The sequence below is a fragment of the Rosa chinensis genome, chromosome 4 (genome assembly GCF_002994745.2).
Source record: "Rosa chinensis cultivar Old Blush chromosome 4, RchiOBHm-V2, whole genome shotgun sequence".
Taxonomy (NCBI): Eukaryota; Viridiplantae; Streptophyta; class Magnoliopsida; order Rosales; family Rosaceae; genus Rosa; species Rosa chinensis.
The window spans coordinates 31,970,955-32,043,043 of record NC_037091.1 but is presented as its reverse complement, the minus strand read 5'-3'; the positions used below and the strand labels follow the sequence as shown (position 1 = coordinate 32,043,043).

Below are 72,089 nucleotides of genomic sequence, written 5' to 3'. Positions count from 1 at the left end.
CCCTACCAAGCTCCGTTCCATAATTAAAGTACAACGAAAGGAAAAAATAAAAAATAAAAAACTAAAAATAAAGCAAGAGTGGGCTACGAAGCCTACACTGAAGCCCAACGATAACCCTAGGGCATGAAGCAAACCCTAGCCACCCTAGAAGCAGACTGACTTTAGCGCCGCCACCGTTAGCAACCGTGGGCATAAGTTTTTATTTCCATTTTTACTTTTATTGTTTTGATAAAGGGGTGTCATTCCATTAATGTAGAGAGTTAAAATTATACACAGTTAATACACTAATAATGACCAGATGAAAGAAAAAAGAAAGTTGTGTCTCATGCAACTGGACTCTTTTCAAGTACCAGTAGTAAGGTCAGTTTTTGAACACAAGACTTGGTTAAAGAAATAATCAATCCTTTATAACTTCTGCTGGCAGTGATGCTTCGCATATTCCCCTCAGTACTTTTTGATAAAAACTTATTATTTTTATATCCAATACCATTTATTGACAGCTTCAAAGCCTCTCTCTTGCTGTTGTAAGTTGAAGAAGCGTCCTACTTCTGGCTTAGCACAAAACCAAAACAGTACCTCAAACTCAAAAACTCGCATACCTTGACAGAGAGTAGAAAAAGATACCAACTTAACCCTCTGACTAGTTTTCAACCTATTTCTGATGGAAAGCATCAAAGAAACATACCATATTTCACCTGCATACAGTTAACCATTAAGTCTCCAAAACAGAAAAAATAGAGGTTTTGCATTCCTCAATTCCCCTTCCCATTCCCTAGTTTCAACTTCATAATAAAGAAGACTGACAAGTCTGCCTCTATATTTAAGCTTCCCGATGGTGGTGTCCTGATAACATTTCCACTTACAACTTTCCAGCGTTTCCAATCACTAAAATGGGTATTTCAGAGTCCAAATTTTTCTGATTCTAACAATCTCAACCAAAGAATGGGTGTGAAAGTCCTACAATCCGATTCTGCAATACATAGGTAGCATAATTGTAAGTGGAACTTCCAAGATCAAGCATCAATTGAGTCCAATCTCCAATGAGTACTTCCAAGTTCAGACTTGTTTCAGGATTTCATCAATATCCTTCATTGGTTCAACATTGGTTCAAATATTATGAGCAAATAGATTATCTTTTCTTATCTAAAAACATTGGTTCAGGTAGCAATTCCTCTCACCCACTATGAACTTTAAACACAAATTACAATTAAAAAAAATAACTGACAACAAAATAACTTCATATTGATTAATGCCCAACGACCCAAACAACAAAGAGATAGATTCAGTAAAACTTTGCAAAATGGATCAAGAAATGATTTTTTAGAAAAAGCGTAAACTATGAATGCTATAAATTAAAGTTGCAAATAGCTTTTGAGTTTTGTTCAATGACAGAGACTTGGATTCTATAATTTGTTTAATGCCTAACCAAGGTCTCACCATCTTCTAAAGCGGATGACTTCCCATACCCACTTATCTTTCGGGATTATCAACATAGTAATTGTGATACTGGAAGAAGACATGATAACCCAAACAGCCTACCTCAACAGGAAATCAATGTGGAGATTCAAATGTAAGAAAAATTGCACTACAGCATGTTCATGACTACTGAAGTACTGATGCTATCCTTCCATTTCTAAAAACGATCCTGCTCACAGAATATTACTAAAGACACATGCAAATAAATGGACGTATTCTTTATTTTGTGTTATGCATGTCGTGAATAATCATATTATCTCTTTAATGTTACTAACCCTCTCAGCAATGCTTCTGGGATGAGTTGCACAGCCACGCTTAGCACGGATTTTGCAAGGAACTGAATCTTCAGGGATGTGTAGTAGCTTCTCCACTGTTGCCATTTCTAAAGTTGTCTGGGGCAGGCTAAACTGAAATAAACAATGAATCAAAGGGTTTAACAAAGGAATTGTGACTCCCCATGAACCAGAGGGATTATATTAATGCAACTTATCAAGGTGACCAACTTATCAACAGAATTCAATAATAAACTACAACAGGGTCTCATTATCATATGTTGACAGTTGATTTTCCAGTTGACATCTTAAAGAAAACTCCATACAAGTAGTGATGTTATTTTAAAAGAGATGTTTACCATCAATCTGGCCACCTCCCACCTATTTAAGCAACTGCGAGCACTATTTCATTTATTTATTTTATTTTTTTGCAAATGAAAATCATGAGCTACTCCTGAGAGAATTTACAGAATACTGATAATTTATGGGATTATTATCACAAATGGTACCTGAACTATACCTCAATCTTATCGATGGTACCTGAACTTCAATTTTGATCACAACCAGTACCAGAACTTTTCGATTTTATTTTAAATGGTACCTAGAACCACCTCCGGTCACTAAAAACGGCATGGGAGGCATTCATAGTGATGATTTTTGTTGATTTCAAGGGTTGCAATCATATATAGTGATGATTTTTTGGTAATAGACTTGCCTTGAACTTGTTTCTTTTTTTTTTTTTTTTTTTTAGATTTGGCTTTTTTGGCCAGAATAGTGACCGAAGGTGGCCTTAGGTACCATTTCAAATTAAATCAAAAAGTTCGGGTACTGGTTGTGATCAAAATTGAAGTTCAGGTACCATCGATAAAATAGAAGATAAGTTCAGGTACCATTTGTGATAATAACCCTAATTTATGTGAAACATCAAAACAGTATGCATCATTCCACACTACAGTAATTTCTTTATGGACTTCAAAATAACGTAAATGATTCCACAATAGAATGCCAACAAACAACATTAGGGATGATCAGAGCCAACATCTCATTATTTGAAAGTGAAGAGCAATTAAGAGTTTAAGAAAACAAAGTTTGAGCATTACAGCCACATGTGAGGGTTCAATTATATGATGTTATCCTTTAACGTGAGGGAAGTATATCTTCTATCCATTCAACTTGTCAGAAAGAATCACATAGGATTTGAAAAGTGCATGATTGAAATGTAATGAAAACATTATCATGTTTCTCTACTATTTATTATCTTTATAACAAGATGGATAAACAGTAGCGCCGTCGAAGCACACATAAAATGGTTTCAATTAAGACTCTTTTAGGATAGGAGGTTAGGATGCTCTAAGGAACGATTCTTTCTGTCGACTCCATAGGGATATTTCGTTTTTGTACTACTTTCTGAATCTAATGACTAGGCTTACCTCTTCCGATCAAACAAAAAAAAAAAACACAACAGCAGCACCATTGCTTATATCTGACTATAAAATGGAAAAAGGACATGAGTACTTAATTTAATATGTGATGCAAGTTTTTCATTAGTCTAATTGATGCAGATAGAGAGGACCTAAAACATACTTAGATGCAAGTTTTTCACTAGTCTAATTGATGCAGATAGAGGGGACCTAAAACAAATACTTAGATGCAAGTTTTTCACTAGTCTAATTGATGCAGATAGAAAGGACCTAAAACAAATACTTAAATGCAAATTACCTGAGATTCTAAGGTATTGAGGCAGTTAAATATGTCACCATCCATATTTTTAGCTCGTTTACTTGTTGGAGCAGAAAAGACAATAGAATTGGTATTATCCCAGGAGTCCATCCCAAAGCTACTAGCGGGATAAGAATGCATGGCACTATGTTGGCCACTGGTAGAGCTAACACCTTCGACAGCATTTTCACTAACTTCAGAGATTTGAGAAAGAGAATCTTGCCTAGTGAAGCTCAACTGGGACTTCAACCTTGTTCCTCCATGGCCACCATTAGGCCCACCTTGTGAGCTATAGCTTCCACTTCCTCGTGTAACTGAAAATCCTCCTATTGACATGGTCAAAAATGAATGACGATCCTTAAACCCACTTTCATTATCAACAATGACCATCAAGTTATAACTATGCCAAATCCGTTGATAGTAATATCCATAACATGTTATATCCTAAAATATCATACGCATTAAACATCATATCCACTTCAGAACGCTTAAATAGACTTAATTTTGATTGTCTAGAAAGAAACAATTTTTTTTTATTACATCAACAAACTCAAATTACAACAATTTGTCTTCCATGAGTCGAATTCACAACCTCTCACATACAAAGGAGAGACTAATGCCACTGGACCAGATGATACTAGGCTAGAAAGAAAAAAACTTTGCATAGATTCTTCTTCTTTCTTTTTTGCTTGAATTTTTTTATCTTTCTTGTACTTGAATATGTAAAAGACTAAAAGTACATAAATGCCCAGAGATTAAACGAAATTATAATTGGTCAAAACAAGAAAAAGAGGTCTTGCTTCACAAGGTATTGTGTTCATTATGTAACCAATATCACCATCCCTCAACGTGACATTTTCTTCTTCTTTTTTTGAATAAACAACGTGACATATCCTAAGCACTTATGGATAAATATTCGGCGACTATATGTAAAATATATACATATATATGAACATATAGTAATAAAAATGACACCTACCCAACCCATGCTTACACGTGATTCATGAGTTGGACCTGGTTCATGAGAACTCACCTCTCTTTCTTGCTTTTTTTTTTTTTTTGGTCATGCTCTTTCTTGCTTGTTAATCATGAAAGTTCATAAGGAAATGCTATTTTCGTAATAACAACGAACTACAATGGACATTACCGTCCTCTCAAGTTTACGGTCAAAGTTATTCCTCCCTACCCAGTGACCATGAGCAAGAAAACCGACAGTTAAAATCCCAATAGTGCCCCTGCCCACAACTGGCAACACACTCAGTCACCAAGGACATAACTGTAATAGAACAAACAAACAAAAAAACCAAAGTGGGAAAAAGACGTACCATTGTTGTCAGTGAGATGGCTCAGAAAGCCAGCTGGAGAGCTTCTCTGGCGAACCAAAGACGAGGAAGAACACGAGGTAGAAGAAGAAGATCCAATCGCGGCCGCCAACTCGCCCAAACCGTACGATCTGGGCAGCGGCTTCGTGGCCTCCTTGTTAGCGTTGGATGGGTTGACTCTGAAGGTTGACTCGGAGGTGAGGGAGGAGGAGTCGCCATCTGCGCCGCCGCCTCCGGATAAGTATCGGCCGACGAAGGAAGCAGGTCGGAGGGGGGAGAATTCACGCTCGGCGACTGCTCCAATGACGGAGTCGACGGCGGAGGTGAGGAGGGAGCCCGGAGCGGAGCCGTAGCGGGTGATGCCGGTTGGGCTTGGGCCCATGGACTTTTGGGACGAGGATGATGAGGATGAAGGGTACATGAGTACGAGCAGTCGCAGCAGAAGTTTCAGCTTTTTTCTGGTTTTGTGAGAAGAGTGAAAAGTGAAGTCCGTTTTGGAAAGGGTGAGGCTTTGCTTAATGGGGGAAATTCTGAGAAAGATAAACTCACCTGCAGGTGACGGTAGCCTTTGTAACACCACCTTGCGAATCTTAGAAGATAGTTTACTGAGTCGGCGCACGTGTTGCTTCTCGGTTCCTTCCAAAGGAAATTGTTCGTACATAAATTTAAGCACACTTGCAGAAAATTTAAGGAGTCAATAGGTAGTCTTGTCATGGGTAGTCTTCTCAAATCTTTGATTCGTTACGTTTCAAAATTTAGTGGACTTTAAGAATTAAGCTACGTACGATGTAGCTCTTAGGAAACCAAAATTAGTTCTCGTTGATTGCAGAATTTAGGAGATACTTTAGTTCAGTGGGAGCTTTTTTTAACGGCCTAAATTTTTGCTTCAATCGTTTACTTCTAAGTTGTTTCTCATTAGAAATTTAAAAATTGTGATTAGATCTTCAAATTCAATGGTTAAGTAATCCTTTTTTTTTTTTTTTTGAGAAGCAATGATTAAGTAATCGACTCAAATGGCAAGTGTAAACATCTACCTCTCAAACATACGACCTAATGAATATTTTTGGAAGATTCATATGAGTTTAAATTCGATGAAATATTATGTGGTAGGGATAGGATCGTACCCTATGAATACTTATGTCCAAATTATGGTTCTGGTCAGGGAGAACTACTAGTAATATACTACAAGGTGACAGTACTCAAGTCCTGAAATCGGTTCAAGACATCAGTAGTCAGTCTTTGACTAAGCATATAGGGACACAAGATGGAGATGAAGGAGCTCATCTCATAGAGCACATTCATTGAATATTGACCAGCCTCAGACTCTATGACTTTATGAATGAAATTTATCTACTTTCAATTGTATTATCTTCCCAAGTTATGGATGCAACTAGTTTTTAAATATTAGACATCATTGGTTGTTTTGCATTCATGTTATTATCATTAATTTCATTTTTCATTACAATCACAATTAGCACCAATAGTTTTCAATTTCATCTAAATTGGTATCAGGCCAATGTCGATCGGTCAAAAATAGAGTACGAGCACGCGCGAGTTACTATTTTAGCTATATTAATCAAGTTGCCTAGCCATCTAGAAATATGATGAAATATGATGAAACGGTTACTAAATAAATAATACAAACAAAAGCCAGAACATATGCACCTCACCAATCCCATTTTGCACGTACCTCCATCTCCTCTTTCAGCAACCAAAAGTCTAATGTCTTTTGTCTTCAAGGAATCCACAAGACATTCAAATCCCAAACCCACATTTATCCAAAAAAAAAAAACAAGAAAATAAGAGAATGCTATAAAGTTGACAAAAATAGTAAAGAGCCTTCTCCCCTGGCCACCGGCCACCGCCCACCGTCCACCTTGACAGGCAGTGGAGTAGCCTAGGGCACCTACGTGTCAGTTGATAATTGGCTAACAACGAGAAGTAATTAGTAAGATTTATTTATTAATAAAAGAGGGGGTCATGATCAAATATTAATCATTTCAGAGATGTGATGGATCCTTGAGCTTAATCCAAAGCTGGGTAAGATTCAGTGTATGGGCAACTAGTCCAAGGTGGTCCGCCACGTTGAGAAGGACCCACCCACCCACACAACTCACAAGACAAAAGGACTAATGCTTACATGTCTGTCACCTTGATAGTGCGATGACCATGTATGACGGTAACTATACTTGCGAATCTCAAATTCAATTTCAAATCAAGAAAAATTACAAAAATGGGCACATTATTAGTGTGCAGAATTTCAGAAATGGCACTTTTTCTATACGAAATGTTCGACTAGTTCTTGTTTAACAAAAGATCCTCATTTTTTTCGTGATCTTGTGGCTTTGCTTTGCTTTGTGTGTAGTAGGTCATAGATTTGATTGAATTAGCATATCCATCAAAATCTTTTGATTCTGACTAAACTTCACAAAATATTTTATTTCTAGTTTCTCAGTACTGTTTGATCTGTGAAAAGAACGTTGTAACACTCTACGAAATATGATAATGAAATTGTGTTCTCGAAAGAGACAAGCGGCGGCATTGTTGTTGCGAAATGCTACTAGTTACCTAGATTCAGATTCACATGTCATCAAGTTTTTGTTCATATTATGTTGTAGTGGTTCATTGCGACATGTGTATTATGTAACAAATAATGGCAACAAATCGTCACGTACTAACTGATACTAAATTGTAACTATGATACAACAATTCACAGTTATCTTGTAATGTAGTGGTAGACAACTATGACTTTTAGTAGGGGTGAAATTGACAACCCTTTTTGACAAACCACAGCCCTTCTCCCTCTCCCTCTCCCTCTCCCTCAACTCTTTTGTCTAAAGGGTTCAAGTAAATTATGCTCAAAATATATAGTAAAAAATAAAATAAAAATTATGCTCAAGAAAGTACAATATATCTTATTATTATTATTATTATTATTATCACCATCATCATCATCATCATCATTAAAATTTTAGATCTCAAGTACGTGAAATAACATGTATCTCATGGTAAGTATAAGAGCAATTCCAACAACTTCTCTATATTTTTATTTTTATTTTTTTAGAGAAAAATGAGTCCTTTTTTCTCCAACACATTCCCTATAATTATTCTCAAATGATAGTGAGGAAAGAGAAAAACAAAGGGGAGTGAAATTTGCACTCCCCAAATTGCAAACCACACTCCCACTAAAATATTTAATACCTTTTATCTGCTATTGCTTTTTCATTTCTCAAAATACCCCTCATCAGATTTGTTCTCTCTGGCCTCTTTTTTTCGTTAATAGCATGATGCCTTTCTCCTCTCTCTGTTTGTCTTCTCTTCATCTGTGAAAAACCAATCTCATCACTTAATCTATAATCTATCAAGAGCGATGCTAATGGAAAAATGAGAAGGCCAAGCCCAAGAGGTTGGGGTAGCTATACTTAGAGGAACTGACCTCAAAATCATAATCAAATTCATCATCGAGATCATTCATGAATTCCCATGTGTCGATGACGGAGTCGATGGAAAACGATGAATAAGAGCATTCTGATTGTTTGTCTTGCCCTTAGATTAAACAACCCAAAAACCTTTGAATCCCTTGCTGTAGCCACCACCATTTCCACCTTCGAGCGAACCAAGAAGCTTCTCTCTCTCTCTCTCTCTCTCTCTCTCTCTCTCTCTCTCTCTCTCTCTCTCTCTCTCTCTCTCTCTCTCTCTCTCTCTCTCTCTCTCTCTCTCTAATCCAACTCCCCAATTCGGTTTTTCCAGAAAACAAAGACCAAAATTCTTTGTGAAATTGTGAAAGATGAAGGTTATGGAGGAAGTTGTGGAGGAAAACGAAGTGAAGCCTTTGACTACCAAGGAATTGGAGCAGTACGAGTCCGTTTCCGAGTCCTCCGACTCTGACTCGGACGACGGCCTCGAAGACGAGGGAGAGGACGGTGATGAAGACGAGGATGATGACGACGACGCCGATGTCCAGGAGGTCGTACAGTCCTCCAGTGGCCCTCCGGTTCAATCAATAGACAACGATGATGATGACGACGAAGAAGATACGACGGTCACCACCACTTCTGACAAAGCAACGAAACCCGATCAACATGATCTCGACAAAGGCTATAGCGAGAAATAACCGCAGAAAAGATAAAAAAACTCTACTTTGAGGAAGAGAGTGAGAAATAGAGACAGTAAATTGGTATTTGATCGAGTTTATGGATTAGGTGATAGGATTGAGGTTGAAGTTCTCTTTACTTTTCTAGGTAAATGTTCATAGCTCGGGTTGAAGATGAAGAGCATAAGTTTGGTGTTTCATATAAGGGCAAAAGAGGAAGTGCAACACATAAAATCATAAAATAGATTAAATTTAGATAGTGGGAGTGTGCTTTGCAATTTGGGGAGTGTAAATTTCACTCCCCAAAACAAATTTCTTAAATTTAAAGCAATCTCTAAAATTTTAAGGAAAAATTATGGAGATTTTAGAGATTGCTGTAAAATAGAGAATTTGTTAGAGTTGGAGAAGAAAAAGAGGTTAAACCTTTAACTTTTGCTTCCCTATAATACATAAATAATAGGAAAACTATTAGAACTACTCTAACTAAAATATTATACCTTGTACCTCTCTATCTCTAATTGATTTTCTTGGTTTTGATCTCATATGATCATGTAAGTTTATTTTTTAGTTTGGGCTGTAATCAAATAACTCATTATATACAAATTCTTATTTGAGCCATTAGCCACACTGCCCAATTTCACTAGAGAGATCAGTTTCGTTTTGGTGGAATGGAACAGACTACAGACTGATTGGACTAAGAAACAATTTGCAAAAAGGGTAATTTAGGAATACAAAAAACAACAAGAGAAAATTAAGTGTATAAAATTTGAATAGAAGAGTAGAATGTAAAGGGATGGGTGATTTCTAATGAATCTACCCTTCGATTACAAAAATTATACAACCATTATAAGTTAATTAGTTTTAGTATCCTTTAATGAAGCCATTTCGAACGTTGATATTTAAAAAAAAAAAATTCTTGTAAACATACGAGCCATTTTTTAAATTCTAATTAGTAACATGCTCATTATGCAGTTTTCTCTTCTAATTAAGGACGAGGGTAGAGGAAATATAGATAAATTTTTCATTGCTACGGTCAAACCACATCAGCACTGACACATGGTTTGACGCTTTAATTAGAGTACGACATGTGTACAATTATTACACATCAGCAAAAAAACCTTAAAAGTCCTCTTCGATTGCCTTTAGCATGAGACCTTAAAAGAAAAATGAAGATCACCTTCAAGTTTTCGTCGACATGGTCTAGATGGTTTTGGATATGTAATTTTTCTTGTCTTGGTCCATCTGCAGAGGAAGAAGGAGAACGCCAACTATTGAACTTTTCTGAATCAATCATGGTAAAATCCATATCAATCTCAATCTCTAAAGCCAAAGACACAGTTGGTATGGATTATGGAGGATGGCGCACAACCCAGATTTCAATGAATTCTCTACTTGAAATTCTACCCAGAAAATTTGATATTGATTTTCTTTTTCTTTGAGATAATGCAAAGCAATTGCATTAAACATCTTTAACAAGATAGCAATTATGAAAATTCAAGCAAATTGTAATCCTTGGCATATAGTTGTCGGCAATGTGGTGTAAGTCTCTTGATTTTCAGAGCTTCCCACATGAAGCCACGATTAGTAAAACGCTTTTTTTTTTTTTTTTGAAGTAAGCATGGAACGGTGAATTAACGTTAAACGTCTAAGATTTGTTGTTAGTGGCTAATGTGTAATAATTGTACACATGTCACAATCTAATTAAAGCGTCAAACCATGTGTCCGTGCTGATGTGGTTTGACCGTAGCACTGATTAATTTCTCCGAGTTATAATAGCCCTAGGTCTCATCCCAAAAATACTGACTAAAATTAATTTTGGACTTTTTTTTTTTGGAAAGGGGTTTGGAACCCAGCCTAACTGGGAGGCTTAGCAAATGGAGGAGAATTCAGTGCACCGACGTGCACTTGCACCAACATAAATGGATAATTAAATTATATTAAATACACTTTTTTATTATTAAAAAAAATATTGATTATAAATATCAAGAGTTGAGATAATTTTATAAGTGTTGTATCATTTCTACCGTCGGTGCATCGAAGAATTTTCTTCAATATATTCTTCTTTACACATTACCAATGTGCAATGTTGATGAGACATTGGCTCTTTACAAATACCCTCCTTGAGACCTTGGATTCCTTGTAATAAAGGAAGTGACTCTAATCAAAACAGCAAGGGCTTAAATACTCATTCAAAAGTGCTAGTGGCGGGTACTTTTGCATTTCTAGGCCCTTGATAAATAATGTAGTTCTTCACAATGCGTTACGAATGTAGGTATTACAATCAAACGGGTGAGCTCTACACTTTAACGTACATAATTATTAATATACTTAAAAAAAAAAAAAAAAACCGTTGGGTTTGGTCTCTAACTTTTATAATTTTTGCCAATTTTCAGTTGCCAATTTGCTATGCATCATGTTTAAATGATTTCATGCTATTTGTCGTTACGCCACCTCACATGCATAACACCTGAGTGTATTTTTGTCATTTTCGATAATCTAATTAGCTTAAAATATGAAGCCAAAAATCAACATAAGGCAAATTTTACTGACTAAATTCTTTTCTCGTGTTCATCTAGTCTAGGTAGTTACATTATAGTTTTTCTACACCAGCTCCACAAAAATAGGGGAGGACTAGGGTTTGAGAAAAACAAAAGTAGCGGTGTGGCCTATTTGGCGACACTCTCTCACTGACGGTGGCTTCCAGCCTTGTTGGTGCTTGAGGGGTGCGGCCGGACTGGTTGGTGATTGGTTTGCGACAGGTGGTTGTTGGATTCTGAGGCTGCTGTAGAACGCTTTTCCTCTCTCTCAGATGGTTGCGATGGTTAATCAGGGCTTTGCTGCAGGTGCCAAGGAGCTCAATTGTGATGACCTGAATTTTCGTTATTTAATTTTGGTAATTAATAATAGACTAGTTGTACGAATAATTGTTATTGTGCTTTATTCGTAAGTTGTATGTGAAGTGGAATGGTTTTTCGTACGTATAATTATGCGAATTTCACAGTTTAGGGGGTCGTGTGAAATTTGACTTTTTATACATTGGGATTCTCAGGAAACTTCCTTCAAGAAAGTTGTAGAGCGCGTCGATACGAGTTCGTGGACATGCGGAACGAATCAATCGGAGTTCGTATGAAGAAGTTATGGCCATTGGAAGAAGTTTCCATTTTTGTATAAATAGGGAATTTCTGAAATTATTTTCATATATTCCATTTGCCATTTCCGGAAGTCCTCTCCTCTCTCTCTTCTCTCTCGACTGATACCTTCGGTATCAAAGTTTTTCGACTGACCCGACCCGGACCCGGCTGACCCGACAGAGCTTTTCCGGCGAACTCCGGCGGTGAATCTCTCCAGATCAGATGGCCTCATTGCTCTGGTCATTCCTCTGACATCCTCTAGCGGCGATTCTAACCGACGGCGGCTCTAGAAGGCGGCGAAGTTTCATGTATTCGGACCCGATCGGTTCTCCGATCTCCGACGTTGGCGAGGCTTCAAATCAAGCTTGGGGAGCTCGCAGTAGCCTCCTGGATCGATCTGTGGTGGTTGTTTGGATCGATTCACATGAAATTTGGTTCAACTCGGATTGAACAGTAATGCACGGTTTGCGAGGTAGTTTTCGACCCTTTATGCTTCGATTTTGACTTCGTGCTAGTTATGAAAATGGTTAAGCATGCTGAGATGAACATCTTTGATGTTGGAAATTTTGTGAAATATTGAGTTTTGGCCGGCAGCGGTGTGCCACCCCCTGTGGGGCCTTCTAGAGGAGTTCCGGCCATGTAAGGGACTGTTTCTGGTATTATATATCTTCTACTCGTCGATACGAGCGTTTCGATATATAATACGCAAATTTTGGAGTTCGTATGAAATTGTTATGATTTTTACGGTTTCATACCGGTTGATTTATTCGATCAGTGAGTATCCTAGCGTCCGATCGACTTGTGGTTTGGACATATCGATCGTGGAAGTATTCCGGAAACTTTGGGAGGTCTCGGATGTGGTTTTGCCTCGATTGGCACCACTTTGGGGATTTTATTTCAAAACAGGGGTTTCAGACTTAAATCGTTTGTAAATTGTTACTAAGTTGAAACCATATGTGATTAGGTATTTGACGAAGTATTTTTGGACGGTTACTTTGTAGATTGGCTGCTTTGTTCTATATTGAAAATGCAGCGAGAGTTTCGAGGTGAGTAATCTCACAACGTTCATTTACGAATGGAGTTACATTATTGTTTTGGATTTAATTACTGCAAAATATGGTTGGTATTAGTAGGCATTCTTGAGCAAATGACTACGTGTGTGTATATATATATATATATATTTACGTGAAATATTTATATTCTTGTGAGTGATATGTGATGGAATAATATGCATGATGGTGTTCATGTTATTGTTGAAGGTGACTTTTCAGGAAACAATATTGTGGAAAAAAATGTTTTCTATTGTTTGAAACATATTGAGTTTGATGTTACATTTTGAGTCAAGTATGACTCATTTTAAATGTATTGGTCCTTATACCAAGAGCCACAGATGGTGAGCAAGGATGGGGAAAGCCGAAACTAGATGTTTGTAACATTATTAGGTCAGGTGTGGCTTACTTAACGTTTGACTTTGAGACTAGACGGGGTCTGAAGATCCTATGTCACAGATGGTGACAGGTTGCAGATGGTGACCTTGATGTTTGATGTTAAGACCAGACAGGGTCTGAAATCATACATCACAGATGGTGACAGGTCGAAGATGGTGACCAAGGTATGAAATAGGTAATCACGTCCTTAGCCGGATGAGTGGTTACGATTTCAGTTAGAGCTCTAGTCTGTCTGCCATTATAGCTTATGGGGGTAACGGTCGAGGTTGCTGGAAACTCATAAGTATGTAGTTTAAAGGAGAGTTCTGAGAGTATTCTTCTTTTATTGTCTAGATGAGACTTGAGTTTCTTCTTGATGGTTAAGTTAGCAAATAGAACATTGTCACAGCGGTGACTTATGTTGTCCTTTCAGTGGAAAGGATATGGAGTGTTAGAAGGAATCATGGTTGCATGGTTTCCTTAAGCTGATTTGTGTGAGTTGTTGATTGATGTTCATGAATTACTCATACGAGCTTTCATAAGCTTATCGGGTTTGTTGTGTGGCAACCCGGTACACCATTCAATGGTGTAGGGGTTAATCCTGCAGGTCAAGGTAATCGTGGCTGAAGTTGAGGTAGCTTGTTGGCAGCAGAACGGGTAGGAAGCAAATTTTGTTGACTTTGCCATTGTATGACTTCCGCTATGTAGTAAGCTCTGAGGAGCATTTATGTTTTATTTTGTGATGACAATTTAATTCGTAAGCTTATATAATATATGACTCTGTGGAGCGAGTTGATATTGGAATTGTGGGTTCAGGACATCAATATGTACTTGATTTAAAGGGAAGATGTTCCATGTATTTTGTATTGATGACTGAACGATCACGCATGTATAACTATGAGATTATATATCGATTTTTATTTGTGTTTAAAATCAGGGGTGTGACTTCAATGTTGGCGGAGGACAACGTAATAGATCTGGGTACCATATATTGTCTGGCATGTGGTGGTGCGCTGGAACGATAATAATGGAGCTGCGAGGTTTGGCTCGCTTTTGGGGAAGGATTTCTATAGAGGTGGTTGCCGGAATCAACCTTGTAAGCTTCGGACCTTTTGTAGCGGTGCTCGGAAAGTCTGAGTCGACTCTGACAGATATGAAAACAGTTTGTAGCAGTCTTTTATGTTTATTTATTAGGTTTTTAGTTTTTGGGTTTTGGTTAGGTCTAATAAGTCCCTCCTCAATTGAGCAAGGGTTTGGTTGTCTTGGATTCGTATTTGTGCCATTGGTATGGTGTCTTTCCCGAGGACAATTTGGTTTATTTCTAGTTTACTTTTGTTGTCAATTTGTCGACGAGGGATCCATTACACGTGGTCAGATACTTTTTGGACGCTATGTTGAAGAGGATGACGTCTTCTTTGTTATTGACTACTGGGTATTACTGGAACTTTTCGGGATATGTAGCCTTGGAAAGGGGTGTTTTGTGATTAGAGTTTAGGCCCGTTGGCCCAACAGTATCTGTAACCTCAGTTTATTGGGGTATTGGCTTATGTCCCCCTGTATGCTTTCTAGTTAATTGAATGAAGTATCTATCTTTTTCTCACAAAAAAGGTGGCAATTACATTATCTCTCTGTTTTTTTGGCAATCACATTGTCTTTCAGTTACGAGTGAGAAATTCTGAATACAAATCACATGTTGTATACTAAATAAAAAGTTAGTTTGCTTTTTCTATTTTATTCCGTTGTTAAGTTTAAGAGGTATAAAAAAGACAAGAATACTCTAACGTCAGGTGAGCTAAACGACAAAATTGGAAATGATGGAAAATCAACAAAAAAATAGAATAGTTAAGTCCTAGTTAGATGAACTATTTTGGTTAGATAAGGCATATAAGCAATTGTGTGAAGTTAGGGAGTAAATTGACAGCAATCCAAATTTGTGTTTAAGAATTTCTTGTAAGCTCTCACACCTATTGTTACACCCCACATCTGATATACCTTTTTACCGAGTTACACGAAATTCTTTGTGGTTACCGTTCACGGTTATAATTTTAACGTTTAGGGGGGGGTTAAAAATTGACTTTTTATGAGTTAATAATTTGAGAAAACTTCCTTCATGAAAGTTGTAGAGAACGTTAAACCGAGCGCGTGCATATGTGGTACGTAAAAATCGGAGTTCGTATGTGAAAGTTATAGCTTAAAATGTGAAAGTTACTGTTCATGATAACAAAAATATAAGGGGTTGTGCCCGTTTGCCCAAAAACTCATGGTATTTTGCCCATTCAATCCATCATCCTTGTATTTTGCCCATTTACACAACTTTTAGGTGAAAAGACTCATAAGGGTAGTCCTTTCTAAGTAGTGCCTAGTGTATCCTATGCTGACTTTTGGGTCCAAAACTCATTTTTTTTTAGAAAATCCTGTTCCAACTTCTGAGAAAAATAAAACTAGCCTTCAACATGCCCAAGTTTTTCACCTAACGGCCTCCTGCCTAACGGTTACTTTAACAGGCGGAATCACTGCTGCTTATTTCTATCTTAAGCTGTGGCAAGTTTTTTCTAAAAAACCAGGAATTCTGAACTTAAAGAAAGTATAAGATACTGGCTGAACATGATTAAAGATAAGAACACAACACAAAACTTGACTTGCTAACTTAAAAACTGATGAAGTGGGTGAACACACTGAAATTATTTATATAAACATAATTACAAAGCTAAAATTTCAGAGCCTCATTCTCAGGTAAACAGCTAAGAAGCTGTTTAGCTATCCATAAGAATGATTACAGTACTTACTTGAAATGAAAGCACACTTCTTTACACAGGCAGGAAGGAAAATCACTCTGCCACTAGAACTAATCTGAACTGATACCGAAATTTTCTGATGCCTTCTAAAGGAAGCTAAAGCTCCTTATATATGGAGCGGAACTCAAATTACAATTCAAAACAACAAAATGTACAGAACGACTCCGTGATTTCCTGCTTTCCTTAGTGCTCCTGCTGGTGGAGGTCGACCGGGGAAAAGCAGATTCTTTTAGGTGAAATGTTTTTCACCTGCTTTTTGAAAAGCAAAAGTCACTTTTGGGAAGAGTCCAAAAGAACTTTCGGTGTTTTCTACACCTGCTGCTTCACATGTTCTCGTCGGTTTCTGAGTTGTGACCGAGGACAAACGAGTCGTTATCTGCCTGGGCCATCCTTGCTGTTGTTGTATTGTCTTCGACATCTGTAGCAACATACATCTCGTAATGGTTGTCTGTTTCAAGCTTTTCCACCCATCGTAAGCATGCCAGTGTCGAATCTATCTCCTTTCTGGTAAGAGATAGGAATAAGTCACTGCTGACTACGTCAGGATGATCGTAAGCAGTGATGATAATTTTCTCTCCTGCTACCAGGAAGGTATTGTAGGTATCTTCAGAGATGATCTTTTTGATATATTCTAGAGTCATGGCCTTCATCCATGGGATGCTTGAGTTTGGTTGGCCATTGTACCCTACACAGGCTGGTTGAAGATATTTCCTTTGAATAATTCTTACATAATGATAAGGAGGAATATATTCAATTTCACCGTTTGCCTTCTGGATCCATTCTGGAGGAGTTGATCTGAACTTCAGTCGAAGCATACAGTCCTTCTTTCTTACATTTTTGACTGGGTTGACAATGATAGGCGGCAAACCTTTTAGATCATCATTTGTTTTAGTCCACAGATTATGGACAAAACCATTTTCAACAAGCCAAAGCTTGTGTTCTTGAGGATGTTCACTCTGAACATTAACCAGGTATCTTCCAACATAAGGACCTGAAACAATAAAGAGAGTTGGAGGAACTAGGTCTTCTGGATTATGTCTTCCTATCAGACTATGGAATTCATGCCAGTCTGATTCATTGAGTGCCATGATAGGAACCCTAGCACTTTCTGGACTTTCAAGGAAGAGAAATTTTTCTTTTCTTACAGCACTCTGCTGTATATGACTTTCTTCAAATTGTGGTCTGGCATTCTCATATAGTTCTTCAGCTAGTGCAAAGAGTGCCGGGAACATTAGACCACTGCTTCTTTCTTGAAAGGCAAATAAGAGATTATCTAGGATTGCCTTCTGGTGATAAGCAAGTCTCCTGCTAGTTCTGAACACAGGAGTATCAAAAGTTCTTAATTCATAATTAAAAACATTTATGACTCCAGTTGGAGTTGGTCTGCTTTTTGGCAAAGCAGCAGCCATCAACGGTCTTGATGAGCCTTTACCGTCTGCCGTTTGAGACGGGCTAGCCAATCCTTTACCCTGGGATTGATCAGTTGAGGCTAATCCTTTAGGACTTAGCAGAAACCTTTTAAGAACCTTTTCTTTGGTTTCCATAGGATCTTCTTGAGGTTCATGTTCTTTCCCAGTTCTTCTGCTTCTGGGATTACGACCTTCGTCGTCTTCTCTTTGGTTGAACATTGCCATTTCCCTGGTCAATGCGTCTGGAAGATAATTCTTGTTACCTGCAATTAATTCAACATTATAATCATATTGGTTAAGAAATAATTGCCAGTTTGCTAATCTCCCTCTACCAGCAGCTTTATCAAGTTTGAAATTTTGAAATTCTTTACTCTGGCACAATCGGTGCGGACAGTAAAGGGTTTTCCAAGAAAAGCTGGAGAATTTAAAATCGTTTTCTTGACAGCCAAAATTTCTTTTTCCCCTGTGGGATAATTCAGTTCTGCAGGGCTGAATTTGCCACTACAAAATTTGCAGATCTTTTCAATGTTAGTTCCAGGCGTTTTTGCCAGAACCACACCAGACCAATAATTATCGCTCGCATCTGTCTGGAGAATAATTTTATCATTTTCTTCTGGTTGTTGAAGAGGAGGGAGGTTTTTGCAGAGATTTTTTATCTGCTTCACTATCTTTTCATCATCTTCTGTGAAGTTCCATTTTCTTTTGGAACTTGTCTTAGGAGATAACATTGCTGTTAACCCCGAGATTTTGGGAATGAAATCTCTCCCATAGTTTATGACACCAAGGAATCTCTCTAGACTCTTAGCATCAGGAATTCTATCTGGAAATTTCCAGATCTTCTCAAGGATATGGGGTTGGAGTTTTATGACTCCATTCTTGATGTTAATTCCTAGGAAATCAACTTCATCGAGGATAAAGAAGATTTTCTTTTCTCCTAGGATAATCCCATGCTGAACTATCAGCTTTACTACCTCATGGAGGTGTCTCATGTGTTCTTCTCTGTTTTTGGAGAAGACCAGGATGTCATCTATGTAGACGACACAGAACTCCGCTACATGCTTGAAGATGTTGTCCATCTTTCTTTGGAAGATCGAGGGAGCTTGCTTTAGACCAAAGGGCATTACTAACCATTCGTAATGGCCTTGTGGTGTTCCAAATGCAGTGAGAGGAATGCTCTCAGGATGCATCTTGACCTGCCAGAAACCCGACTTTGCATCGAATTTTGAAAAGACTTTGGCTCCTCTGAGCTGGTTAATCAATACTCTTACTTGAGCAATTTGATAACCGTCTTTGACAGTCTTCTTATTGACGTCTCTGTAGTCAATAACCATTCTAGCTTTTCCTCTTAGGTTTTCTGCATGATTTCTCACGTAGAATGCTGGAGCATGATGAGGGCTAGTGGAAGGTTGAATCAATCTCTTTTTCAGGAGATCTTCAATATCTTTTCTGAATTCCTTCTGATCTTCCTCTTTGTAGTGAGGAATGGCTTTGACATGACAGATGGCATTCATGTCATGTAATCTTAATTCACAGACCACTGGGTCTTTTTCCCAAAACTTCTGAGGGTCTACATCGATATTCTGTTCGAGTAGTTTCTTGATTCCTTCGAGAGTGGGAATTTTCTGAGACTCAAGCTTATTTTGAAAGTGCTTGAGGTTGTGCTCATGGATGAAACTAGCTTCTTCTTCTTCTTCACTAGTTTCCTCTTCTTCAGAAGATTCTTCAACAAGTAATTCTTCTTGTTGCTTGATTTGGAGTATGGGTTCGAATTTTGGTTTGTAGGGGGTAAGACCACCACTATTCTGTTGCGATCTCTGATACTGAGTAGTAAAACCGGGACCAACCACAGTTCTGGCTTGTGTGAGGCGGTCTGCCCAGAACACCCGTTCTCCTTTCCTGAAGCCGATTGCTTCTTCATCCTGAATGAATCGTTGTTGGAGAATAAAGTCATTTCCCAACAAGAAATCAGATCCTTGGCCTTCAGATTGCCAAACATTCTGGATGATAAATGTTCCTCCACCAATGGTGATATGAACATTTTTTGCTACGTTTTCATGGTGAGATGGCTTCCATCAAAAGTAACACCAGTAGCTGACTTTTTCTTGTCTTCTTTCCAGAGTTCATCTGGAATTGCAAATCTCTTTGCAACAGTAAATCCCGATCCATTATCTACAAAGGCATGTAGATGATATTTTCTATGATCCGGGAATTTTAGTCCAATCTCTATGTAGTTGCTGTATCTACTGGTAGAGACGACCTTCGATTGATGAAGCTCATTTTCTTGAGCTTGTTCCGCTGGAATGAATGGTTTACATTCTTGAGTGGGAGATTTATCTACATCATCATCCCAATCTGTAGGAATTATTTCTTTGATATCTGGATTACTGAGCCATGACGGAGGGTCATATCTGACTTTATAATCAAACTTGCCAGAAGGTTGGCCAAGTAGATCCCATGTTTCAGTATCCTTTTGTCGTTCTAAGAGATGAACAGTTTCTGGTGGTTTCACCAGTTCTACCATTTCTGGTATTTCAACCAGTTCAACGTCTTCATCGACTTCTTCTTCATTGATGATTTCTTCCTTTTTCGAGGAAGAAGGAGGAGAAGGTTCTATAATTTTTTGGAACAGAGTTTCTACCTCTTTTTCTTCTTCGTTCTCTTTTTGTTCAGAGAAATATTCTTCATATTCTTGTTTAACCAATTGGCTGACAAGGCCATTCTTGGTTTTTCTTCTTGCTTCAGCTATGAAGCATTCTTTGTGATAAGTCTTCTTAGACTCTTCACAGAACATAGGGAGACCATTCTTTTCATGACATAAGCAATAGTCACAAACGAATGTACCAGGGTTCACCTGATAAGAAGACATTAATGCTTCTGTCTTGCTTTCTTCCCAATTTTTGATTTTCAAAACATTCATTTGTCTGGATTCGAAGTACTCTACTTCAGAATCTATCTCAGACTCTTCTGATGATTCTCCTTCTTCAGACCAGGCAGAGTAGACTGACCTGTCATCATCTTCATCATCAGAATAGGCTATTTCGTAGCCTTTCATATTTGCTATTTCTACTATTGGCTCATATTCTTCAAAGAGAGCTTTAGTAGATCTTTTACTCTTTTCAGGGCATTCATTGGCATAGTGCCCTTCCGCTTTACATAACCAACATCTGCAAGCTTTCTTGCTTGGTTGTTTATGCTGATGAGTATTCTTCTTTTTCTTGAAGAATTTCTTTTTAGGATCTTCATCCTTTTGTTTCTTGTAATTGGAACTCCTCTTGAATTTCCAATCCCTTTTTTGATTACTCTTTTTGAATTTTTTAGAGTAATATTTTTCTTTCTTTTTTCTGTGGAATTTGGATTCATGACATCCCCAGTTCGTGGGCATATCTAATATTCCATAACAGAAATTGTCAACTCCTTTGAGTTGTTTCTTGGCCATCTTAGCTCTAAGATTGGCTTTGCATTGCTCTTTCAGTAATTGTCGGATTCTGTCGGCAATTCCTCCAACTGAAAATCTTTCAATTGGTTTTTCAGCTATGCTTTCTCTCACAGCTGTTCTCCATGGTTCAGGGAGTTTTCTGTGCAACAGATTAACTAGATCAGTATTCTCTAGTTCACCAATTGTACAGTAATATTCCTGAAACTCATTCAGGTATTCTTCGAAATATCTCATGTCACAGATTTTGAGAGCATAGATATTCGACTTTGCCGTTTCTTTGGCTTTCTCACTCAGATTTGAAAGATCTCCACAGAACTGATCATACAGTGGTACTGCAAAATCGTACGGAGACTTTGAATTTTTGATTTCTTCAAGCCAGTCTCTTCCTCTGGCAGTTTCTTTGAAAGATAGGTAATACTTTTTTGCTACTCCTGTGAGAGTAGTTTCATAGTACACCTGCAAATCTGGTGCTTCAAATTTGCCAAGGGTAAGTGCAGAGGCCATCATCAGGCTATCTACCCATTGGTCAATGGTTTTTCTTTTGTCTAGACTCTTGTCTAGATTTAACCAGATACCGTAGTTCGTGATAGGGACTCTAGGCAGATTATCCTCTGGGACAAATCTTTGGGAATTTCTTTCCCCTTTTTTACCCGTGGGGGCTTTTTGTAATGGGAGTTTTACTTTTCCTTTTTCTCTGCTAATGAAAGTTCTGGAGCTTTCTCCTTCTTCCATTTCAATATCTTGATAAGGAAAGACTTTTCTCGTCTTTCTGATTTTGAATTCTTTCATATCCTCGATTAGTTTTTCTAATCGTTCAGGATTTTCACAATTCTCAGCTTCTTCATAGAGATCATAGAGCTTCTCAGCTCTGAGCATGTGGACTGGTCTGCATAGATCAGCTTCCAGATCTTCTTCTGATATTGGCTCTTCAATAGTGGGTTTTGTACCACTGACACTAGCTTCTCTGGTGCTGTAGCTTCTTCTCAGAAGACTGCTGTTTATCCTGAGGTTCTCAGGACAGACATCACTTTTCCTGTGATTGTCAAAGTTGAGGCTGATTTCTCCAGTTCTTCTACTCTCGTAGATTTTTGCTTTTGCTCTTTCCGGTTGCTTTTTTGGACCTGATAATTTCCATTCAATAGGAAATGTTACTTCATTCCAAGTAACTTTGTGGATCTGCTGTGAATGGTTCTTCTGATTGGTGAGGAATCCAGTAGTAAGACCTGGGATGTTTGTTATCCTTGTCTTAGGGGCTACTGTGGTACTCATCAATTTATAGTATATCCTGTATACTATTGTGAGTTCTTGCATGTCTTCTTTCATGGATATACCATCTGTCTTGACTCTCAGTCTGAGGCAGTGGGCTGCATCTTTCAAGCTGGTGGTGAAGTTGGGGAAGCAGTTGAAATATGCCACTTGGTCGCATAAGGATGCTTCGAGTGTTCCCAACAGACTAGCTTGGAAGTCTGTTAACCTGTTGTCCTGTAGAACACATAGGACCGAACAGTTTATTCCTTCACGAGCAAGCAGATTTATGCCTACTTGGACTGCTCCAATATGCATAAATTGATACTTCTTTGCTTGAGCTCTGGCTACTTCTGCTGAAGTGATTAGTAGAAGGTCAGTCTCTCCTCCTGCTGTAGCGGGAGTTGTAATTTCTAGTAGTTTAAAATAATGGCTATCCATTAAATCAAACTTTCCTCTTTTGTAGATCTGTTTGAAATCTAATTTTGGGATTGAGGAATTTTTTACTTCTTGTTCGATTTCGTTGAATTCGAACTCTTCAGCATTTAGGAGTTGTACTCCTTTCTTCTTTCCAAAGATGCTTAACATCTTCATTTCTCTTTTTTTCCGGGTTTTCATACCGGATACTAGTCTGGCTAGTAGATGGTTCCAGAAAAATCATGTTTGGAACACGATTTATGTCTGGTTTTTCTAATGGTTTGAATCCATTAGTTTTCTTTTTTACTGTAGGCACTTTCTTGTCCTTCAGTATATTTTTCATAGAATCCAGCGTTTTTTGCTGTTCAATGATTTTTTTACTGACAACTGTCAGCTTTTCTTCTTCCGTTTTTGGAAGTTCCTTGATATAATCCAGTTTGTTTTCCAATCTTTCCAATTGGTGGATTATAGCAGGTAATTTTTCTAGAATCGACTGACATCTAGATACCTCTAATAACAGCTTCTGATGTTTCTCATCAGAGGATTTTAGTAAAGAATTTATTTTTTCCAATAACAATTCTGACATTGTCCCCATTAAGGAGGGGTTCTCCTTGAGCTGTTTTACAAGCTCTGATACCAGTGATGTGCGGATCTAACCAATGCTCAAATAATCAAGAGGTTTTTGTTCCTCTTCCAGAACATCTAAGAGATTATCTATCTCTTCTTCTATTCTATAGATTCTAGTCTGTAGTCTATAGATAATATCCCAGTAATTGGGAGAATCTCTACTAAGATTATCTCTATAGGTTTTTAATTTTCTCAATTTTTCTCTTTCCTTTTGCAGTTCCTTAGTAGTAATTTTGCAGATAGCAATCAACTCCAGTCTATCAACAATCGAAATTATGAATATTAAGATTTAACTGTTTACCGTCGAATAGAGGATGCAATTTAGCTGTAATTATATCTAGACAAATAATTTTGAGATGGGCCCACCACGTTTCATCAAAGGAAAATAAAAAGGAAGCAAAAGAATAGTAAAAGCAAGAGAGAGGGGTATTAATAGGATAAACATTAAGTGAAAGGAATAGTTGGGAGAAAAAGAGAAAACTTTTGGGTGATTGGGGTTGAAAATAAGTTGGTGGAGTGTATGAGGTCGTATTTGGTATTCTATGGGTAAGTGGTCATTATCCCAAAATATAAATATGGAAAGTTACCACTGTGGGTTTCCATTTTCGGAAACCCGGTAACTCTCCCTCTCTCTTCTCCCCCGACCCCTTCCCCTTTCGGCCCGAACTGATTCACCTTCGATTTCTCCCTCCTCCGGCCGACCCATGACGGAATCCGGCTATCCCCGAGCTCGCCTCCTCCCCCTTGACACGTTGGCGGTGGTATTTTTCGAAGATTTGGCCGGAGAAGCTTGATTTCGTGCCGGGAAGGTAAGGGGTGCAGTTTGCTATTTTTGCCGGTTTCCGGTGATTCCGGCCTTCTCCGGTCACTAGACCGGCGTCGAAGGTCGGGTTTTTGCTGGAGATTATTTTCCCTAAGGTCTTGCTTCTCAATTTGCAGTGTAGAGATCAAATCGATCGAACCCGATCCTAGGGTTCTTGAATTTTTCTGGAAAATCTTCACCGGCTTAATTGGAGCTCTTCCATGTAAAATTGGCACTTGTTGTAGTTGAGAAAGAGATTAGGCATGTTGAGTAGGTGGTGCTGCCAAAATTTGGTGGCCATTGGTGGTGGTTGGCCGGGGGCGCGTGGGCCCCACGCGCGGCCACTGTGGGTGGCGCGTGGAGGCGTGTGGAGCTGCAATTTATTCTCTGTTTTGGCTCCATAAATCCTTTAACGATTGTAGTAGTTTATACATGAAGTTTGGTGGAGATTGGAGGGATTACTAATTGTGTATAAACGAATAATTAACGATTTACGTGAATTCGATCGCCGAAATTCGTTCGAATTCACTTTAGAATTTATATATCGATGAATGGATATTGATGGAATTTCGAGGATGGATTTATTGTGAATTAAGGAGTTGGATTTGAAGGGGGGACGTTATGAATTTCAATTTCTAATTATCATAAAGTTAATTGTCATTCTATAAATGTATTTTTACGAGTGCTATTCGTACAGGACGAGAGGAATCTTCGTACGAGGAAAATACCGAGCGACGTCAGGATTGAGCATATATAGTGAGTGGACTTTTATTTTTCAAAGAATGATGCATGCATTTATTTAAACAGTTCCGAAGTTATAAATTATTTATCAATTTACTTTCTTGAGCATACGGTTATTTTCAGAAACGGTTTTGGTTAATTGATTTACTTGGAGATTTTATGGCGTGCGGGGTCACGTCATTGGATTACGCTTATCTTCTTTTATTTAATTATTTCCGATGTGATTTCCGGATTTATACTATTTATATTATACTTATATTCGGCAATTTGAGATTTCTATGAGATTCGATGAAGTTAATCTTTATACTTATTTATATATATATCCTATTTATTTTGATGATGAGATTATCTTGGCGTGTGGGACACGTCGTGGGAAATTCATTTACGAGAATTGGGGAAGTTTTATGGACTTATACAATTTTCGGATTTTCTTTTGCCATACTTTGGGTGACTTATCATTGCTAGCATTGATCTTCCGCCTTTGTGGCGAGGTGATGGGATCACCGAAGCCCTCCGCCTTTGTGGCGCTGGTTACTATCTTTGTGACAGTAATTCTAAAGCCCAGTATCCTATCGCTACACATAGTGGCGTAAGGGTATATTATGGGAGTAATGGGAGTACTTTAGCCTGGGAGGCTATCACCCGAGCCTGGGTGGCTCACTCGTATGGCTATCGTCTTCCCCTACTCTTTATACTATTTTCGACTAGCGGGGCTAGTCCGATTTATTTTAGCCAGCGGGGCTGGTTCTATTTCTTTGAGTATCGGAGTTTCCACCTTTTCTTTTATTCGTATGTGACTAGCGGGGCTAGTCGGCCTTCAAGAGCGAAACTCTTCTTATTTTATTTTTGTTAATCATTGCATGCATCGGGAGTTTTGATTGATATAAATGTGGAAAAGTATAAAATCCTTTTCTTTCCTTTCAATTATTTATTTTTGTCCACTCACGCTAACATTTTTATATACTTTTCCCTGGGCCCTTCGGTTTCAAATGCCCAGTTTTCAGTGTTGCTGCTCGGCGTTCTGAAGTGAGCCATAGTGACCGCATCCACTTCCGTCATCATATTTTGTAGGTTATTTATTTAGCCTACTGTATTCTATGTTAAACTTATATTCCTAGAATGCTCTGATTACTAAGGGATATGTGACCCAAACTTGTATGAATTATATTTGAGGTCTACGACCTAACTTTGGTGATTGTAGTAACTTTTAACTTTTGGAGATTGTGTATGATGTTATTAGCCTTGAGATGGAATTGGTTGAATTTGGGAGCAGGGTGGCTCCACGAGTTATGGTTGGATTATTAGAGGTGAATTTTGGTTTTCCGCAGGATTTTGGGTTATCCATTTTTAAGGGAGGTTATGCCGAAATTTTTGGTAAATCTCCTTTAAAGGTGGGTCCCGCAGGGCCACTTCGGATTCCAGAGTGGAATTCGGGGCGGGTCTTGTCACCTATAAAAAAAATTATCTCTAGGGTTTTAGAGAATGCAGCCCATGGGTAGGCGGTTCTGCACTTACCTCATTTCCGGTGGAGCAAATTTCCGACACCTCCCTTGATGTCGCAGCTATCGAGTACAGACCAGGCCGTCTCTTCCTTTCTACCTTTTTTTCTCCAAGAAGTAGAGGTCCACGACTTGTTTTAACGCAGTGGCAGAACTCTCTCTCCCTCAGATTCTAATAAGGGGCCAGAGATCGTTTTCGGTTCCTCGCTCAAATGGTTTGGTGGTTGCTGGTGAATAGAGGGGTTGGGATCCAGGACCCCTGCAGGCATCATGGAGATCAGGTATAAGGATTAAGATCAAGCTTTGCTTTGAATTTTGTACTAGCAGAGACTCCGACAGGCTCGTGGTCGTATCGGGTTCATGTTCAACCTGATCACTAACTAAGATCGGATTGGTGGCGTTGTCTTTTGGAGATGGTGGTGGAGAAGAGCAGTTGGATAGTTGTAGATCCTCCTGAGGCTGTTGTTCGTGAATCTTCCTGAGGAATTGACACTATCGACTTTCTCCTGACCAGGTCATCTAGGTTTGAAAACCCTCATCACCAGCTAGCTGATGGTTCAGGATGGAGTTGGAATGGCGGTGGCGGAACAAACAAGTATTTTACTGGACTAGCTACTAGTATTCACTGTTTTTTAGCTTGGGCTTCAATCTGTGTTTAAGTTTGGACTTGAGCCTTGTTGGGTGGATTAGGGCATTTGCACTTGGGGTCTTAAAGGCTTGGATCGGAATTTGAAACTCTGGTGGAGTTTATATAAAACTTGCATGGGATCCAAGACGATTTTTGTTTTGGTACCTAATTGATTATTTCTTTTGGGATCAATACCCGTGAGAAATTGCATGGATTATTAGTATGAGGTTGTTAGCTAGTCTATTGAAGAATTCTGCGGAAAATTTTTATTTTCATTTTCTTTTTAGTTTACTCCCCTGTGAGCTACACTCAATTGGTGGAGTGATATTGAGTTTAGCGGTGTCTTTTTCTAACTTCCCTATTATGGCAGATCATTGTGTAATATTACTTTTTCCAAATTGAATAAAAATGGCCGATCTCCTTTTACTCAAAAAAAGAAAAGGAAGTAAATTTACATCTAAGCCAAAAAGTAACATACAAAAAGACTTTAAAATGACAAATAAAATTAAATTAAAAAAACCCTCGGCCCACCCCACCCTTATATATGCAAATGAGAATGGAACTCATGACCTTTATAATGCCACTTAGTCATTACTTCATCATGACACGTAAATGATTGATGGAAAACCCCTTATTTACGAATTTAATTTAAGATACAAAAAATATATAATATGGATAAGACATGCATTTTACTCTATATAATAAATGGCGAATTTCATTTTACCTCCTTGATCTTTATACCCTAAATCATTTGTGCCCCTGTAGCCTACACTTTTAATTTCATCATGTGTGCCCCTGTATTTACCAATTTCAATCAATCTTGTCTAACACTTGGCTTTTTTGCCAACTATTGTGTGATGTATTTTGAAATTGTAGTTATATACAATATAACTTTGCATGCCACATAGTGAATCGTCATCATATAAGGAGCCCATTAGAGCCACATTTTCAATTTACAACATACTTGACAAAAAAAAAGAATTATTGGACATGATTGATTAAAGTGGAGGGTACATGTGATAAAATTAAAAGTGTAAGGCCACAACTGATTTAACATGTAAATGTTAGGGAGGTAAAATAAAATTAGCTCTATAATCAAACTAAGGGAGAGGCTTTAATGAGGATCTTTAATATAAGGACTTTCTAATCAATGGTTGTGACTCGTGAGACCAACTTTTTGATCTCATTTTGGAAAATTAACTGTTAGATGTTTAGGTATACTTGAGTAGATCACTTCTGAAAATTTTCTTCCAAATTACTAATCGTTAAGGTACCAAACTTGATTAAACTAATGGACAAACTAAATCTGTCAAGCCTGAATATTTCATGCTCAAAATGATAAATTACAACTATGAATGCCTTAAGGATTTATAATTTGTCTGAAAATTTTGTTTAAATGATCTACTCATGAATATCTAAACATCTGACGGTTGATATGCCGAAATGTGATCCAAAAGTATGTCTCACAACTATTTATTAGAAAGTCCTCATTAGAGCCCTACCCATAAAACTAAAGTTTTATTAAAATTGGTTGCAATACATTTTAGTGTAAAGTTTTCGACTTGTTATTTTCGCTATTTTTTTTGCACAATCCACCATCTCCTTTTTATTCTCTTTGTTTCCATCTCAAACATAGGTCCATCATTTTTACTCTCTATAGGTTTTAGTCTCCAATAAAAGTTTGTCTAGTTCATCCATTCAATTTTTGGGTTCACTTTGATTTCTGGGCTTGAACGTATACGTGGATGAGTATGTCTTGTCTATATACGTGGTCTTTTGAGTCGATGCAACATTTTAGATCAGTTGCATTATTTTTAATTTCTAGGTGACAGGTCTTGAAGTTAGTTTATGTGGCTTACTTAATTGTCATGCATTTCTAATCAAGACTATCTTTTCATTCAAGGCAATCAAATCACCGAGTCTTAAGAGTTATTTTATTTGATTGATTTGGTTACTTAAGTCTCATTTTCTTTAGGGATAAAATCAGATCATATTTATTAGAGATTCTTTTACGGAAAATTTTTCTAAATAGAAATCAATTGGGTCTATGATTGTTTTAAGAGACAACTACAAAGGACTACCAGACCACCTTTCATTTAACACAAAAGTCCACAACTTTTCCCCTTATACAATTAAGGACACACCCTATTCATTTATACCCTTTCACAATTTTTTCACAGTATCAGCCAATATTTTCTGCTAAAAAGTCTTCACACAGTATCAGCCTAAGGACTAGCCTTCAACGTGCCACAATTTCGCCTAATGAATTCATGTCTAAGTGGCTACTAACAGGGCGGAATCACTGCTGCCTTAGTATGATAAAGGGTTCAGCTTTTAAAACAAAAAACATAACAGCTGCTACTGCTACTTAAAAATGCAGAAACAACCAAAATATTTTTGTGACAGTGTAATGGGCACAAGCTGAATTTATTTATTCAAACATAAATACAGATACAGAACCCAGAGCCTCACTCTTGGGCAAACAGCTAAAAGCTGTTTAGCTACTCATAACTGATTACAAGTACTTACTTGGAATAAGATGCACACTGCAGCAAAAGACTTATAGAAAACCTGCTACTGCTGCTACTATGGCTTTCTTACTTCTTGAGAGAATATGATTCTACTCAATTTTCTGATGCCTTACAATTGAAGCTTAAAGCTCCTTATATAGGGAGCGGAACTCAAACCAAAATTTAAAAACACTAAATGTATAGAACAACTCCGTGATCATCTGCTTTCGTGAGTGCTCCTGATGATGGAGGTCGGCTGGTAAAAGCAGATTCCTTTAGGTGAAATGTTTTTCACCTGCTTTCTTTTTGAAAAGCAAAAGCGGCTTTTAGGAAAAGTCCAAAGTTGCTTTTCAGTGCTTTCTACACCTGCTGCTTCACATGTTCTTGTCCGTTTCTGAGTTGTGACCGAGGACAAAGGAGTTGCTATCCATCCTGACCATTCTGGCAGTAGTTGCATTTTCCTCGACATCTGTATCTACATACATCTTGTAGTGGTTGTCTTTTCAAGCTTTTCAACCCACTGTAAGCATGCCAGTGTCGAGTCTATCTCTTTTCTTGTGAGAGATATGAAGAGGTCACTGCTGATTGCATCAGGATGATCATAAGCAGTGATAATTGTTTTTCTCCTGCTGCCAGGAACGTATTTCTTGTATCTTCTTGGATGATCTTCTTGATGTATTCGAGAGACATAGCCTTCACCCATGGAATCCTTGAATTTGGCTGGCCATTGTATCCAACACATGCGGGCTGAAGATATCTTTTCTGAATAATTCTCACATAATGATAAGGAGATCGAAATGTATTCAACTTCACTGTTTGTTCTTTGAATCCATTATGGTTGAGTAGATATCTGAACTTCAGTCTAAGAGTACAGTCATTTTTTCTGACATTTTTGAATGTGTTGACGATGATAGGGGGTAGGCCTTTGAGATCATCCTTTGTTTTGGTCCATAGATTATGGACAAAACCATTTTCAACAAGCCAAAGCTTGTGTTCTTGAGGATGTTCACTCTAAACATTAACACCATATCTTCCAACATAAGGTCCTGCAACAATGAAGAGGGTTGGAGGAATACAGGCTTCAGAATTATGGCTTCCAATCAGATTATGGAATTCAAACCAATCTGATTCTTTTAGTGCTATGATAGGAACTCTAGCACTTTCTGGATCTTCAAGATAGTGAATTTTTTCACTTCTAACAGCACTCTGCTGTATATGAATTTCTTCATGCTGTGGTCTAGCATTTTCATGGAGTTCTTCAGCTAATGCAAACAGTGCTGGGAACATAATTCCACTGTTTCTTTCTTAAAAGGCAAATAAGAGGTTGTCCAGGATTGCCTTCTGGTGGTAAGCTAGCCTTCTGCCAGTTCTGAACACAGGATCAGCAAAGGTTCGTAATTCATAATTAAAAACATTGATAACTCCAGTTGGAGTTGATTTGCTTTTGGCAAAGCAACAGTCGTCAACGGTCTTGATGAGCCTTTACCGTCTGCCATTTGAGACGGGCTAGCCAATCCTTTACCCTGGGATTGATCAATTGCAGCTAGTTTGTTTGGACTTAGCAGGAACCTTTTGAGGATTTTTTTTTTAGGATCCTCTGCAGTTTCATGTTCTTTCCCAGTTCTTCTGCTTCTGGGATTGCGACCTTCGTCGTCATCTTTTCGGCTGAACATTGCCAGTTCTCTGGTTAAGGCGTCTGGAAGATAGTTCTTATTTCCTGCAATTAAGTCAACATTATAATCATATTGATTAAGAAATATTTGCCAGTTTGCTAATCTTCCTCTATCAGCAGATTTTTCAAGTTTAAAATTTTTGAAATTCTTTACTCTAGCACAATCAGTGCGGACAATAAAGGGTTTTCCAAGAAAAGCTGGAGAATTTAAAATTGTTTTCTTGACAGCCAAAATTTCTTTTTCCCCTGTGGGATAATTTAGTTATGCAGGGCTGAACTTGCCACTACAAAATTTACAGATCTTTTCAATGTTAGTTCCAGGAATTTTTGCCAGAACAACACCGGACCAGTAGTTATCACTCGCATCTGTTTGGAGGATAATTTCATCATTTTCCTCTGGTTGTTGTAGGGGAGGGAGATTCTTGCAGAGAGCTTTTATCTGCTTCACAATTTTCTCATTATCTGCAGTGAAGTTCCATTTTCTTTTGGAACTTGTTTTAGGAGATAACATTGCTGTTAGTCCTGAGATTTTTGGAATGAAATCTCTCCCATAATTGATAAATCCTAAGAATCTTTCTAGACTCTTTGCATCAGGAATTCTGTCTGGAAACTTCCAGATTTTCTCAAGGATGTGAGGTTGGAGTTTTATACTCCATTCTTGATGTTTATTCCTAGGAAATCAACTTCATCGAGGATAAAGAAGATTTTCTTTTCACCTAGGATAATTCCATGCTGAACTATCAGCTTTACAACCTCATGGAGGTGTTTCATGTGTTCTTCTCTGTTTTTGGAAAAGACAAGGATGTCATCAATATAGACGACGCAAAATTCAGCCACATGTTTGAAGATGTTGTCCATCTTTCTTTGGAAGATTGAAGGGGCTTGTTTTAGACCAAAAGATATTACTAACCATTCGTAATGTCCGTGTGGTGTTCCGAATACAGTGAGAGGAACACTCTCAGGATGCATCTTGACTTGCCAAAACCCGACTTTGCATCAAATTTTGAAAAGACTTTAGCTCCTCTGAGCTGGTTGATCAGTACTCTTACTTGAGCAATTTGATAACCGTCTTTGACAGTCTTCTTATTGACATCTCTGTAGTCAATTACTATTCTAGCTTTGCCTATGAGGTTTTCTGCATGATTTCTCACGTAGAATGCTGGAGCATGATGAGGGCTAGTGGATGGTTGAATTAATCTCTTGTTCAGGAGATCTTCAATATTTTTTCTGAATTCTTTTTTATCTTCCTCTTTGTATTGAGGAATAACTTTGACATGACAGATGGCATTCATATCATGTAATCTTAATTCACAAACCACTAGGTCTTTTTCCCAAAACTTCTGAGGGTCTTCATCGATGTTCTGCTTGAGTAGTTTCTTGATTTTGTCAATAGTGGGAATTTTCTGAGACTCAAGCTTATTCTGAAAGTGCTTGAGGTTATGCTCATGAATGAAACTAGCTTCTTCATCTGCGCTAGTTGTTTTTTCTTCTTCTTCTGAAGATTCTTCAACAAGTAATTCTTCTTGTTGTTTGATTTGGAGTATCGGTTCGAATTTGGGCTTGTAGGGGGTAAGATCACCACTATTCTATTGCAATCTCTGATATTGGGTAGTAAAGTTTGGCCCTACGACACTTCTCGCTTGTGTAAGCCTGTCTGCCCAGAACACTCTGTCTCCTTTTCTGAAGCCTATCGCTTCTTCATCCTGGATGAATCTTTGTTGGAGAATAACATCATTTCCCAACAAGAAATCAGATCCTTGGCCTTCTGATTGCCAAAGGGTGTTGATTACAAATGTTCCTCCACCAATGGTGATGTGAACATTTCTAGCTACCTTGTTCATGGTTAGGTGGCTTCCATCAAATTGGACACCAGTAGCTATTCTTTTCTTATCTTCTTTCCAGAGTTCTTCTGGAATTGCAAATCTCTTTGCAACTGTAAATCCTGATCCATTATCCACAAAGGCATGTAGATGATATTTTTTGTGATCAGGGAATTTGAGTCCGATCTCTATGTAGTTATTGTACCTACTAGTAGAGACGACTTTTGCTTGTTGAAGCTCATTTTTCTGAGCTTGTTCCTGAGGTATGAATGGTTTACATTCTTCTGGAATATTTTCTAGTATTTCAACCAGTTCTATAGTTGTATCAAGTTTTTCCTCGATTTTAACTGATTCAACAGCTGTATCAAGGTTTTCTTCCTTGATTTTTTCTTCCTTTATTTTTGAGGAAGATGGTTCCGTAATTTCTTGGAACTGGGTTTCTAATTCTTTCTCTTTTTTCTCTGAGAAATATTCTTCATATTCTTATTCTACTAATTGGCTGACAAGGCCATTCTTGGTTTTTCTTCTTGCTTCAGCTATGAAGCATTCTTTGTGATAAGTCTTTTTTGATGTTTCACATAACATAGGAAGTCCATTCTTTTTGTAATATAAGCAGTAGTCACAAACGAATGCACCAGGGCTCACCTGGTAAGTAGACGATATTGCTTCCGTCTTACTCTCTTCCCAGTTTTTTTATATGTAGAATATTCATCTGTCTAGATTCTAAGTATTCTACTTCAGAATCTATTTCATCAGATGAGTCTTCTTCTTCAGACCAAGCAGAGTAAATTGACATGTCGTCTTCTTCATCATCAGAAAAGGCTATTTCGTAACCCTTCATGTTTGATGTTTCTACTATAGGCTCATATGCTTCAAATAGAGCTTTAGTAGATCTTTTATCCTTTTCCGGGCATTCATTGGCATAGTGCCCTTCAGCTTTACATAACCAGCATATGTAAGCTTTCTTGCCTGGTTGAGTATTCTGAGGATTGATTCGGTAATTCTTCTTTTTCTTGAAGAATTTCTTTTTAGGATCTTCATCCTGTTGTTTTCTGTAATTGGAACTTTTCTTGAATTTCCAATCTTTTTTCTTGTTACTCCTTTTGAATTTGTTCGAGTAATATTTTTCTTTTCTTTTTCTGTGGAACTTGGATTCATGACATCCCCAGTTGGTTGGCATATCCAGTATTCCATAACAGAAATTTTCAACTCCTTTGAGTTGTTTTTTTGGCCATCTTAGCTCTAAGATTGGATTTTCATTGCTCTTTTAGTAATTGCCTGATTCTGTCGACAATTCCTCCAACTGAAAATCTTTCAATTGGTTTTTCAGCTATGCTTTCTCTCACAGCTGTTCTCCATGGTTCAGGGAGTTTCCTGTGCAACAGGTTGACTAGATCAGTATTCTCTAGTTCGCCAATTGTACAGTAATATTCTTGAAATTCATTCCAGTATTCTTCAAAATATCTCATGTCACAGATTTTGAGAGCATAGATATTTGATTTGGCCGTTTCTTTAGCCTTTTCACTCAGATTTTGATAGATCTCCACAGAATTGATCATACAGGGGTACTGCAAAATCATACAGAGATTTTGAATTTTTAATTTCTTCGAGCCAATCTTTTCCTCTGGCAGTTTCTTTGAAAGAGAAGTAATACTTTTTTGCTACTCTAGTGAGAGTAGTTTTATAATACACCTGAAGATCTGATGCTTCAAATTTTCCAAGGGTTAGAGCAAAAGCCATCATCAGGCTATCAACCCATTGGTCAAGAGTTTTTCTCTTGTCTAGAGGTTTGTCTAGATTTAGCTAGATACCATGAGTGGAAATTGGTATTTTGGGTATATTGTCCTTTGGGACAAATCTTTGAGAATTTCTTTCTCTATTTTTGCCTGTAGGGGCTTTCTGTGTAGGGAGTTTATTTTTCCCTTTTCTCTTATGATGACAGTTTTGGAGTTTTCTCCTTCTTCCATTTCAATATCCTGATAGGGAAGGAGTTTTCTTTCCTTTCCTGGTTTGAAAATTTTCATTTCTTTGATTAGTTTTTCTAATCGTTCAGGATTTTTGTAGGATTCTGCTTCATCATAGAGGTCATAGAGCTTTTGTGCTCTAACCATATTTACTGGTCTGTTCAGATCAACTTCTAATTCTTCTTCAGTGATGGGCTCTGTTGGTTCTTCAACAGAGAATTTGGTACCACTAACACTAACTTCTCTAGTGCTGTAGCTTCTTCTAAGGAGATTGTTGTTTATCCTGACATTTTCAGGACAGACGTCACTTTTTCTGTGATCATCAAATTTTAGAGTGATATCTCCAGTCTTTCTGCTTTCATATATTGCCGCTTTGACATTTTCTGCTGGTTTTTTCAGACCAGACAATTTCCATTCAATAGGAAACGTTACTTCATTCCAAGTAATCTTGTGAATCTGTTGTGAATGGTTCTTCTGACTGGTGAGGAATCCAGTAGTAAGACTTGGGATATTTCATATCCTTGTCTTTGGTTCTACTACTATGGTGCTCATCAGTTTATAGTATATTCTATATACTATTGCAAGTTCTTGCATATCTTTTTTCATTGATATGTCATCTGTCTTGACTCTCAGTCTTAGACAGTGGGCTGCATCTTTCAAGCTGGTTGAGAAATTTGGAAAACAGTTGAAGTATGCAACTTGATTGCATAAAGAAGCTTCAAGTGTTCCCAACAGAGTAGCTTGAAAATCTGTTAGTCTATTGTCTTGTAAGACACATAGAACTGAACAGTTTATACCTTCTCGGGCAAGAAGTTTTATGCCTACTTGGACTGCTCCAATATGGATAAATTGATAATTTTTTTGTTCTTGATCTGGCAACTTCTTCAGGAGTGATCATCAGAAGATCTGTTTCTCCTATTGTTGAGGGGGTTGTGAATTCCAATAATTTGAAATGATGGCTATCCAACACATCAAATTTTCCCCTTTTATAGATTTGCTTGAAATCTCATTTTGGAATTGAGGAGTTTTTTACCTCCTGTTCAATTTCGTTGAATTTGAATTCTTCAGCATTGAGGAGTTGTACTCCTTTCTTTTTCCTGAAGATGTTCATCATTTTGACATCTCTTGTATCTTTCGGGTTTTCATACCGAATACTAGTATAACTTGTAGATGGTTCCAGAAAAATCATGTTAGGAACAAGATTCTTATCTGATTTTTCTAATGGTTTAAATCCATTATCTTTCTTTGGTTTTACTGTAGGCACTTTCTTGTCCTTTAGTATATTTTTCATAGAATCCAGCGTTTTTTGTTGTTCATTGATTTTTCTACTAACAACTTGTTAGCTTTTCTTCTTCCGTTTTTGGAAGTTCTTTGATATAATCTATTTTGTTTTTCAATTTTTCTAATTGGTAGATTATAGCAGGTAGTTTTTCTAGATGTCAATAACTCTTTCAGTAGGTTCTGATGTTTCTCATCAAATGATGTAAGTAGAGAATTCATGTAACGTCCCGAACCTGAATTTACCGATTTACTAGTCATTTGGACTGTAAACGAGTTTTACTTTCACTTTTATTGTCGTTTCAGTACTTTTAGGGGGCTCTAAAAGATGATTTTTTGTTCGGGTCAAAATTTGAGAAAATTTCCTTCATGAAAGTTGTAGAGGACGTTAAACCGAGCGCGTGCATATGCGGTACGTAAAAATCGAAGTTCGTATGTGAAAGTTATGGCCAAAAATGTAAAAATTACTGTTCACGGTAACTTTCTATAAATATAGAAAGTTACTATGGTGAGTTGCCATTTTTGGAAACCTACCCAGTTTTCTCTCTCTTCTGCCCCGATCATTTTCTCCTCTTCGGTCCGATTCTTCCTTCGCCGGCCGACCCACGACCGAATCCGGGCACCGGCAAGCTCACCTCTTCCCCCTTGTCACATCTGTGGTGGTGTTTTGCAGTGATTCGGCTGGAGGAGCTCGATTTTGAGCTGTGAAGTTCACTGTAGCCGATCGGAACTTTCATCGATTTTTGGCAATTCCGGCCGTCTCCGACCACCAAACCGGCGTCGAAGGTTCGATTTTTGACAAGGATCATTTTGTCCCTAGCCTTGAGCCACGATTTGCAATGTAGAGGGAGAATCGATCAAAACCCGATCCTAGGGTTCTTGGATTTTTTGGGTTTTCTTCACCGGCCAATTTCGATCACTTACAGGTATAATTGGAACTTGTTGTAGTTAAGAAAAATGTTGGGTCTGTTGTGATGTTGCTGCTGCCAAAATTTGGTGGCCATCGGAGGTGGTGGCAGCCGGCTCGTGGGCCCCACGCGCTGCCACTGTAGATGGCGTGTGGAGGCACGTAGGGCAGTTTTCTGGCTTCGATTTTTAGCCTATTAAATCCTATAATTGATGTAGAGCTCGTAAATGTGAATTTGGTTGGAATTGAAGAAAAGTTGTGTTGATTATGAAATTTCCGGAATTTAGAATTCCATTACCGATTTACGAGAATCCGACCGTCGGATATCTCTCGATTTTGCCTTGGAACCTTTTAATTAACGGATTGATATTAGTGATGTAGTTTGGGTTGAATCCGAGAAGAAGTGGAGACGTGATTATGAGGATTTGATTTTAGGAATCGTATTAAATTGTTGAATAGTGATTCACAGAATATAATTGTATACAGGGCGATGTACCGAGCTATTGATCGACGAAGGAACTCGTATGCGTGATCGCCTAAATAGAACAGTGAGTGGACTTTTGTTTTAAATAATGATGCATGCATTTATTTTGAAATTATTTATTAATTTAATTATCATTTTATTTATTGAGCATAATATTTTGCCTTGGATTATAATTTTGACATTGTTTTTCCACATGAATTTCGGTTACAAATCTATTATGCTCGGATTTGGATTTATGATTTATTTTCAGAGATTAATTATGAATTATTTTCAATTATGATTCGGAAATGGATTTTGAGCCTTCGATAAGTATCTCCAATATATGGCTTTTATTTGAAAGCATGATTTTCGACGAATTATTTTCCGAGGTGATTTCCGGAAATTTATAATACATTTCTATTCGTTGATATTGAGATTTCTGGAATATCTTTCGAAAATGGGATTTTTGAGGGAGTTATATTTATCGATTATTTCTCGTCTGATGGTTTATAAATTCGAGATTATTTTGGCGTGCGGGGCCACGTCGTTGGAATATGTCTTCTCTCGTGAGTAATGGGGAAGCCTTACTGATTTTCGAGTTTTCGTATGGTTTTAAACCACCATACCTGGGTCGTCATATTTATTGCTAGCTAGCCTATTAGTACTCCTCCCCGCTTACTATGTGTTCATGGGTGAGTAGAGCAGAGCATGGGATGCTCCAGAGTGTGGGACACTCCTACCCGAGCCTGGGAGGCTCCCTTATTTGTATGGTGAGAACTTCTTCCCCATATTTGATTGATACCTTCTGCTAGCGGGGCTAGCTTGATTTCTTTTGACCAGCGGGGCTGGAATGTTTTCACAAATTTTCGTGTTGCGAGAAATATGTTTTATCCACGCTGCATGCATCGAGTTTTTAAAGGAATAAATGTGGGAAAGTATTAAAGCTTTACTTTCATTTGAATTTCTTACTTATTTATTTTTGTCCACTCACTCTAACGTGTTTTAAATTACTTTCCCCTGGGCCCTTCGGTTTCAAACGCCCAGTTTGCAGGCGAATTAGTGGAGGTCGGGCGTACATGGTATATGAGGCATAATTGTCACTACTTTCGCATTGTAGGATTCCTTGATCCTTTACTCTTCTTTATATATCTATGTGTATTAGTATTGCTCTGATAACCTTTGGGATTAGTATTGTTGAGTTTTGTGTTTTGTGAAAGTGGAGTTGGTGGTAATTGGGAGCAGGGTGGCTCCAGGAGTATAAGGTTGGTTTGCTTGAAGTGTTTGTGTGTTTTACAGGTTTTTGGGTAGTCCAATTTAGGGGTGACTCTACCGAATTTTTGGTAGAGCTATTCCTATGGTGGGCCCCACAGAGCCACCTTGGATTTCATAGTGAAATTCGGGGCGGGTCCTGTCAATTCAACTTCTCTAATATTAATTCAGACATTGTCTCCATTGGGGATTCCCCTTCTGAGCTCTTTACAAGCTCTGATACCAGTGATTTGCGGATCTAACCAATGCTCAAATAATCAAGAGGTTTTTGTTCTTCTTTAAGACTATATAAGATATTTTCAATATCTTGCTCAACTTTATAGATTCTTGTTTGAATCCTGAAGATGATATCCCAATAGTCAGGAGTTTCTCTTTTAAGATTTTCTCTAAAGTCTTTCAATTTTCTCAATTTTTCTTTTTCCTTTTTCAATTCTTTCCTAGTACTTTTACAGATAGCTGTTAACTCAAGTCTGTCAACGATCGGAATTATGAATAGTAAAAATAATTGTTTACCTTCGAGTATAGAGGATGGATTTATACCTGCAATATGTTTAATCAAACAAATTCAAAAACATGGGCTCACTACGCTTCGTCAAATTTATTTTTACTAAATGAAGAGATAAATGCTAAAGGAAAGTAAAAGACTCACTAAAGACAAAATGTCCTTAAGTGTAAACTTTTGTCCTTAAATGTGTAAAACCAAATGTTGAGAAGTTATTTGTGTTTTGAAATTTTAACATGGGGGTATATGTAGTTTGCTATTGTTATAATTTCTAGCGTCTTAACTAGAGTCTGCACAATACATATAGCCATATAGGCTGAGAATCACTTTTATTGGTGACATCTTGTGAAATAAAAAGTATGCATCTGTTTTGCTCGGAAGAGATTTTTCATTTGTATAAGAGAAATCATGAGCTTCTTGATTAGAGAGTCATTGATTTACAAGTTTGATGCGTAAGTAAATTTGTGAGTCAAACAAACATATTTGCATATCGAAGCACCCACGGATAGGACCGGTCATGAGATTTGAGAGGCCTAGTGCGAAAATTTAAGTGAAGGCTTACTAGTTATAAGCTTAAATGATGTACATTGAGAAAAATTAAGAAACAAAATAATAACAGCCATTTGATTTTAAATGAAAGGATCAAACGAATACAATAGCAGAACAATTAAAAACTAATTTTCTTTGACCCATTATCCAATCCCGTCTCTTTGGTCACATAGCCTCAGTCAACCAAAGACTCACATGAATTGTAATATCCAATATATCCTCCTATATCTCTCTCTTTCAGGAGAGACCGATATATCATAGGGGAAAAATATTTTTATCTTCCACCGTTTCTGCAAAATTTCTCTGATATCGTCAAATATCCTCGATATATAAGATATTTATAATATATCTCGATAAAATGAAACAATATTTGTAAAGTTTGATGGAAAAAAAAAAAAAAAACTTTGTTATTCACAAAGAAATATACATTATGGAATATGGAGGTTATGTGGGGTCTAAAATTTTAACAACGGTTTTTAATCAGGATATAGCCTAATAAAGAGGCAAATTAACCTGTTTGGGAAAAATACCTCAAATTGAAACCTCTAAAGGCATATTTGGGTGAAGCGAAATCCCTTCAAGGCGAATGTGGCTGATGAGAAATTCTCTCAAGGCTAATCTAAACGAGAAGTAATTCCCTAAATGCAAATCTATGTGAGGAGAGATCTCCTCAAGGCAAATATGGGTGAGGAGAAATTTTCTCAAAGTGAATCTGGATAAGGAGAATTCCCTTCGAGGGAAATCCAAGTGAGGAGTGGAATTCAGATGAGGGCAAATTTCCTCAAACGAATCTAGGTGAGCAGAATTCATCAGCAAAAGAAAACAATCTTGATGAAGTCATGTTTCAAAAAGTAACTCGCACACTTCATCTTTCTAAATTAGATTGACCTCAATTATATGAAGGTTTTAGATGAGGAGAATAGACTATTGGGTTATGATCCGCACAAGAGTGTAAAAAAATAAGGTGCAACTATATGAATCATTAGGTACTGTGTAGTCTGTGACTTTGTCTAGTCTATAGTAGAACAGCTGGACATGGTGCTCAAGAAAAGATTGTTTATGGGAGGAAGATTAGAGGTGCAACTGATGATCAAAATACCTCATCTGATATTTTTTCAGTTGTCTTAAGTTTTGACTCTATCAATTTAGGCATAGAGCGCAGTGGAATCTCAAATGAATCTCATGAAGGCAATAATCAATTTGGCTATGACGCTTATGGATATAATCAATATGGAAAAGTATATGATTAGTCATCCATTTGGATTCATCCTTATTATCCCCTTATAAGGAAAACAGTCAGCAGCTCCAAAGAGATCTATAACTATCATGTTCATCACTATAATTCGTACTAAATGGGTCATATGTCTTGATCTAATTATTGTACTTTCATATACCAGCAAGCAACTTTTCAACCACCTAGACTCTCTTTTAGATGTAGATGAAATTGACATTTATATCTATTTATATTTATATGTAAATCCAATAAATTGACTCTTTCAAAAAATATATATTTTTAAGAATATCCCCGATATTTTCGATATCTCATTTTTTAAAAGTTTTGATAGATTTATAAAAACTGATATTTTAATCCTTAGACTCACTCACTCCTAAGTTTCTTCATCTTCTTCCTCCCGTCTCTTTGATCTGAATCCATCATATTCCATCTATTGCTTTAGTTCGATCACCTATGTGAAGACAAAAACACCTTGAATACTTTCTCCACTTGCAAAGTATATATCTGAATAAGTAACTCTCTTTGACTCTGATCAGTCTCTGCCTTCATTTGCAAAAATTCTCTCCGACTCCAATCAATCATCACCTTCACCTGTAGAAACTCTCTTTGATTTCTCTATTGATTCGAATTCCATCCTTGATTCTATTGCAAACGGTGATCGATCTTAGATGATATATGATGGATTCAGATGAGGGAGGAAGAAGATGAAGAAATCCAGGCATGAATATTTGGTTGACTGAGACTCTGTGACCAAAAAGACAGGATTGGGTAATGAGTCAAAGAAAATTAGTTCTTAATGGTTCTGCTATTGTATCCATTTAATCCATTCATTTAAAATTGTGTTTATACCTACACTAGCAAGCTAGTTCTCTACATCACCAAGCATAATTAACACCCTCTTTGGGACATCCACAAGCCATGGTGAGGCCCAACCGAGACTTGCATCTTGTAGCCCTATGTTCAAGCTACGCTACGGTATCCGGAAGTCACAAATCCGCCACCGGGAAGCCACCTTTCCGCCCCTGCCAAGATGCCCCCATAACATAGCTTTCTACATGTTGAATAGACTATAATAGTAACTTTGCTTGTCCCACATCGAAGAACAAGTAAATGAGAAGCATTCCTTCATCTATAAAAGGAATGCCTCCTCCCACAACTCAACACATTCATTACATCTCTTGTAATCTTGTTAGGCCGCAAGGCTCGACACACTAGTATAGCTTTCAAGTGGACGTAGTCTCCCGCCCATGCGGAGGCGAACCACTATACATCTTGTGTCAATCTCTCTCTCTCTCTTTCTTTATTTATAGCTAACTAGAGTCCCCTCGGATTCTAACGTTAACATTGGCGCCGTCTGTGGGAAGCCGACACACAAGGGCTTCGTCACCTACCACGAACTTTGACCCGAAAATGTCGAGTCGACGCTCATTCAACATCAAATTGGGTCCGGTCAACGCCCAGCGGGTCCGGTCAACGCCCGGCGGAGCCGGTCAAAGCCCAGCGGAGTCGGTCAACGCCCAACTCACAAAAGTCAACGCCGAACAGGGCTGATCAACATCTGGTCAACGCCCAACAATGGTCAACGACCATAAAAAAAAAAAAAAAAAAAAAAAAAAAAAAAAAAAAAAAATTGGCACATCCCTTCCGCTGGACAACCTCCGCTAGACATCCTTGGCTAGACGCCCTCTGCTGGCCATCCACGGCTGGACGCACCCTCCAAGCATCATCCTCCGCCAGCTCCAATTGACAGCTCGTTGCCATGGCACCCAGCGTTCATTTCTCCGCCAACCACCTCCGCTGGCCAAACGCTCCGCTCCGCCAGCCTCCGGGCACCGCTGGAGGGTCAGGTCACCGCCGAGCGGAAGTTCACCGCTGGAGGGTCAGGTCACCGCCGAGCGGAAGTTCACCGCTGGAGGGTCACCGCCGAGCGGCACCGCTGGAGGGTCAGGTCACCGCCGAGCGGAAGTTCACCGCCCAACTTCGAAGTTCACCGCTGGAAGTTCACCGCCCAACTTCGAAGTTCACCGCTGGAAGGTCACCGCCCAACTTCGAAGTTCACCACTGGAGGGTCACCGCCGAGCGGCACCACTCGAAGTTCACCGTCGAACTTCACCGCTGGAAGTTCCAAACGCTCCGCTCCGCCAGCCTCCGGGCACCGCTGGAGGGTCAGGTCACCGCCGAGCGGAAGTTCACCGCTGGAGGGTCACCGCCGAGCGGCACCGCTGGAGGGTCAGGTCACCGCCGAGCGGAAGTTCACCGCCCAACTTCGAAGTTCACCGCTGGAAGTTCACCGCCCAACTTCGAAGTTCACCGCTGGAGGTTCACCGCTGGAAGTTCACCGCCCAACTTCGAAGTTCACCGCTGGAGGGTCACCGCCGAGCGGCCCCGCTGGAGGGTCACCACTCGAAGTTCACCGTCGAACTTCACCGCTGGAAGTTCACCGCCCAACTTCGAAGTTCACCGCTGGAGGGTCACCACCGAGCGGCACCGCTGGAAGGTCACCGCTAGGAGTTCACCGCCGAGCACCTCCGCTAGCCTCCAAACCGGCATAAGATAAGTCACCATTTCTTATCTTTTCCGCTCTTGCGATTAGAGCTATTGCCATGTCTATACATGTCTCTATAACCCTTAAGCATGCCTACAACATGTTATTAGCAACTTTCCTACAAGTACATGCTACACACATACATGCTTAAATTCACTTTCATGTGACATTCATCTAGAACATTGTGACACTTATAGCTCAATTAAACATGCCCGGATAAACGCTTGCGAAACGGTTACGACTCGCTTGGGTATCAAAGCATGGCCGCGACTCGCTTGGGCTACGCCCCGCACGCTCATACAGCGCCTACACCCAACTTGCTCGAACACCTAACTCGCTCCACTTATCCAACATGCTTTAGTTACGCTCTCGGTTCACAATGCTTCATAAATATGGTCTAGCCTCCGGGCACCACATTTTTTCACGTTTGCTTACATATGGTCTAGCCTCCGGGCTCCACGAGTCTATGGTCTACGACCTACCACCATGCTTACATATGGTATAGCCTCCGGGCGACACCCCATTATCTCATGCACTTCATACATTAGTGCACCTTCGATGTAGCTACATATACGAATTTTTGTCTTTTGTGATACAGGATAGCGAGTCCCTTCTTGCTTGCGGAGCTCGGGGACTTGTAGGGGCCGTGCGCCTCTCGGATATTACTTATGCTTGATGACTTCATGATTTGAACTCCCCAACCAAGAAGCTACTCTTACTCGGGGACTTCGGGGACTTGTTTATACCTACACTAGCAAGCTAGTTCTCTACATCACCAAGCATAATTAACACCCTCTTTGGGACATCCACAAGCCATGGTGAGGCCCAACCGAGACTTGCATCTTGTAGCCCTATGTTCAAGCTACGCTACGGTATCCGGAAGTCACAAATCCGCCACCGGGAAGCCACCTTTCCGCCCCTGCCAAGATGCCCCCATAACATAGCTTTCTACATGTTGAATAGACTATAATAGTAACTTTGCTTGTCCCACATCGAAGAACAAGTAAATGAGAAGCATTCCTTCATCTATAAAAGGAATGCCTCCTCCCACAACTCAACACATTCATTACATCTCTTGTAATCTTGTTAGGCCGCAAGGCTCGACACACTAGTATAGCTTTCAAGTGGACGTAGTCTCCCGCCCATGCGGAGGCGAACCACTATACATCTTGTGTCAATCTCTCTCTCTCTCTTTCTTTATTTATAGCTAACTAGAGTCCCCTCGGATTCTAACGTTAACAAATTGAATGGCTATTATCATTTTATCCTGTTTTGTTCCTTAATTCTCGTCCCACAAGTGAGCGGTCCTACACACACACATTATCGGAGGCCTAATGCGACTGCACCACCGGCATAGCCTCGGGCTAGCCATGCCCACGTGGTCGGTTGGATGTCGATGATGTGTAAAGTGATTAAGAGCCGAAGTCAGTGCTTGTCAATCCAAGAGGATAAGTGAAAGCACTTCAACAGTGAAGAAGAACAACAAGAATGTGAACAGAAAACCTTCTAGAAAGAGTATAGTAAGAATAGTCGAGGTCAGAGCTATTTATTTTGGACGTAAGACATATGTACTTATTTATTTTATATTCATTAAGTAAGTTGCTTTCCACTTGTCTTCAATAGTTAAGATCTGCAGTTGTTTACCTCACTTTGAGGGTTTTATTACGTGAACAAGTTATGTGATCTTTGGTTGTTGGTTGGTTTCAAAGCAAACTTGAATCTGATCACTTTTCATCAATGGGTAAAAAACTTTAATAACTGGGATAGCTAGCTACTCTACAATCTTTGTTAATTACTTAAAAGAATTTGAAAAATAAGTTTTTTTTGTACGTCAAGCCTATTCACCCAATCGATCTCTCTCTAGAATAATTTGTATATATCCATCCGAGTATTTTCAAAATAAATTCTTCTTCTAATATTGCATGCCTGCATTATTGTAAGAATGCAATCACATGATGGATATTCATTAAATTGTATTTTTCCAATCCTCTATTAAGGTGTCGTATGATGACACTCGACGGGTAATCAGCGTTGTTCGTTAAAAAGTAAAACAACGTTTCATGGACTAATCAGAGGAAGGAAAATAGGCTTCTGTCGATGAAACTCTCTATTTTGAGCTGTATGGAGTTGATAGAGGGATTTTAGGAATTGGAGTCCTGGTTTTGATGGCGTATGTGAAGTGCTAAATGAATGCAATGTTAAACATGCAACAAATCATATGCTTTGGACTCGAACATTATTTCTCTATTTGGCCCAGTATTATTGCCAAGCAGATGACAAATAGTTATGCGGCCCATTTCACAAATTAACAAAAGCCCTTATGTTTCTCTCTTTTATTTTTTATTTTTTGCAAAGATACTACTGTGTCAGGAACATATTTCAATTTCAAGAAAAAAAAAATTGAAATATGTTCCTAAATTTTCATGTTACTGACTTGGAATAAAATTATTGTCGATCATCAATAATGCTTTAGAGTTATTAATAGTTTTTCAGTTATCGTTACTTGACACAATGATTGAAGGATTACAAGTCTAGAAAACGTAATTGTCGTAGCTTGATGGTTAGGTGGATGAAGAACTTGTAGGCTTGAATTTAAGGTCCGATTGTGTACGATCATAGTTATTTGTTTCTTATATTTAATGCATAAAAATTTCCATATTTGATGCATTGGTAGTCTAAATTTACGGTTACAATATTTTCTAACCATGCAAAGATTATCTTGTCTCACAAAAGGAAAATCATCACTTGTGAAATCTAGTTGATTGCCTTTTGCTGACCATTTAAAGATCATCTTGTCTCAAAAAAGGAAAATCATCATTTGTGAAATCTAAAGGAATATCTTTTGAACTGTTTTTATTTTTTTATTTTTTATTTTATAATGACCCTCATTCTCCTACTTTATATTGTTCAGACTTGTCGTGTTAAATATGAATAGAGTAATTCTTGTTGGACCTCCATTTTTGCTATGTAGACCTCAACTTCATTATTTTCCTCTTAAACTGACAATTTTGCCCATTTATCATTATTATAGTTGTTATTTTCTTTCTTTTCTTTTCTTTTTCTCTCTCTCTCGCCTCTCCTTCTCTCTCTCATCTCCATAAGAAAATGGAGGACAAAGAGTTTATGCAAAAGAATAGCTCCCAAACGTGTAGCTGCATCTTCCATCATAGAAGAGCCTTTCAATGAAGAAAATAGCGTCGGTGGCGATCACCACCACCATCATCTTCGCAATATCGATTAGAATATATAGCCTTTTATCTAATTTGAACATGCTTCGACCAAATGAACTATTGAAGAGTGATAAAATTTATAATTTTGGATATGTGATAATAATGGTCAAATGAATTACGTAGGATATGTGAAAATCGTAAAGCATAATTGTTGGTGCTATGCATAATGTGATGTTTATGTTCAATTTTTCTTTTTCTTTTATGGGATGCAAATGTTGAATATCAATCAAATATAGAAGATTCATTTAGTTTCTGGGTGGTGAAGACTAAAGACCTATTAAAAAAACAAAGGAAAGTAAGAAAAGAGCGATGCAGAAAGAACATAGATGAAGAAAGAATTGAGGGATATAGTTTGGACTGTGGTGAAAAAAGAAGAACAAAAGAATAATAATGAAAAAAAAAGAGAAAGATGAAAAGAAGAAAAAGGATGATGCAGAGGGTGATGACGGGAAAAATTGCAATGCAAGGTTAGATTCATTAAGTTGGATTTTTTTTTTGTTGCTGTTTTTTGGAGGGCCATAATAGTAATTAAATTTTTACAAAATTTCATGGAGGTCTATATAGCAAATGTGGAGGTCTGAATGGAGCCACCATATGAATATAGCCTAGGACTATGCATGTATAAACTGATTTAGACGCCATCCAGACACATCAAAACAACATCTAATTACTTTCTAAATGTTTCCATAACACCATATATGTTTGACCTATGTATAAATAGTGTTTCCATCACTCGATCTACACTCCGAAATTTTATCCAATAATAATGCCAAAACTAGCAATTCAACCATATATAAGCTATAGGCTGGAATTAGGTTCCGTTTAGGTTAGATAAGAGGTTCGTTCTCCTCCATGGCAACCAGCTGATTAAGTTTTCTAACATTGCCCCAACTCTATTTGAAACTGGGAATATTCTTTCCCATAAATGTGAAGCAATAACAAAACAATAATGCAATAATTGGTACAAGCTATTCAAACACTTTACCTAACGTACACATCATGAGGCCACGAATATGAATATTTTACCATTATATATATATATATATATAAGAATCTAAGCCAGGTTCTCATAATCATTCATGATTTAAAACTTGGGTTAGTCATATTTAGCTGCGAGCTAGAGATGAATCTAATCGAGGATACATATAATGACCTAAATATGTACAGGAAATAGTTAAAGTTTCATGTGCAAAAGACTAAAGAAAGATGGATCATGTGTTTCTTGCCCTGGTTTCCCCTAGCTGTAGTGACAAGTCTTCACAAACCCAAAAGATGGTTAAGTTTACTGATAAACTAAGCTGCCCTAAAGATACTCTTCCAATAATTTTTGCTTTTGGTTTAGACTTTAGGAAGCAAATTAGCTTGACTCCGACATTTCATTAGAACTTTGATTGTACTAATAGTTTAATTAAATCTCTCACCCAATGCCAAGTTCCGAGCAGGGTCTTATTATAGTCATATAGTTACATTATGAATTTTATTGCTACGTGCAACTCTCCACCATGCAATATTATAAAACTTGTTAGGCAAATCTATTACACTAGTAGGGTTTAGATCCATTGCTAATTCTTAATTAACATTGATAAGGTCTTGACTTAAGCACATAGGTCCACTACCAATAACTGCGGAAAGTACGAGTGATTTAATTCTAGCTAGGGAAAAACTTTTAGGTCGGTGAAATTATCAAAGTAAAATGTATAAATCTATTTTATGAAAAGGAGGTTAACTTCTGCCACCGAAAAAAAAAAGGAGGTTAACTTTGAGATGGTGTAGATGCTGATGTCTAGCTAAACTTAACCATCGGCGGGTTTCGAATTCAAATCAAGGGAAGTACATTAGGAGTTGCCACAAGCCTAGCTTGAATTTCTTACTTTTTTTTTTCTTTCTTTGGCTATGGCTTGGAAAAAGCTATCCAAGCTTGACTTTAGCTCCGCCACTGATTCTAATCCTCCTAAGGTTTTTTCGTACGAAACTCTACATCATATGAACAAGTGTTTAAAGTCCTAATAACATTGTTATCGTGTCAATTAATAAATAGTGAGTTATGTAAAAGATGTCTATCGATTATTTTATACTCTGAAAATTTATTACCTTAGATTAAAAATGACAAAGTACTTGATGCTCCCATGTAACAAAAAAAAATGGTGAAGTACTTCATTTCCATCAATCTTAACTAGACAACATACGTACAATGATAATGTCATGGGCGTCTCAACTACTTCAGACACATGTATCATATTTTTTTTTTTGAAGAAATGTTAGTTCTCTTTTAAGCGGCTGGCGAGTATACATTCATTCCCTGTTAATGATTACTTTGTTATTGACAAGACTTCAGTGGGAGTTCCTAGTCCATTTAACTGAAACCAGATTTGTACATCCCATCAAGCATGAATAATTACTATGCTAAAGTCACACAATTAATAATTGTTTGGAAACATATATACTTCCTAATAAATTATTTTTAAACTTAAACAGAGAGAGAGAGAGATATACTTCCTAATAAATTATTTTTAAACTTAAACAGAGAGAGAGAGAGAGAGAGATTACTCGATTGTGCTTAATGCATAAGTAGTAGGAAGGTTTAAGAGCAAGTATTTTTGTGCTAAAGTGTTTATGACTCATAAGGCCCCTATTAAAATTATCAAATCGGTCTCACATTTGAAATTCTAATTCGTTTAAGTGGGTACATCATGAGTCATGACAATATGTTATATCATGGGTAGTTAGTTTCTCCAACTTTTGATACTAATATACATATGACTTGCTCTTTATGAGCAAAATATTAATATAGTGCCACTGTAATCTCTTCTTTGTATTCGATTGAAATTAATTTATGAACGCATGGTTCATTCCTTCTGAGAAAAAGAATAAAACATATGACTTGATCCCGACATGGCTTACTTGTAATGAATGATTTACCTGGTGTAGTAAAAATGAAATGATAGTTTTCTATTATAGTTTAATGTTTATGCATTCCATGTGCAGTGGAATTCAACAGCAGTATATATAGTATAGCTGTATGAACATCTAACAACCTATATACATATACACACTGTGTGTATTTTGTCTTACTTTGCTTCCATCAAACTCGAAACAAAGTCTGAAAACTAAATCAGAAAGATCGTCGTATTCGAATGATTTGGTTTCATTTTCTCAACTATCAGATTTACAGTTGTTGCAAAAAGTCTGACATGTATTTGAACCCGCAGCTTTCCTTCAATCGTTTACTTATAAGAGATATATTTAAATTTGCTTTGTGTGGTCGGAATCTCATTAGTGGACAAGATTAAGGTTTAATAAATGGATTCAATCGTTTTTGTTAGATCTTTTTCAAATTAACTATGTTGTTTAAGGGCATAATCATCCATCTCTTAACATAATTGTTTGACTTTATAGCTAGCCACCACTTAAACAGTAATCCACCGATAATTATTCTCTCTCTCAATCATGAAAAAAATTTCTACAGTTCTCCTGATAAAAATTCTCCACTGAGGTCAAGTCATAAGAGATGACAAGTACAACATGATGAAGTATCTTAAACAAATATTGAGGCTAATGGCTAATAATAAAATGGAAAAGAATTAGCCCAAGAAAGTGCTAAAATCTTCATTAGGGTCTGTTGGATATATAATATGAACTTTCAATCGTTTTGGATTTGGTGTGTTCATTTACTTGAAGATTTGGAGAAACGAAAAGGAAATATGGGAGAACTAATAAGTAAAATAAATTAAACAATAAAAAATAACATTTTCAAACATTTTCCATTTTTAACAAAAAAAGAAAAAGCAATTTCCTTTTTTCATTAGTTTGTTTGACTACGCTCTCTTTATCTTTTCCCTTCTTTCTCCCTCCACCTGGAGTACATGGTTAAAAATTAAGAATTTGAGTTTCCTAGGGTTAGGGTTTTGTGAGTGTTATATGTCGTTTGAGAATGCCCCCCCCCCCCTGTTTTGCGTCATCTTTGGCACTCTTTGGAATTGAGGTTGATGATTTTGGCTGAGATTGATTGGTGCCCCTTCGGACACGTACTACCATCACGAACACGGGTATGATCTATTTCATATCTGAAAAAGGAATCTTGATTTTGATAAAATTTGTAGGTCTTCAATCTCTATCTCCATCATAAGACATCTGATACGTACTTCCTCACATGCACACAGACGATTAAGTGCTATCAGTAACCACCAGAAAAGAGAAAAGAGATGTGTTTGGATGTTGATTCGGTGCATATACTAGCGCCTCACGCGTAATACAACACGGTCATCAAGTTTAGGGTAAATAAATTAAGCTCTAAGTATCGTACCCAAGGGAATAGGGAACCCCACTAAGTTACGAATCCCACGCGCCATTGATTCGGTGCATATACTAGCGCCTCACGCGTAATACAACACTGTCATCAAGTTTAGGGCAAATAAATTAAGCTCCAAGTATCGTACCCAAGGGAATAGGGAACCCCACTTAGTTACAGACAACTAAACACAAATTTAATTATCCTAGCAACAAGTATCCGAAATTGTGATTTTTAATTGTGAAGACTTGAACTAAATTTAAGAACCGAAAATAGAAAAATCCGAAATTGTGATTTTTAATTGTGAAGACTTAAACTAAATTTAAGAACCGAAAATAGAAAAATTGCTAAAAATGAAAAATGCAATGCTAAAGTAGTTTGCAAAAAATTCAAGACAAGAGAGTGTTGGGTGCTAGGGAGGTTCCTTCACCCAAATCCTATGTGTCGGGAGCTATCTAATGTATATGCAAAATTCTTGATTAGGTGGTAGTCGTATCCAAGGCGGTTCAAGGCTCAAGGACCATATATTCTCAATTACTGTATTAATGTGCCGTTTCAAGGGTCACACAAACTCAATTAGAGAGAGCTAGAGCCAGTTCAAGGGTCTCTAAATCGCTCTAATTGGCATAAAGCTCAAGAATTAGACCACTAAGCGATTCACCCTCGCAATCACGCAGTGGGTATAAATCACCATGCTTATAACCCCTACAATATCAAATTGAGGGTTCTAGCTTAGGAATTAGAGGGGGTCAAGCCTCTAACTCCGTCCTAGACATGCTCAAACTCCATACCCTAGAGTTGACTAGGCTCCTAGACATGCATTTCAACCCAACAAAACTTGATATAAGCATCCAATAAAATAAATTGCATCAATTAATCCATTAAAATAGGCATCCTTTACATAAAATTTGGGTTAGGACACACAACCCTAGCCCCCAACAAAATTTCTATTCATTACCCATAAATATATACATCATCAATTCCATCAATTTCATACAAACAAAAGAGGAAAAGATATAGAAGAGGGAAAACAACCAAGACAAGTTACAAATGCTAAAAAGCAAACATAACAAGCCTTGGAATTATAAATTCTCCCTTTTACCCAAGTGGTGATTAAACCCCTTATGCTTGAAGTGTTTCCCTTTTGAATCTTGTGAAATTGATGAGAATATGAAATTTTGGTGAGGTGGATCTTAGTGAGGAAGTGTGGATCTTGGTGAGGAGAAGAAAATGGAGAAGGAGAAATCTTAATGAGGAGTTATGGATCTTAATGAGGAGAAGAAATCTTGGTGAGGAGGTGATTTGTGGTGAGGTGAGGTTTTCGGCAATGGAAGAATGGAAAGGGAAATTGGAATGAAAAAATGGTGAGGTCGTGGTGGTCTGCTGGGACTTGGGAGAAGAGGAAGAATGAAGGATAATTGGATAATTATATGTGGCTGGACGTGGGAGGAAGGGATAGGATAATCAGCTTATGAGAGGAAGAGAGAAAGAAAAAGCTGGGCATGTGAGATGAAGAGGAAAGGGTCAGCTACTGACGTCATCAAAAATCAGAATTTTTTTTTTCCTTTTCTTCTTTCATTCACCTTTCTTCTGTCTTTCTTTTCCCAATTTTTCTTCCTTCGCTTCTTTTTCAATGTACTTCCACACATATTATCAGAGGTGGTTGGATTCTGCTCCCATGATGGTGTTGACCACGGTTGACCCTCATTGACTATTTCGTCCTTTTATCGGAAACTCCAATTTACTCCAATTTCGCACTATTTTTTCACGTTTTCGCAACTCCGCTTATTTTATACAAAATAAATAAAAATGAATTAATCACATATTAATTGACATGAGCATTAACTTATTTCTAGTGCTTTAGATATAATTACACGCATATAAATGCGTATAATCAAATGTAGAGCACTTGTAAGTGATAGGAGAGAAAATGCACAAAACGCGCTAAAATTTGGGAGCTGGATATCGAGTTTCATGTGTTAAGTGTTTCTTTTCAGATTGCATGAATCTGTGGTCGGTTATCAAAGTTTTGTTGCTTGTATAGATTGAGAGTCAGATCCGTGTACCTTTCTTCCAATTATTTTGGGGGACTTCTCTTGGATTGAAAAGGCATGTCTCACGTGGCAATACACATCAGTGCCACTAGTCATATTCAGGAGGATGTTGATGATCACCATCTCAGATGGCACTGCCGACCGGAATTCTTGCAAGAAAACGACTAGACGTACGGTACACACCATCAATTTCTATTCTATTCTATTTATATAGATCGATCTGGAGAGCTAATTATATATCGATCAGATGCTTCTTGAGTTGACCTTGATTCTCTCCTCTTCTCTTCTTTCCTTCTCTCTTGGGGACCCTGCAGCTAGGTTTAGGGCCCTTGCCTTTGGCCGGTTAGAATGAGGGACCAACACGTACACGTCCACCCCCAAATTAATTATAATGATAGATACATGCAACTTATTATTCAATGCCAACGCTTGGTCGAACCAAATAAACTAGCTAGATCATCTTAACACTTGAACTCCGATTGGTTCTATCATTTTGCTTCTTTCTTTCTTTTTTATTTTTTTTTATTTTTTTTAAGTTCGTGTAAAGCAGCTAAATTTAATAATTCAATTTTGCTCTTTTTTTTCAGTTCCTGTAAAGCAGCTAAATTTAATAATTCAAAGTTAGCCAAAGTCTTACATAGGGCAGCCGTAAACGGTTGCCCAATCTAAATAAAAAAAAAACTTTAATTATATTTCAAAACTACCCTAACTTTATTATAGTAAATACTCAAAACACTCCAAAATTTCACCTGCATGTGCACTGATTGGTCAGCCGTACTAGATACGTGGAATGGGTGTCATACGGAATATCTTCTCTTCAAGTTAATTTTAAATGATCTAATCAAATGACGAAAATCAATGAATGTTCATCCTTGTAAAAAAAGTTGCACCGGTTTTCATTTTTCCCTCTTCTTCCATTAGCTCTTGATTAGTGTAAAGAACTCTTCGGTTATTTTATAAAAGATGTTGACAAGGCTATAGCATGTACTCTATGTTGACTGTGCACATGCATATTTACCTATTCAGTACTCAGTTTTGCTAATTAACATTGGGTTTAAGTCCAACGATGGAGAATAATGAACAAATAATATCATTCCAATTTGTTTTATTAGTTTTCATCTTTGATTTTAGGTTTAAAAACAGTTGAGCATAATGAGTAGGTGAACAGAGTTCGTTTTGTACATATACGTTTATTCAGTTTCTACATATACAATCAATTATACGCCTTTATATTTTTAGGTTCGTAGGAACCATTTTCAGTGGCTACTAGTCCAGCCATATTCATATTAATTGTGAGGTTGTTGAACATTTTCATTCTTTTTAGATTTGATATTTTGATTCAACAATTATATTTTCTAATCAATACAAAATAATGTGTAGCCACCTAGCATTTGGTTTAGTGAGATAAGAAAGTTTTTTTTTTTCAACAAAATGTTGATAGATGTACATGTCAAGTTCAAACCCTCTCACATTCATTAAAGTAAATAATTAAAAATAATTGGTATACTGACAAAAGAGCTGTTGTGGGAGATTGTTTAAAATTTGTGGGTATGGAGACACGTGTGATGAAATTAGAAGTGTAGATACACAAATGATCAGGAAGCTAGATATAAAAACATTAAACATTATAATGATAGAACTCTTGAAAAAAATAAAAATATTCGAATTAAGAGACAAGAGTTTAACGGCTTATTCGTCTGCAGGACATACACACATCTATGAGAAAACTTGGAGCTAGGATTTCTCTTGCAATGATCACTCATTGATAGCTACCTACTAGCAGTGGTGTAGCCAGAATTTGTAATAAGAAGGGTCAAAATTATAGTTTCAATTAGGGTTTACATTTAAGTGAAAAATTTATACTCAATAAAGAAAGAAATAAAAAGGAGAAAAATCTTAATTTCCTTAAAATATGACTTAAATCTATAGCACATTGAGGTTTTACTCAAAAATTAGATAAAAAAATTCCATGAAAAGAAAAAGAAACAGGGTTACAAGCAAAATTAAGCAAAAAATATAAGATATCTATAACAAAAAAGCTAAGGTTAAGGGAGTCATTTGACCCTCCTTGACCCTAGCCAGGAACGCCCTTGCCTACTAGTCTTCTGCCATTGATCCTGCCATGGCCTCTTCGTGCTAGATTTGAATCATAGAAGGAAGTGCAAATCCATGATCGACAATTTGTTTGCAGGCCCAGCCCTGGCCCAGGGCAGGCAGGGCGATAGCCCAGGGCCCAAATTTTGGGAGAGAGACCAAAAAAAAAAAAAAAAACCTAAATTCCCAAAGAAAGTCGCGCATCTTTTAAAAGAAAAAAAAAAAAAAAAGTCGCGCACGCACTGACGCATCAGAAGCCTTTCTTTCTCTTCGGCAGAACCTCTCTTCAACTCTTCATCTTCTAGTTTTTCGCTTCTTCCTCTCAATTTGGGAGTCTCATTAATCATGGAGCAAATCGAGCAATATACCCGTTACCAATTTATGGAGAAGACAATTCATCTTCTCTATAATCTCTCTATAAATAGGCTAGCAATTCCTCAATCTAAATCTCAATCTCTCTCTCCGACTCTCTCTCAATCTCAATCTCCGTCTCTCAACCTCTCAATTTCGTTGTTTTACTTGTTCACAAATCACAAATCTTGGGCGTTGTTTCTTATACCTAGAACTAGAAGCTGACCATAGCTCTTTCCAATTTTATATCTTTAATTCTTTATAAATTATAATTGGTGTACGTTACTTTCTGGGACGAATTCGTCGGCGATCCGTGCAGTTGTTCCACAACAATCTTGATTCGGTAGTACCTCACTCTCTGATTTTCACTTGTTCTTTTTTCCTGTTTGGTTGCTTAGGAAATTGAAGATGAGGATTCGAATGGTGCAGTTCTTGATTGCTTTTATGTGTGTGTTTGTCTGTTTGATTCAATGTCTAACTTCCTTTGTTTTCCAGAATTCCAGTTTAGTGCTTTATCAGACCAATTGTATCACCCACCAGACCACCACAGTGATATGAGAAAGAAAGTCGTAAATCAAGTGATTCAGGTTAGAAATATGATACTATTTTGTTCAATTGAACTTTAGCAATGGAATTTTGTGCATCGGCCATGGGTTTTTATTTTTCTTTTCAATTGTTTACAGCATTGTGGTGTCATTGGTGTGAAACTGTGAACAAAGTCAAGGACTCAAGGAAGGCAGTTTGCGTAGACAACGTATTAGATTTCTCACATCCAGGTTCTATTGTTCGATTGATATTTGCCCATTTGTTTTTTATTAGAGTAATGTTTCCTAAGAAATACGCATCTGGTAGTGAAAAAAGAAAAAGAAAAAAACAGCAAGAAGATTTTATAAGCTCCCAAAGAGGTTCATTAGATAAGTTTTTTAAGAAAAGAGGTGTTTCTTCGGAAAATCAAGGTGAAAATGAGGTAACTGAAGGAGTTCAAGATATAGGTGAGAACGAAAATGAGGTAGCGGAAAGAGTTGAAGATATAGGTGAAAATGAAAATGAGGTAGCCGAAGGAGTTGAAGATATAGGTGAACATGAAAATGATCAAACAGAAAATATGGAAGAAACAAATGTGCTTGAAAGTAAGAATATTGAAATAAATCGTGTGAGTGAACCTTTAGAAGGTACAATGCCTTTGAATATATATGATCCTAGAGTTTGGGATAGTTTAGATAGAAAAATGAGAGATCTACTTGTTGAAAAAGGTCCTATTAGAGAAACCAATATTGTTTTTCCTAAGGATAATCTAAGTAGGGGGTTCTCTTTGGATTATTTTTCTCAAAAGATGAGTAATGGTGAACTTTTCGATAGAAAATGGTTGGTTTACTCAAAAGATTTGGATAAAGTATTTTGTTTTTGTTGTAAAGTTGTAAGAAAAGCTCGTTCTAGGAGTCAATTAGCAAATGAAGGAATTAATGATTGGAAACATTTGGGGGATAAGCTTAAACAACATGAAAAGAGTCATGAACACCTCTCTAACCTTAGAGCTTGGAATGAGCTATGAGTGAGATTGAGTACAAATCAAACAATTGATAAAGAATTACAAGAGCAAATCAAGAAAGATACAGAGCATTGGAAAGAAGTCATGGTTAGGGTAATTAGTGTTATTAAACGTCTTGCTATGAATAATATAGCCTTTCGTGGAACAAATGAAAAAATCTATGAGGATTCAAATGGAAATTTCTTAGGTTTTCTTGAATCAATAGGAGAGTTTGATCCAATAATGAAGCATCATTTTCGACTCATTCAAAATAAAAATATTCATTATCATTATCTTAGTCATAAAATACAAAATGAATTGATAGCTATGTTGGCATCAAGTGTCAAGAGTGAGATTATAAAGAAGATTAAAGAGGCTAAATATTTTTCTGTGATTCTTGATTGCACCCCTGATGCTAGTCACAAAGAGCAAATGACTTTGATAATAAGATGTGTAGATGTTGCAAGTTGCCCAATAAAAGTAGAAGAGTATTTTTTGGAGTTTTTAAATGTGGAAGATACATCGGGTTTGGGTCTTTTTAATGAACTACAAGCTGCTCTAAGCTCTCTTGATTTAGATATTGATGATGTGAGGGGATAAGGTTATGATAATGGTTCCAATATGAGAGGAAAACACCAAGGTGTTCAGAAAAGGTTACTTGACATAAATCCTAGAGCTTTTTATATGCCATGCGGTTGTCACTCTCTTAATTTAGTACTTTGTGATATGGCAAACTCTTGTCTAAAAGGAAAATCATTTTTTGGAGCATGTCAGGCCATTTACAATGTGTTTGCTAATTCAAAAAAGCGATGGAACCTTTTACTTGAATATGTAGATGAATTAACTTTGAAATCTTTGTCAGCTACATGGTGGGAAAGTCGTATTGAAAGTGTGAAAGCAATAAAAAGTCAATTTCCCAAAATAAAAGAAGCTTTAATCAAACTTGCTGAAGTTGGTGATGCATATGATAATCATTTGAGTTGGGAAGTTGGGAAATTATTAGATGGTGAATTTTCAAGTTTTGATTTCATTTTAAGTTTGGTTATATGGCATGATATTTTGCACAAAATAAACATGGTAAGCAAAAATTTGCAAGTTGGAGATATGATTCTTGATGTTGCTATTAAAAGTTTAAAAGGGTTGATTTCATTTTTTGAAAAATATAGAGAAGATGGATTTAATTCTGCTATAATTGATGCTAAAGAAATTGCAAATGAAATGGGAATTGAGTCTGTATTTCCTGTGAAGCGTAGGGTTATAAGAAAGAGACATTTTGATGAGATTCCTGATACAGATAGAGAACAACAATCAGCTCAAGAAGATTTTAGAACTGATTACTTTCTTGTCTTAGTTGATATGGCTCTTTCTCAATTGAGGAGTAGATTTGAACAAATGGAAAGTTTTGAATATGTATTTGGCTTCTTATTTGATGCATCACGGTTGGTTTCATTGGATGATGAAGAAATGAAAAATTGTTGTTTGAAACTTGAACTTGCTTTGAAACATGGTGAGGTGTCTGATATTGATGCAAAATATTTGCTTTCTGAGTTGCAAATATTGCAGGAAATGCTACCAAATGAAGCATATGAAACAGGAAAACCATGGAATTCCATTAAAATTATGGAGTTTGCAAAAAAAATGGATATGTTTCCAAATATTTTGGTTGCTTATAGGATTTTATTAACTGTACCTGTTACAGTAGCATCTGCAGAAAGAAGTTTTTCAAAATTAAAGTTATTAAAATCTTATTTGCAGACAACGATGACTCAAGATAGGTTGAATGGTTTAGCAATCTTGAGTATTGAAAAGAATATGTTGAAAAATGTTGAGGTTGAGCACATAATTGATGACTTTGCATCTAAAAATGCAAGAAGAAGTCATTTTAGATGAGATTTGATTGATATAATGTGATGTAATATTTATTTTTCGGGGTATTGGTTTTACGTCCCCCCCGTTGTATCATATTTTTTTCATCAATATGAAACATTAAAATTTTTTTTTTATATATATAAAAGGCCCAATTTTATTCTTCGCCCCGAGCCTTGAATTTCCCAGGGCCGGGCCTGTTTGTTTGTACGCAATTTTTTTTTCTTATTGAAAATTTTAAAAATATTTATTAAATATTTATGTATCGATAACTTAATAAAGAAAAAAAAACATCACATAGATATCCATAGTTAAAAAGGGAAATCATATTGGGTCGATCGGTATCTGTCCTTAATAAGGCTAGCTAGTTAGCTACAAATCCATAATAACTTGGATCGATCACGAGCTTCATGTAAAACATGAAGAGAACTGTTGTTATTCACAAAGTTAGAAGTTGCTGGTCAAAGAACGCTGTTTTTGCTTCTTTAGTAACTAAAGTTTAGTTTGACCCTACCAAATTGATCTTCTTTACCGCGAAAAACACGATTTTACTTGTTTTGGACTAAAATGATTCTTACAGTTTTTACTGATTCTGCTATGCACTTCAACTAGGACTAATTAATTAAGCTCCAATTAAGAGCTGCTACTTAATACTTTCCACACCTTAAACATGCAATGTAATTGCCTTAAATCGATTTCTAACTGGGCAGTAAAGCAGTGTTGAACCACATCATTTCTTTTGAATGATAATAACACGCTGCTTGCCTGATTTTGACGATGCATTTGAGCACACTCAACTGACGAAGAGATACAACTATACCAGGTGTAATGAAGGTCCTGAAGGATACAATTACTATTTCGGGTTCAGGCTGGGTCTAACATGTGGTGATTTTGGAAATAAACGTAACATTACACTTGAACCAAATCAAAGATTTTGATCTCATCTGAAGTTCTAAAAGTTCTGTTTGAGCCCAAAAGGCTGGTTTTTGGAGCCAAACAAGTTCAACCAAAATATTTGTATCAGATCTACCACGTCTGCAGTGAATTATTCTTTCCAAACTTAGTTGCCTTGAATACCCTAATATGAACTTGCCATATATTTCTTCTATCATTTCGTGAAAGACTGAAGGTGTTCATTAAAATACAAGATGTATACCATATGTAAATAATATGTACGTACGTATATTATTCGGACATTTCATTAAATAGTTCGTTGAAAAGTTTGCAAAATATTTTTAGTTAATTAATTTTTTAATTTTAAAATATTAATTTGTAAGTTATTTTTTTTCAATAATATGTGTAAATTACGAAAAAAGAACTTAAAAATCGTGTAATGCAATATAACACTTTTAGCTTCAAAAGTACAGAAAATTTAACGAGTCTCTTTAAAAAATACGAAATACGGAAATATTTTGAGAAAAAAATTTTATTCGCGTAATATACAACAAATTACTAACAGATTTGAAGACATATTATTAATTATATTATAATTAATATATATCTATGTATTTCTTATCCAAATTATGGAGGATCAGGTGGAATGCATGGCTGCCAATTTCTCATAAGGGATCAGTGGATAACAACGTGGTTGGTTTTGGCATGGGGATTACATTGTTATGTTTAACGCTTAATCCTTAGTGTGTTAGCATTTATGTCACCCTTAAATTTAAAGGCACGTACAAGTAATAATGGTATGGGGCTAATTTAAAGGAGACTTGATAAATTCATAAATTTATAATCACAAGTCTTAGTTTACAAGAAAATCTAGACTCATGGTGAGCATGTGCAACATGGTGTTTAGTGAATTGATTTTTGTTTGAAGATGTGGTGATTTAAATTCAACTAAGTACTTCAAATATAAACTAGATTGCTCCAACTAAACTAGTGATCAAATGGATGAGAATTGGGACTTAGATTATCCACCAATATTAGCCTCATTTGCATGCATTGATATTCAAGACAACAGATGATGCCACTTTAATTGTCCAATTATCCTCTTTGCATTTGGGTAATAGTTTAAAGTCTTAAACTCCTTTTATGTAATCAATCCAACCTGTTAAATATGAAATTAACTATCAAGGATCAAGCTCTATTACCAACTAATTAAGTTTCTATTACTTGTCCTAGATGCATATATACAATTTTGAGTTTAGATAATCATACAAGCAAATCAATCCTAATTCTAGGTGATTTTAACTCACAATCTTCAGATCTTCAGATATACACATGGTGTACATTTATGCTTAATTAATGTTCAAACTTACTTAAGTAAGTTAGGCACAAGCATATGCATTCACTTCTCGAACTAACATGTGAAAGTGACACTAACATTTGGATCGAGTGTATATCTTAGTATCAACCCATAACAATGGGTAAAGTGCACTTCAATCCTAATTCCAACAAAGTAACTAGTCATAGGTAATCATAAAATTTAGCGTACATATATTTTAATACATAAAATTTAAAGAGTAAGATTGAGGAGTGACTAGTGATGATTACAAGTTGAGAATGGAGTGAATAAACTCATGAAGGCCTTCAGAGTGGTCACTTCGCAGGCAAGAGGTGATGCTAACATGGTGATGATGGTGATTCGATCTGGTTCCTAAATTGGTGCTAGAAGTCCTCTTCCTTCTTCAGTGCTTTGATGGTGGAAGGAGAAGTGAATCGATGATGCAATGAAGGTTGTGTATGTGAAATGGAATGAGAATGTGAATTAAATGCAGCAATTGATTGTAAATAGAGATGAAGAATATGAAAATTGATGGTGGTGGAGTAATGCAAGGAATGGAAATGGAGTTGGTGGTGATAGTAATGAGAAAAGCTCAAAAATGTAAAGAATATTAACCTTGTTACGTTATTGATGGGATTATGGGAAGATGATGGAAAAAATGGTGAAGTGAAGTGAAGATGTGAAGCAATAAATAAGAGAAGAGAGCGAAGATTCTCTCCATTTGTGGGGCGGCAAAAGGGGAGTGTAGGGGGGCATGGGCTTCTATGGTTCTCGGGTCACAAGACCGAAGAGAGAGTGAGATGGGGAGATAAGAAGAACAAAAGAAGGTGCGTGACCTATCAGGGACACTAGGGTGGTTACAAGGTGATGAAACATGAAAAGGGACTAAGTATGGGTCATTTGGGGAATGGAGAAATGGTGGGAAAGAGGGAAGAAGGTGATAATTGGATTTGAATTAAGAAGGTTTAAGGTAGTTAGGGTTTATTGGATGATCGAGGTGAATGTAATGGGTGACATAAAATGGAACAGTTAAAGCAAACTTAAACTTTGGTGCAACATGAATGAAGGTAGGTGATCCGGTTGTGGAACCGCCAGCCATGGCCGTGGTGTTGTGGTGGTTCACTGGAAAAGTTGTTGGAGCTTTGATTTGATATTGTGCCTTAAATCTCCGTATATTTCTTCCCATGTTTCTTGATTTACACATCCTAAACTTGAGCTAGGCTAGCTCAGTGATAAGCTCTGCATAAAAGCACAAGTATGTAGCTCTCCTAGTTGGCCTCGATACTCAAATGTACAACCGAAACATATTTATGATCGGTATTTTATACCTCATCTATTAATAATACCGGCCAATTCCAAATACGCGTTTTTTTTTTTTTTTTTTTTTTGTGTCATTTATAACACACTTATTCTAAGTTTAAAAAGTGGGGAAAATATCCATTTACCCAAATTTGGGTTCTATTTACCCAAACATCTTATAAGATTGCCCACTTACCCAACAAATTACATATTTTTTGCCCTAGTATCCAATTAAGTTATTTTTTTAATTAATTTTTGGGACAATTTTTCCCTCTCTCCCGTTGTCACTTAGAGAGAGAGAGAGACTTCACCGGACTCCGTGACCGATCGCGTAAATTAGGTCACCGGTCGCCGAAATCCGGTGACTGGCAACCGGAATCTGATCACTGGCGGCCGGAATCCAGTGACCGGTGTCCTGTTTTATTGTCCCCAATAAAGTTTTTATTACCCCCAATAATACCTAATAAACTTTTTATTGCCTCCCAATAAACTTTATTGCCGCATAATAAACTTTTTATTGCTCCCCAATAAACTTTATTGCCCCCTAATAAACTTTTTATTGCCCTCCAATAAAGATTTATTGGGGGTTAATAAAAGTCTTCGGCGACCTCTTTGCGAACTTCCAGCAACCTCCGGACCGGTGACCGTTGTCCAGCGTCCTATTTTATTGCCCCCCAATAAACTTTATTTGCCCCTAATAATATCCAATAAATATTTTATTGCCCCCCAATAAACTTTATAAAAATTTTTTGGGGGGGGGGGGGGGTAATAAAACTCTCCGGCGACCTCTTTGGAAACCTCCAGTGACTGGTGATAGGATTCTGACGGCCGGTCACCGGATTCCGACCGCCGATGACGGGAGTTCGGCGAGGTCTTCAATGACTTTTTAATTATTTAAAGGGCAAACTTGTCTTTTTATATTTAAATTGGGTAAGTAGGCACACAAATCTTTTAGTGGAGTAAGTCGGCATTTATTGGGCCTAAATTGGGTAAATGGTCAAGAGCCCTAAAAAGTGACATTTTATTTTTATTTATGGATTAATTTCAGTTTACCCCCCTGAGGTTTGGGGGTGTCATCATTTCACTCCCTCTACTTTCAATTTTAAATTTTTACCCCCTAAACTTTCCAATTTCAATCAGTCGTGTCCAATTTCTCCTATTCTGTCCAAATTGGACGTTATGTTTGACCCTTGAGGGCTAAAATGGTCATTTCAACATAAAAAAAATAGTTTTATTTATTTATTTATTATTATTTTTTTCTTTCTGTTTCTTCATTTTTTATTTTTTTATTTTGTCTTCAACCTATACACTACAAGTTATAATAGGTTTATAAAAATAAAAAAAATACTCTAGGTAGTTGAAAGTCGCTCGCTGGTCTACGATATTTGTGATATATCTCCGATAAAGTGAAGAATTTAGGATATATCCCTAATAAAGTGAAGAAATATCTGTAAAAAATAATTTTACACTTTATATGTAAATATATATCTGTAAAAATGATTTTACACAGATATTTCTTCACTTTATTGGAGATATATAGATATTTACAGATAAAGTGTAAAATCATTTTTTACAGATATTTCTTCATATTATTGGGGATATATCCTAAAATTCTTCAATTTATTGGAGATATATCACAAATATCGTAGACCAAAAATGATTTTACACAGATATTTCTTCACTTTATTAGGGATATACATATATTTATTTACAGATAAAGTGTAAAATTATTTTTTTACAAATATTTCTTCATTTATTGGGGATATATCCTAAAATTCTTCACTTTATAGGAGATATACCACAAATATCGTAGACCAGCGAGTGGTTTTCAACCACCTACAGTATTTTTTTGTTTTTATAAACCTATTCTAACTTGGTGTATAGGTTGAAGAAAAAAAAAAAAAAAAAACAAAGAAACAGAAGAATTTTTTTTTTGTTTTTTTAATGTTGAAATGACCATTTCAGCCCTCAAGAGTCAAACTTAACGTCCAATTTGGACGGAATAGTAGAAATTGGACACGGCTGATTGAAATTGGAAAGTTTAGGGGGTAAAACTTCAAAATTGAAAGTAGAGGGGGTGAAATGATGACACCCCCAAACCTCAGGGGAGTAAACTGAAATTAATACTTTATTTTTTTATAGTTGGTTAGATTATATAATTGTATTAATGAAAAAGAGAATTATAAGAAATTAAACATGGGTGGGAAATATCTTAGATCCAAGATCGATTCTCCCAACAAAAGCCTGGCAAAAACCCACAAAAACAACATGACAAAAAATAATCCACAATTAGAAGAGCTTGCCAACTAGAGTAGCACATAGAAAGGTGAAGAGCATCAACAATAAAAAAAAAAGATTAAAAAAAAAAATGAAGGAAGCCTGTTTTGATGACATAGGGAAAAATGTCGATTGGGTGCGCCGAAGATAAGCTCACTGAAAAGGTGAGGTCGTCTCAGAGGAGTTACGTACGTCGATAACAACAAAGATCACAAACAAGGGAATAATGACCCGATCTAAAAAAGTGCATGGCAGCTGACCTAGGGTTTTCCCCCAAGTGTCGCTGCAAAGAGGAGAGTATTAGTCCTTCCTACGAGGTTGTCAGGAAAGAGACGAGGTTGATCGGATATCTAATAGGGTGCCATGGAGTTACGAGTTTCCTAGAATCCCTAATAGAACAAACCATTTTTTTTTTATTAGACAAAGTTATACAGAAACCAACAAATCTAACTAATTAGATAGATAGTATATTATACGTACAATTCCAACTCGTATACAGCCAATCTAGATCTCATGCCAACACATAAATTTGATACCGGATAGGGTTAAAGAAGAAAAAAAAATATGGAGATAATTGCAAGTTGTATATCATAGTAGTTTTTACGTAAAGTTTTAATCAATTTTATTCCCATATGCTTGTTAATTATCTAGTTGGATATCTGTATAATGAGTCATTGACTGTCCCAAGTGTGTACTAAAGATGGTATTTTCCCTATTATTAGATCGTCTAATTTCATCAACAACACTAAATCTCTCATATCTAATTTTCTTTAGCAATGATATTTGCAGATCTGTCATACCATATATGGTGGAAAGAAACATACAAATCCATAATCGATCTCAGATACTTAATTAGTTGCATATTATTTATATTTGTACAAGATAAGATTAATTAGATTATTATGTATCTCTATGATTGGAAAAGAAACAAAGAAATTCATAATTATGCAAAGTTTAACGAATGGTCTGATTGCTTACAAAAATTTAACCTCTTGATTGGTCTTCCAGAGGTCACAGAACCCTCTTCAATGTACTACAGTACACTAACCCTAGATAGAATGCGAGATCAAAATCCCCCTTTTCCTAAAAAGAATTTACAAGGCTGGGGAATTAATTGATACATTCTAACTTTTCACAGAAGAAATATATAAATTATGTTCTTTGTGATTGAACCTGCAGATTCACCATATTGCTTTCAGCAGTAGTACTACTACTTCTCCATGGGATTGGTAGCTGCAGGTTCAAATTTTGCGCACTAATTATATTCGAGAGCAATACTTTTGCCTTGTTCACAAAATCCCCACCTTGATTATCTCTTTGAATCTCCATTGATGGTCTCTTGGGGCATTTGAGCAAGCTGATATAAGTCCCCAGATCATGAACACACGAAGGGTTTTGCACGTTGAAGAAATCAAGCACCAATTCAACACCAACATGTGCATAACAGGAGCAACTCCAAGGAAACTCAAATGACAATCGCTCACTGCCCAAAACCCTAAAATTCTCATGATTGAACACCATTCCGGGCATCTTTGTGATCGGATCGTTCACGTTTACTATCCTCAACACTTTGACACCCAACTCTTCACATCGCATCTTGAACCCGGGGTTCCCAACTCTGGGGCCTCCGAAGGAAAACACGGTGACGGGTGTTTTCATGCTCGAATTGACACGATTCAACCCTAGCTCCGTGATGTCGTAAGCGAGAAGAAGAGCCAGAGAACTTCCCATGCTGTGTCCTGCTAAGGTTATGCTTAACTCCTCGCCTTTGTACTTGTTTAGTAGCCTCGACACTTCGGAAAGAAGCTGCTCCCGGCAACTTCCTAGCCCGAACCTACTGTCGCTTTCATCGGACGTGTACAAGCTCAGAAACCCAGACTCTACTTTCACATCAGGCCGTTCATTATGAGGATCAAGCCTTGCCGGAGTGAGGGAGCTCATTAGGTTTGCCACCCACTCAGGGTTTGTAACCGTGCCTCGGAAGGTGATGATAATATCTCTCCTTCCTAGCCGCTTCACCGCTTCGTCAGTGGCAACGGCCACATATCCGATCCAGCGTCCGCACGACTCGCCGTTTTGGATGGGAATGTTGATGTCGGGGGTAGCATAGATGTACTTGGTGACTTCATAGCCGCTGCTCTCCATCCCAATCTCTCTCATCATGTTTCTCTTGCTGTACTTGCAGTTGAGGTAGCGTTTCGAATTGGGGTCCAGGTCGAAAGCGCTGTAACACGCCTTTACAAAGTCGCCGTACCGGATTATTTCTTGCCGGAGAAGAGGGTGCAATGGGTCTACTAGATTTTCCCAGTTGTCGGAGCCTTGAATCTCTCTCCACGAATGAGACAAAGAAGTAGTACTAGTACTAGAACCAGAGCTAGCTCTAGCTGCTACTTCAATGGCCACCGGAGATGCGACGACCGTTTGTTTTGTAGGAGAAGCTGTTGCTAATTTGCTTCGTTTGGGCAGACAAACCTGCCCGATACAAACCGACCGCAGCGGCCGAGTGGTTTCGGAAAATGCAACATGGTTTAAGTTTGTGTTGGGCATGTGAATGTTCATGGAAGCCATGATTGCCGGCCAAGCTCTATTCAAAAAGAAGATGAGAGAGCTCAGCTAGCTAGAGGTAGATAGAGAAGAAGGTTCAGAGAGTTGTGGCACTTGAGTTCTGAGAGCAGGGAGCGGGGGGTATATATGAAGAGGGGGCGTGTGAGATTTTCGTCTCATTTCTCTCATGGTATGTGTGTGGGGGAGGTGGTGGGTCAGTAGAGAGAAAAGTAAAAGCATGTTTGGCGAGTATTTGACCAGAGATCTTCAAAATTCCAAAAAGGATTTAATTTAAGTGGTCGGTTCGGTTTTGAGGCCAAAAATGTATAGACGTATATATCCCTCTGATTTCTGTTGCGGCTGTGACTCTTTTTGTGATGATGATTCCGTCCTATTCCCTTTGATGATGTTGACTTCAAAGTTTTAAGCCTCAGGTTTTTCATTTTAATTTTGCTCCGTGGTCGGAAAACCCAAATACATGAGTGACACTCAAGTCAAGTCGTGTCATCTATTGTTTTCTACTAGCGTCACTTTGTGTGTATGGCAGATTTTGATTTCCAAATAAAAGGGAGAAAAGAGATTTGAACCCTAGCTAGTGTTTCATATGTCATGTTTTGTTTTCGAATAGCGTCACTTTAATAATACCTACATATGTTTTGGCGAATCAACTTTGTAACGGATTTGTAATTCGGACTAGTTATTGCCTATCTAATATGTGTTTCACAGTTTGGATTTGCCGTTTTGTTTTCTACTTTTCTTGTATTTTTTCTTCAAATGTTTTTAGTTATTGTTTTTGTAAGCTTTTCTTCTTCTTTTTTTTGCCAATTTTTCCTTATAAGCTGAAGAACGCTCAACTTATGAACAAACGCGAATATTATATGCTCTTTATTCAGTAGTCAATCTTGCTTTAAGTACATATATACATTGCTTTTCTTTTTGTGTCACTATGCGAGGTCACAATTAGAAATATTTATTTAAAATTTCACACTAGGCCTTCCGAATTTCAGAATAGAACAGACACCGTTCTAGTGTCCATTATAATTCTTCAATTTAGAAAAAACATATACAATCCAGTCTTTTCGCAAGTAGTGGTCATTTGCTGTATTTCATACTTTGACCAAATTTAACATATAGTCAAATCCAAATTCTGTTTTGATAGCAAAAAAAGTAGACACAAGTGATTGAAGAAAACTCTTGTCTTTGATTCTCAAAAAACTCCTCAACTACGAGTCCTCATTAAGATGAATAATCAAATGTTCTGTTGATTAGTTCATACGGTGTTATATGTACAGTTTCTTGTTGAAAATTGGCTTGATACGTGAAAATCTTAAAATGTGGTATTGCACTCTTCTATTATTAGACCGCATATTACCATGTATTATACCATATACCATATCGATACACCATATACCATGTATTATACCAATTAATTAAAAATAAGTATAAATTACTAAATTAGTGATATCCACATTTACTCATATTTTCAACATATGAACCTCAGCCAAAAAAGTTCTTACATAACTCATTAACACAATGCAAAATTCAACGAAAAATGTGGCAGATCTGCCACATTTCTCTCAAATAGAAGAGATGGAGAACCCCATCCCCATCTTAACTGTTTCTTTTGTACCTTAACCTAAGGATGGTCTTCAATCTCAGGAATAATTTTTGCTGCCGAGATCTTCCACTCTTACTCGATCTTTTTCTTTTTGGAAGGAGAAACAACCCATTGGAGAAAGTTAGGCTAGCACTGGATACACAGGCCTTCTTACCATGTTTTAGCATTTCAATTGGAGCTTCACGTCGAGTCCCGGATTGGTCATCAGAAGGAAAAAAAAAAAAAAAAAAGATCTCTTGTATGGTGAGATTCATTCTATTATTCGGGGAAATATATACATAAATATCTGTTATAATATTGAGAGGAGATCCAAAAGTGATATATGCATTTGGCAGAGTTGGCATGGGATGATATATCATCATCGGATATGCTAAACAAAACAAGAAAAACAACACCCCAATCCCACATTATTCGTGCACTACAAATAAACACAGTACACTCTATCAATAAATTAAAGGTCAAGAAGTCATTTGCGCCAAATCTTATTTGTCAAATAAGTTGCAATAATTGATCAATGTTTAGAGAAATTCAATTATGGAACACACCTGATGTACGTGGTTAGAGGAAGTTTTGACGAAGTAATAACCTCTATTGTTGATGTCATGGATGTATGAATGCAAAGAGATATCGAATATTTGTACAAATTAAAGCAACTTTGAGTTCGTTGTAAATTCAATGATCAATATTAATTGCTTTTTATTTATTTATAAAAATATAATTAAATATTGCCTTCACAACTGATCAACGTGGAAGTGTACGTGTGAGTTATTAAAGGTAGTTTTATTGCTGATCTTTAATTTTATTAATTATTTAATTGCATTTGGTAGTTTTTTCAATTTCGAAGGGAGTTAAGGTAGTGAGGGTTGACAAAAGATCTTGTCTTAATAATAGTATACATAAAGTAAATTAAGTAATCAAGACACAGCTGTTTTCATGTGAGCATTGTTTAGAAATTTATATTCTCTTATGACTCTAAAAAAAGAGACTTCTCGACGGCGACCAGTTCTGTCTGGTGGTGGTTCGTTACCTTTGACGGGGAGGGGTGTCTTTTCACCTCTTTTTGGTCTAATTATTGGTGGTGGTGGCTGTTTTCAACGGCACCCCTTGCTCCTGGGCCTTGGCCTTCTTCTGCTTGCTACAATCGCTGGAGGTAAGGATAGCTCTGGAATAGGGGTTGGTGTGATAGTGCGAGGACCGGCGCTTATGCTGTTGCATCTGGTTGGACTTGGGAGATAGCTATTGACTCTGGAATAGGGGGTGTTGGATGGAGATTTGAAGATGCTCTGTTATTCAGGTCAACTTCGGCTCAAATCCGATCGAATGGGATCGGTTGTTTTTGGTGTTCGAGGACGTAGGGATAGGGGGCGATCCCGTTTTTTCTTCATCAACAACGCTCGCAGTTGGATTGGTTTTGGACTTTGACGAGGGTGGTGGAGCTTTCTTCTCCTTGTCGGATTTGATCCTAGCGCGGGCTGGTCTGATGGTGGATCTACTCGGTGAAGGCAACAGCTTATGGGGCGGCAGTGGTTGGATGAGGCTGACGCGTGGGAAGAATTCTTGGCCGCTAGGGTTTACCGCTGGGTTCCAGGTTGTTGGGCCTGGGGTGGACTTTGGCTCATTATTGGGGCTTTTGGGCCCAAGTTTGGATGCTGGGTTCCCCGTGGGCTGGAGGAAATGCCAAAAAATGGAGGCGTTGTAGGGGATGCTATGACATCCTTTCCTACTAGCCATGTTTAATTTTCCCTTGGGTCGCAATTGCTCGGTTGTTACATTTATTTTATTTGCTTATGAGTTTCTAGGTTTTGTTAGAATAAAAGTGCTTTATTGTCCTCAAAAGGTGGGTGTACCCAGGAGTGCGAGGTTCTGTTTTAGAATAGGTCATTTGTATGTCCTAAAGGACGACTGTTTCTGTCGGCCTCTCTGAGGTGTGTCATTTCTGGTACTGCTTGCTGAATTATAAAATTGACTGACCTCCTTCGATTAAAAAAAAAGTAATCAAGACACAAATCAAGAGTAGAATTAAAGTCATATAAGATATGAAAAGATGCTTAGAGTATCTTTGGTAATGTTAGCCACTTTTTAGTTAAATTTTAGTCAGAATAGATAAAAAGTCATTTTGGCTAGCCACTTTTAAAATACGTATGTATCAATTCGAGGAATTATTTTGTGGTCCCAGAGTACCACGTGGTACTGTCATGTGGTGGTTTAAGCCAAGAGTATCACTCGAATTTGGTGGAGGCCATGGGAGGTGAAAAAAAGAAGAAGATAAATTGAATAAAGAGACTAATAAGAAATAACTGCAAGACATATAGGCTAATAACATTAATCTAGACCACCACGTGTACCATGGTCTGGGACTATGTTATAATTTCTCTTTGTTTTAGCTAGTTTTGAATTTATATTATTTATTGATAGAAGAAAAATAGTTTAAATACATTTATAAATTATGTGGAATAACTTAAAAAAAAACATTTTAAATTAAAAAAATAAAAATAAAGAGCATCATCTCTCTCTGTCTCTATATTTAGGAGGAAAATAGTTAAAACTAAAAATAAAGTCACTTAATTAGGAGTCTAGTGCAGCTGTTAAAATTGAAAAAGAACTTAACATGTCCAAGATAATTAAAGAGATGCTCTTACAATTTTTCCTAAATTAATGTAGATGAGCCTTCCAGTTTTTTCCCTTTCTTTTGGTGAAATGAAAGACACCCGAAAAAGATAATTAGCTACAACGTTTGGTCTGCCCGATGTGAAACAATAGAATAAAAGTAGCGGGAAGTAGCTCACCAAAATAGTTTGATTGATTAGAGAGGTTTTGACGTACGTTTGGTCTGCCCGATATTGTTTCATATTGACTTGGTTGTTAAATTATTTATTGATCGCAAAACAGTTTAACAACCAAGACATTTAGTAGAAATTGCTCAAAAAAAAAAAAAATCGAATAAAAGTAGCGGGAGTA

The 72,089-nt window shown here is 37.2% G+C and overlaps 3 protein-coding genes and 1 long non-coding RNA gene across 5 annotated transcripts in view; 1 reads left to right on the top strand and 3 right to left on the bottom strand.

Moving 5' to 3' along the window:
* The window catches only part of LOC121052722, a 1,943-nt gene extending 202 nt beyond the window's left edge, over positions 1–1,741 (bottom strand). The window contains exons 1-2 of the long non-coding RNA XR_005809973.1: positions 686–1,741; positions 1–548 (exon numbers count right to left, since the gene is read on the bottom strand). The exon at positions 1–548 is cut by the window's left edge and continues 202 nt beyond it. This is a non-coding gene — a long non-coding RNA (uncharacterized LOC121052722). The remainder of the gene's footprint in view (positions 549–685) is intronic.
* LOC112197663 (transcription factor bHLH128) overlaps positions 1–5,338 on the bottom strand; it is an 8,642-nt gene extending 3,304 nt beyond the window's left edge. Inside the window, exons 1-3 of one of the 2 annotated variants that reach the window (XM_040518341.1) lie at positions 4,793–5,338; positions 3,468–3,796; positions 1,752–1,883 (exon numbers count right to left, since the gene is read on the bottom strand). In XM_040518341.1, coding sequence (XP_040374275.1) covers positions 1,752–1,883; positions 3,468–3,796; positions 4,793–5,210 — 879 coding nt within the window. In that variant the 5' untranslated portion in view covers positions 5,211–5,338. The remainder of the gene's footprint in view (positions 1–1,751; positions 1,884–3,467; positions 3,797–4,792) is intronic. The other variant, XM_024338425.2, reaches the window with a different exon arrangement.
* Positions 5,339–58,371: 53,033 nt separating this feature from the next.
* Positions 58,372–59,187, top strand: LOC112199123. The gene has a single exon (XM_024340177.1). It carries the CDS (start codon positions 58,372–58,374, stop codon positions 59,185–59,187), a length of 816 nt encoding a protein of 271 aa, XP_024195945.1.
* A 6,836-nt stretch (positions 59,188–66,023) lies between these two features.
* LOC112200527 (galactolipase DONGLE, chloroplastic) lies at positions 66,024–67,586 on the bottom strand. Its single transcript, XM_024341564.2, has one exon. It carries the CDS (start codon positions 67,535–67,537, stop codon positions 66,122–66,124), a length of 1,416 nt encoding a protein of 471 aa, XP_024197332.1. The 5' UTR covers positions 67,538–67,586; the 3' UTR covers positions 66,024–66,121.
* Between the last annotated feature and the right edge of the window lie 4,503 nt (positions 67,587–72,089).

Excerpts from the sequence above, each read along its gene's own strand:
- LOC112199123 (XM_024340177.1), top strand. The coding sequence starts at position 58,372 with ATGGTAAGCAAAAATTTGCAAGTTGGAGATATGATTCTTGATGTTGCT.
- LOC112200527 (XM_024341564.2), bottom strand. The coding sequence starts at position 67,537 with ATGGCTTCCATGAACATTCACATGCCCAACACAAACTTAAACCATGTT.